General features: G+C 38.4%; 2 protein-coding genes across 5 annotated transcripts; one reads left to right on the top strand and one right to left on the bottom strand.

The window, feature by feature from the left end:
* Positions 1-28,145: 28,145 nt before the first annotated feature.
* Positions 28,146-44,082, bottom strand: METTL4 (methyltransferase 4, N6-adenosine). Of its 4 annotated transcripts, none has more exons than XM_051775332.1 (10): positions 43,811-44,082; positions 42,903-43,459; positions 42,107-42,169; positions 40,645-41,005; positions 38,550-38,619; positions 36,460-36,634; positions 36,139-36,245; positions 35,434-35,522; positions 30,404-30,557; positions 28,146-29,223 (listed from the first exon to the last, which is right to left on the bottom strand). In XM_051775332.1, the coding sequence occupies exons 2-10, from the start codon at positions 43,332-43,334 to the stop codon at positions 29,109-29,111; spliced, it is 1,566 nt and encodes a 521-aa protein (XP_051631292.1). In that variant the 5' UTR covers positions 43,335-43,459; positions 43,811-44,082; the 3' UTR covers positions 28,146-29,108. The 4 variants fall into 4 exon arrangements, with proteins under 4 accessions (XP_051631292.1, XP_051631299.1, XP_051631300.1 ...); XM_051775339.1 differs by having other exon boundaries at positions 42,903-43,340; XM_051775340.1 differs by lacking the exon at positions 30,404-30,557 and having other exon boundaries at positions 42,903-44,082.
* Positions 44,083-44,810: 728 nt separating this feature from the next.
* Positions 44,811-61,653, top strand: NDC80 (NDC80 kinetochore complex component). The gene is made up of 17 exons (XM_051775244.1): positions 44,811-44,888; positions 45,882-46,139; positions 46,603-46,689; positions 47,447-47,570; positions 47,691-47,863; positions 49,042-49,144; positions 49,943-50,032; positions 51,259-51,352; positions 52,494-52,600; positions 53,411-53,555; positions 53,832-54,037; positions 55,067-55,219; positions 55,495-55,584; positions 56,476-56,568; positions 57,997-58,127; positions 58,624-58,726; positions 59,146-61,653. Exons 2-17 carry the CDS (start codon positions 46,039-46,041, stop codon positions 59,266-59,268), a joined length of 1,923 nt encoding a protein of 640 aa, XP_051631204.1. The 5' UTR covers positions 44,811-44,888; positions 45,882-46,038; the 3' UTR covers positions 59,269-61,653.
* The last annotated feature ends 10,436 nt before the right edge of the window (positions 61,654-72,089 follow it).

Genomic DNA, 72,089 nt, shown 5'->3' with positions numbered 1-72,089 from the left:
ACAAAACAAAGTAGTTGTAATGTTAAATCCTGATAATTTAAAAGACGTTGCTTTGTCATTATTATAACTCATAAAAAATGTATCGTTGCCATAGCAACTGCCTCATCACATGTGAGACTGCCTGAAAAACTCAAGCTTTTTTTAATCAGTTAGTCATGGGCCCAAATCAGAAAATAATTCACCAATACATTCCTAACACTTTCTGCCTTGTAAAATGAACTTTAATGCACACAATTATTTTTTAACAATCATCATTAAACAAATAAACAAACAAGGAAAAACCAAAACCCAAACCCAAAAACAAAACAAACAAAAAAACCAAACAAAAAAATCACTATTATCAAAACAGTCTATTGTATTCTATTTTTCCTCCTAGGTAGAAAATTTGTGTCAGGGAGTGACAGCATTTCTTCAGATGGAATAGGGTCGATGAATGCATTCAATGTACATTCTCTTCACTGCCATCATTTTCCTGAGGCTCCACTATGTATCATTTGAATAACACTCAACATAAATCCCAGATGGTGGCAGGACTTGCAAATGATCTGGTGTGGCAGGCCCTGCATACATGCAAGGATTCATTGAAGAGAATTGCATTTTTAATGGAAGTAGAAGGTATGCCACCTGGGTCCAACTGATAAAAAGCCTACAGAAATGCAACCACATTTCCCATCCTAAGGATCTGAGATAGATGGCTGAGTACAGAACCTGCTACTGAAGTTGTGTAGTCCAAGTAGAATCATATAGTAGAGCTGGACATATAGAAGGATGAGTAGCATGTTCCTACATCCTGTGGCAGGCCATTCCAGAGCTGCTGCAAGGCACAAGTGTCTGGGAGATGGAGAGCAGTGCAGTCATGCTGCTCTTGGCTGCCCAGAAGTCAGCTCTGCAGCAGCGGCCACTTCATTCCTATCCTGGATCTTCACAGAAAACAGTTTCCTCAGACTGTGACACACTTGGGCTCAAGCCCCCAGCCTGAAGCAGCCATCAGAAATACTTACACCTGAAGTCCCATTCCCAGGGAGCCTAACCACCAAGTTAGTAGGTATGTGGGGACATTGGTTGGGTTTAGAACAAAAATTTTAGCTTTGGTGAACCAGGGGTTTAATTTACACCCTCCAAATTTTAGTCTTCACAAATTGACATTTTCCAGCAAACTCTTTTTTTCTTGGATTTTTGTTTGTAAGCTCTCCTCTGCAACACAAATGCTGTTTAATGTGCTCCATTTGATAATAAATGTAATGTATCCCTTCTTTCCCTATAGGTATTTTCCTCAAATTTTGCTCATATTCAGTCTTAAGTCTTCTTAAGTGAAATTCAAGAAGTAATTACATTTTTTCTACCATATTTTCCTCTCATTTAATATGATTAAATCCCATAGAAATCTTGCTTTCTGTGCTTCCTTTGCTTTTTGTTTCCTGAATTTTTTTCCACGATGTCCTGAAACTTCCTGAATGTTTCTTGTTCTCATACAGTCACTGGTGCTAAGTGCCCAAACTAGCTTATAAGTGGAAAGAATGTTGTACACTATTCGTAATACAGTTTAGGCTTCAGCAGATATCCCTTATGAAGATGGAACATACCAGAAATACATTTCTCCTTCAAATGAAATCCTCTTCTGTTCTGCTATGACATCTTTTTTTGCATACTTCTGCAGACCATGCTAAATTGACCTCTAAAAAGGAGGAGAAAACAAGAAAACAGTACAGAGAATTTACATGGTTCAGAGGTATATATATATATATCTCATGTCAGAGAACAGCGGATTAGAGAAATTACAGCTCTGATTCATTCTGACAATTCCTGACTTTCCTCTGTTATTCTACAGAAATGTACAAACAATTGGTAAAATGTTGGTCCTCGGCATACATCTGCCTCACTGATAGCTCTCACCCACAGGAGAGGGAGAGATTAGAAATTATTTTGGGAAAGGTTTATGAAAATGAGGAAGAGGGGAAAAAAGGAAATATATTGGCTCTGGCTGAGCTGGAGTTTATTTTCCCATAGTAGCCCTCGCAGTGCTGTGCTTTGCATTGGTATCTAGAGGGGAGTTGATAACACACCAGTGTTTTGGCTACTGCTGAACTGGGCAGGCACAGCATCAGCACTGTAACATTCCTTCCTCAATCGAGGGCAAGATCCTGGGAGGGGACACAAGTAGGCCAGCTGACCCAAACTGACGTCAGCTCCGATATAAAAGCTGAGGCAAGGAGCAGGAGGGTGGGCATTCATTGTCTCCAATGGCTGCCTGCTGAGGAACCGTCACGCGTGCTGAAACCCTGCTTCTTGGGAGTGGCCGACCATCACTGTTCATGGGAAGTAGAGAATAAACTGTTATCTTTCACTTTGCTTTTGCATGCAAGCTTTTGCCTGGCTTCTGCTTCAATGAACTGCCTTATCCATACCCACATTATTTTCCACCTTACTCTCTCCCCTGTCCAACTGGGAAGGGGAGTGATAGAGTGGCTGGGTGGGCACCCCGGCATCCAGTCAAGGTCAACCCACCACAGGAAGATAGGACAAAACCGTGAGTGAACTCAACCTATAGGTTCAGGGAGAGGATAAAGGCAAAGTAAGTAAAAAAGATGCTACCCTAAGCTGCCTATAGATCACTTCTCTCAGGAGTCACTGCTAGAAAACACATGCTGAGTCACGGGCACTATAAGCAGTAATTTTAGGAGAGATGATTGTTTCCTAGTTGAAATACTACGTGAAAGGTCCCTCAAAACACTAATTTGTTTTGGAAATATTTTAGGTCATTCAAGAAGTATGCAAAACAATCCTCCCAAAAACCCAGTTGTCCATCAATCAGTTCAGGATCACAAAGAATTAACTGCTTATCTCCCTCATATTCCTATTAAAAGGTTATATCTTAAACTCAGGACTAATGAGAGGAAAAATAATGACATTCAACCTCCATCCCCAAATGAATCTCTCCTAGAAGTTTTTCATGTTAAATGTCGAGATCCTTAAGCAACTGTATTTCAAATTCATACACAGGCACACTGTGCTCGCATATTTAACCATGTTTTCCTATACAAAACCTCCTTCTGTCTTACAGACTGAATTGCTAGCTGAAATGTCCCCTCTGGCCACATTTACAGTCTTGATTATAATCCTTGATGAAACAGGGAAGTGAAAAATCCTTGTATTTAATCATAATAAATTAAACTAATGAGCTTTCCTGGCAGATTTATTACTTTTCAAATGGATGAAGTTCCACTGGCTGATCATATGCAAGCCAAAGGAAGTCTTATATAAGGGAAGGGGTAGGGAAGGGGTACGTAATATTTTATTTGAAAAGAGTACATTCCTGATATCCTGGTATGTTCCTAAGAACAATTGGGCTTGTACTTTTCCTTCACACTTGTATGAGGATCAGAGAGGAAGGGTCAAAGACAAAACTCAGAGACTCAACAATGAGGTGGAGAGATGCTGGATAGTGTCAGGAATGATTTTAGCTTATATCAGTCCTACCTGACACAAGGAGATAGGCTTTAGTTCTTTGCCATTGCATTCACATAATGCAACATAGTGACTCTTTCGGCATCATTCTAAAATACATACTCCAAAATTGCATGTACTAATTTAAGACAATATATGCAAAAATGTAATATTGTCCACTTACATCCAAGCAGCTGTTGAAGAACCTTTCCTTTTTCACCAGAAAAAGCAACTCAAGATGGAGTTCAGTCTTGACCCTGCAGAGCTGTTTCTCTGTAATAGGGGGACAAAGCCTGGGTCCTGAGCTGCAAGAAGAATCAGATGGGAGAACTTTTCTCCTTGAGCTTCTGGCCTCTTTCAAGCTCTGCCTCAACAAAAAGCATGCCCTCTCTTCACGCTTGTCTCAGGGTTGTACCAATGTTGGCTGATAGCAGAACAAGAGAAGGTATTCCCCAGTGTGAGGTGAAAGTGGAAGAGAGCTGCGACCATGCTCGAACTTTGATGGGCAGTAGTTAGCAACAGGACTGCAGATGGTGTAGCAATAAAGACAAAAAAAGTTCAAGGCATGAAAGGACATAAAATTCTCCATATCTAAATAATATTAATTTGCCCTTGTAATTCTTTCTCCTTTTCTTCTTCTCCTGACAATCAGATAAAATGTGGTAGGCCAATTGTCTGCAAAGGGAAGTCAGTCACTGCTCTGCAGCCACCAACAGGGTGAATTTAGTCACGGCTTAAGGGGAATCACAGGTCTAAGTTAATTACTGCAGACTTTCTACACGCTACATGCTTGCTTCTTTAGTCAGATAGAAAACTATTTTGAAATAAAATTCTACAACTTTTTTTTCACGTCTCTTTCTGATGTACTTTTAACAAAACAGAAGGAAAGTGTTTAATGTTTCTACTTCTGAAATTGTGATCCTTTATACTCAGTCACTTAGCACATAGCACCGGTCCAAGGACATGGTTAAACTTTGTAGACATGCCTTTCAAAGACCATTTGAGTTGCAGGCACTTTGTTAAAAGAAATGAGTAATGTTGTCTTCTATTGCAGATAGAAGTTATTCCAGACACTGGCCACAAACTTGGGCACCAAAGAATTTCTAGTCCAGTGGAATCCTCACAAGCATGACCGATATATCAACTGGATACTGCTCAGCAGGGCAGTATCTGCAATTATTTTCTTCTTCTCACCTCATGAAATAACAAGTGAGAAAAATTTTCTATCCAAAAGGAAACCAAGACACAGAGATATACTGCAAAAGTGACAGTGAGAAAGCTGGGTAGCTGCTTTATTACAGGGTTACAGGCTACCAACATTAGACTGACATTCCCACAGCAAAAGCCAAACAAGCTCTGGCGACTAACATTCATTTTTCTCCCTCCTGCATGCCTCTCTCAAAAGTGGTAATCCTCTGATAATTGTTGCTGGATTCCCCCTAAGAAATTGATAAAATGGGGCTCCCAGCATACTGTGCAAAGGCAAGAACAACAGAAAGAGAAGTGATATTAAATTCCACAGTGTTCTAAATTTCCATTTGTCTAGGTTTGCTACTAGGTGACTGTGGATTCAGTGCAGCATACATGGACAACTTAATTAAGGAGGGCTAATGGAAGCAAACCTTTTTCTGCCCAGCACCTGTACTCTGACTTCAGTTTTAGAAGCCTGCATGGTTACTGCAGGAAGCAGTTATACAGAAAAGCAAATCTTAATTGTTCTTCATTCTTAAACTGTTTGATTACATCTGGTAAATATTGTGCCCTTAAGTCATTTAATAATTCAGCTTTTCCACTTTGAAATAATATTAGTGCTGTATGAAAGGTTACTTGGAGGGCCAATTCTAATTACTGAATACATCCTGCACAAAAATATTCAAAATTATTTCCAAACATTTGCCAATCCCAGCTTCAGTAATATGCTTTTAGTAGAGTAGTTTAAATTCAGTCTGCCCATTTAACTTCATTTCTTTTTCTGATTTAAATGCTAGCCTACTCCAGTTGTGGATTCCTGGATGCTTTGGAAACAGGTGGCTGTTAAACTAAGTTCTGGTTCAGAGAATAGTATTAATCAATATACTACAATTTTCAAGACACTTAAGACTTGAATCCCCCATTAAATCCAAATCTGCCCTCACAAGACACTAATTATGGAAATATATTCATATATTTCAGTGATATTAGTTACACATCTACATCTGCCTCAGACAGACAAATGAAAAAATACTGCTGTGGGTTAAACATGGAGCTGTTAGGCACATGAAAAGGTAGATGCAGCCCCAGGCTACCACCTATTACAACAGAATTTTATTTCTATACACTTATAATTGTTCCATACCTGATAGATAATTTCCAAATACAGTCATGGAACAGAAAGAGGTGAAAATCAGAGGTTAGTTGTAATCTTTCAGTATAAAAAACCTCAGATTTTTGCATTCATTACAGTCTCAGACTGAGCCAATATTAATTTGGAGTCACTCGACTATACTCTCCATCATTTTATATGCTGTTATTTTGTGCAATAAAAAGTATAGAAAGCGTAGCAATATCTGTCAAGAGTATTGGCAAAAACAAGGCACTGAATTTCAACAATTTTGCTAGTTACATTATAAAAAATTGTCCTATTACTATACCTATAATAAATAATAATCTTTGCAAGTATTTGAAAAAATTATATTACAGTCATGCGGAATAATAACTCTTGGAGTATCTAAATGGAGGAATAATATCTAAGGTAAGCAAAGCCTTCTAAAGCCTTCCCTTACAAACTACAGTCATACACTAAATACAGTGTAAAGTTCAGCAAAGCCAGCTGGAAGGCTTCTGTGAACCTCAGGAAGCATCGATCAGACCATGACAAAAGCACTTCAGTCAAACATAAATGGAGCTCACATTCATTCAATATCGGGACATCACTGGTTTAAAAGATAAAGAGGTTTTCTGTCTTCTAAAAAAGAACATCTCCGTTGAAGGTATGATGTAAAAACCCTTACAAGTACCTGAATCAAAATGGATTTCACTACCTGTCAGGTCACACACAGCCCAAGCCCCTTGACTCCCACCAGATTTAGTGTCTGTTCCAAATAACAAGGCACTTTCCTGTTTAAATTGCTAAGGTTTTACTTTTAGCACTGCAACAATATGGGGTGGTTTAGGTGGAGGTAAATTTCTTCACAGGAAAGATCTGCTGCAGCTTGAAGCCCCTCACAAAAAAAAACAAAACAAAACAAAAAACTCACACAAACGAAAAAACCACATTGACAGCAGGCATGTACTATGTCAAACTGAAAGGCAAATATTTGACAAGGTTATAATAGACTCAGATAGACTTCTCTGAATGAATACCATGTGCTAATGGCAGCAGTACTCTGCTGTAATGAATATATCTATTTCTTCAGGCCTGGAATAGGGGTGCTGGTCTCAAGTCAAAGTCTCACCTGGGGTTTACAACCACGCCCAGCGGATGTCTATAACAAAGATAAGGGGGGCTCTAACACAGATACAAGCACAGAATCCAGCACCTAACCTTATTTTTGCTACATTTCTTAACAAAAGAGGTTATATGGGAGGACAAAAAAAAAAGCTTTTTGCTTTTTTGCTCAACCATTGGGCTGCACAGCCCTTAGTCTGTCTGGTTTACCGCCCTTAGAATGTGCTGTTGGAAAGTACTTCATTTATTTCCCATGACCACTCTATGATGACCTGACCAGCTGAGGCATATTTGAGTTTTCATTTAAAAGAAATAAAGAGAAACAAAACAAACAAACCCAAAAAAACAAACCCAAACAAACAAACAAACAAAAAAAAAACACCCAGACAAAAGGGACATCTACATCATTTGTCTCTGAATTGAAATTCTCTGAAGTGATTTTATGTTGTTGAACTTCCTGGTCAAAGAATGAACTTTTCCTGAGGTATCCCTACTACCCATTCTGACCACCACAAGAGAGGCTACAGGGGAGCAGGAAGTTCTCTAAATAAATCTTTGCAGAAGCCCCAGTTGACCAGAACATAATTTGAAATGGTCATAGCCACTTCTTCTTCAACATACCTTCTAATACCATCCTCTCTAAAGTAAGGTGTAGAGAAGGAGTAAAAAACCCTCAGCCACCAGGAACTTCTCAATGGAAAGCCTGTCTAGTTTTGCAGGCATGAGAGAAGCCAAAACTTGGACCTCCTGAGGCTAATTACCACTTGAAACTACACTGCAAAGTCTTCACTGCTTTAAGACTTTACCTAGGAAAATAAAAAAATAGTAGGGAATGAGAGTGAATGGTGCACTTCACTAGCTGAGCAGTTTTGGAAGAGATTCCAAGAACTCCTTCATATACTTGAGAGTGCTGCTGGCATCAAAATTGTCTTGTTTTATTTGATGTTGCTTTCACCTAGGTGGGTAAATGTTCAGCTTCCAGCTTTTGGGCAAATATCATCTCACTTGTGAGGTTCTTTGTCTTCCAAACAAAGCTTTGAATTATTTCCTAAAGAATTTCAGCCTGATGGATATTGGCAGTGGAAGGCGTGTTAAATAATTCATGAAGAGAAGGATGGACACAAGAAGTGTCAGCTTTCCTTTTTATATCCTTTTCCCCTGCAGCCTTTGAAACATATTTTATGCAGTTTCTTTATAATTCATACAAATACACAAAGGCTAACCCTTCACATTAGGCTCTCATGAATATACTGTGCAAATTCATATGCAAAGCAGATGTAACCCTCAGGCCATTGGCACATGACCAGCTGCAAAAGAGGTACCACTGCATCAGGCAGCATTTTGTTGTTTCTGGTCATCCCCTGAATTTAAGCAGGAATGAAACAAAATGGAACAGACAAAGGCAGTATATTTTACACTCCTTTACACCAAAAGTACAAGCACAGATCAACATACTCTTTCTAACCTTTTGGGATTTTTAACTATCTCCAGGGTAAATAAACAGGCTGTTACTTTTGTTCCTTCTCTTAGAAAATATCCTCAGTTCTGTCAATGATTTGAAAGTACCTGTGTAGTAAATACTTTTATATCAAAAAACTGATTCCATATGTACAACAAACATCCTTTATTTCAAACACACATATATTTGTATTGCTTGCTCGGAGCTGGACTATGACTAAAACAAATGGATTATCGCCTTCAGGAAAATCTTCTTTCTAATCATACATCTTGGCATTTATATATTTTGGTAAATATCTTAGCTTACTAGGAACCTGCCATAACACTAGTGTCAATATGGAACTGAAGGGAAGCATCTTAAAATGTTTGCTCCAGCATGATCCAAAGCTGACTGAAACTTCTGGAAAGACTTTCACAGTCTTTCCTGAACTTAGTCCTTTAATCCCTTCCAGAATCACAGTTTACCATGTATTGATACTCCCACCTAAATAAAGTTGAGATATTTGTGCATCAAAGAACAATTAGTCTGAGAAAAGCAAGAATAAAAAATACTTTCAAAGAAGAGTTTCCACTAAAACTTTAATATCAATATTTTACCACTAGGCGAAAACATCAGAGAAAACAGCATATTATGACCCTGAATGGTGATATAAGACATGCATTAAAATATTAATTAAAGTGCATTCTGCATAACAGCAAGTCTTGGCAGTGCAAGTCATCTGCCAAACCCTATGAAATGCATTTGAGATTTGAAAAGAGCAGATACGATTTTTTAAAGTTTATATATATATATATATATATATGTATAATTTACTCAAGAGATAAGAAGGAAATTTAATAGTATTCAAATTGCTCAGCATTTTAAGTTTGTCTGAAATTAAATACACATCATATAATCTGGTCCTTATAAACATTATTATTTATCCTACCCAAAGCTATCAGGCTATCTAGAGGGAGGCCTCAGTAAACTGCTACTGTTACAGAAGTAGACAAGCCACAGCTTTTTCCAGAAGGGCTTAACACTTGTAGCTCTGATCCAACAAATGCTCTCCACCATAATCTCTTTGGCATTAATAATTCATTATACTTAATGAGACTTCTAACATGCAGAAAATTAGACAAGTCGTTATTTCTTCAAAGGCTCATTTTCCGCCAGGCAAAAGCAAGAAAGCAGCAGACACATGGTAGAGGAATGATCGCTCTGGCCTAGACAAACAGCTCACTAATTCTTTTTTCAAAGGTATGAATTAATCACCTCCAGTTACCTCTTATGAAGCCATTGCTACTTAGTTTTTATATATAACTGTGTGTCTTAAATCTCTATTGTCAAGTGTTGCACACCTGTCAACTAGCATTAATGTGATTGCAGGCTCTGTTAAGGTCTGTTTGTCTGATAAGCTTTTTAAAAGCTTAAAGGAGTTAATTTCCTCTCAGGTTGCTCCTCAGCATTGAGCCTAACTTCAAAACAGTAAAATCAGTCTTTCCTCTCTTAAAACATCCTTCATTCATTTCTTTGTCAGCAGAAATTCTATTTCCTTTATACAAATATTTTTGTTTATTGTCACCATGACAGCCAGTTCCAGCAGCAGTAAAAATTTGGTCCTTTTCCTCTTTCACTGCTCCTTCCCTTCCTTTGGATCTCATGTGCACCAGACTGGAGATAGACTTAAAGAGTCTTTACCAAAAGGGACTACCCCAGACAACTTTCCTGGCTAAGGCTGACTGGTTCAGATTAAAACCTCAGATTCAGACACACTTGGAAAATTGCTCTTGCTTGAGTTATCTCAGTCACAGATAGGCAGAAGAGGAAGTTGTCCTTGCCATATAAGAAAAGCTATTGCACCCTTGTGAAGAAATATTAAGAATAAGAAAATATTCTACCAGAGTTAATACCTGTTCCTAAACCTTGACACTATGTGGATACAATTAGGAACATAAATTTTCTTCTGGGTCTAAAAGCAGGTGCTGCTAAAAGCTGGCAAAGCAGTAAGTATAGGTGCTGCAGAGTGCTCTCTTGACTTCAGATCTCTCTTCCTCTGTTAAAACAGCAAACTGGAGTCATTCAAAATACTGATAAAGCTGAGATGCAAAAGCTTCCAGAACATGTCCGAAAGCAGGAAATTACCCTTCCAGGAGAGATGTCAAAAAAATGTCAGCAAAGGACACTGCAGGTGCTAACTTGACTTTGTACATATTATTCCCATATTCATCTGCATAGATGCTAAATCAGCCTGTGCACTCATTGTGTTGTCTGTGTTTGGTTCCAGTTTTATTTTTGAGTGAAGCATACTCAATAAACCAGATAAAAGGAAGTAACGAGAAAAATGGGAAGATGCTAAACAAGGGTTGAGGTCAGCAAGGAACAGATGCCAATGTAAGAAGGTAGGCCAGATTTAGAAATAATAGGATATGGATTTACATTGGGGAAACTGAGTATGGCAGGATTAAATAATGCAGATGGATGTAACACTCTAGTGTGTGGATCTTGGATTTTCAGTCCTTTCTTATCTCCGAAAGACATTAATTTCCAGGGTCTGATCTGGTTTCCACATTTCCATTCAAATATGACAGATTCAGGTCTCGCTTCCTTAGGCTGTGGGACCAGTCAATATGGAAGGAGAAAAGTAGGAGATGAAAACAGTCTTCACCTACTGTAGAGGCTAAATATTTGCTCAGAACTGGACCCTCTTTCCTTTGGAGGAAGAGACTGCAACCAAGATACAAGATTCATCTTGTTTGTTTAGCCTCTTGCACAGCTCCGAGACAGTGCAAGTTTTGAGCATAATTAGGGAAGACCTGTTGAGTCACCAACTTTTGTGACCAGCATGGAATCAGTGTTAGATTTCTCTTTCTTTTTCCTTTGGGAGTAAAGGAGGGGATTTAGCATCTGGGATTATTTTCTTGTGCTATGATTTTTTTAACTACTGCCTTTGCAATGTACCAAAAAGAGCACGAGTGCCAATGCTTCTTGAGGTTTCTTCTGCATTTACCTTTTCTCATTAGAATTTATCCTAAGAATCACACATTACTCCAGAGCAGCAAAAACGTGTCCTTGTTTCTGTCAGAAATATTGCACTTAGTATGCAAAGTTGTTTTTAATCTTCAGATTGGTCTGCATACATATAGATGGCACCTTACAGCATTGTTTTTGCGGCATTAATGGGGAAAATGAAAGCGTTGGGGCAAAGTAATTGGATTTCAGCTGAGAAGCAGCATTTGAATGAAATCAATAAAGATTCTGTCATCTAATATTTTAAGTTTGGTACAATGTGTATACTACAGGTCAGTGTAAATTCATTAAAAAGATCAATGCAATGAAATTTGTCTTGGGTGCCTTGAAATATCCTAGGGTGACTTGAGAGGAAGTTGCCAAGGAAACAAGAGATGCAACTCAGAGAAACATTTAGGTGTTTTAAGTTAATGTCTGAATTCTACTGAGTTTCTAAGATAGCATAATATAGGAAGTTGTCATGGAGACAAAATTAAACAAATGGTTAATGAATAGCCAAGCTGGGCAATTACTGCAGGTGGCTGTGTCAAACAGTTTGGACTAGAATACCCTTAAAAATGAGAACTCTCCACAGGTTCTTGATTGTTGTTTTTTACATCAGATAAAACAAGAAAATGGTGCTTAGGCACCAAAATGGCAGATGCATTAGCAAAACCGCTAACAGTCTTTTTATCTGGGTTGATTTTGGATAATATAAATCATAACTCCTTAACTAGCATCTAGAAGCTCTGCTATAAATAGTAAACTTGCTTTGAACTTCAGATATACTTCTCCTGCATTATTGTTCATATCAAATGAAGCATTTTAATTAGCAATACTTTTAAAACTTGATTTGTGTCTTGATTGGTGCCTTTTCTATGCCAAAGGCTTTTGTTTCCCATGATGTTTTGGTTTTGCTTTTTTACCCTGAGTTTAGTCCCATGTCTACTTTTCTTCAATAATAAATCCTCACCAAAGATATTTAAATACCTGTAGCAGAACATAACAGTAATTTTCCAGGATCATGCAAGAATCAGTGTTTTCCTTCCTTTATTATTCTGTGTCAGCTCCTCAATTTCCTCTCTCATTACGTTGGAGGCATTTCTTAGCATGTGTTACATTTCTTACAGTGCTTTAGGATCTCAGTACTAATGGCAAAACTCATACCTTTCTATCAAATTCAAAGGAGAAATCTAAGAACATATACAGTACTATGCAACCCATATTCTTTTTTAATGCATTGAGGAAACCATGGCATTGGCACTCTCAGGGAGATTAGTTGATACAGGTACCATAACTGAGCATGCAGAAGGCATTTAATTCTGTTATATACAGACATATATATACATACACATACAGGTATACATATACACACATATATACATATTTAATACACATAAATACACACATATATACACATATATACATATATATACATATATATACACATATATATATACATATATATATACAGACATATATATAGACATATATATACACATTTCATACTGTTATATACAGACAGACTACATCTAATGTATAGATAAGATAGATATAATGTAACACTTCTGCATGAAAATTCCTTTCACAAAGCTACTCAAAATTCACAATAATTTTACTTCCTTGATGAAATCCTGGGGTTAGCCCTCAAATACTTGTTCCTGGGAAGTATTTCCTATCTAACATTCATACTAAGAACATCATGCTATTTAATTTGCTAAAAGCTTCTGGCCATTATGTTCTAGAATCAGCCTGTCACTTGTTAAAAATAACAGCTTTTTGAGATGTTTCACAAACAGTTTTGTCTGCCTTAAATAGCAAGGAATTGAGATGCCAAATACTGGATGACAACATTTGTAGCTCCCTCACCATTTTAAGTTACAGCTACAGTTATAAAATTTAAATATACATTATGTCATTTCTCCCAGCTACACACACACACAAATTGTACATTTTGAAGTGTATCTGTGCTTGCACAGGCATGAAGCTAAAGAAAGCTTGTGTCATTTGTTTGGCCACTAGATGTGCTCTGAACTTTAATGAGGTTTAGCTTTTTCATGAACATACAAAAATCTTTCCTCTGACCCTTTCACGCCCTCCTCACCATGTACCCCAAGGGTGACATAGGTTGGTGGAGTATTCATACACTCTGTGGTCCTATTTGCCCTCTGCCTGCTGCCCCAGGTTGTTCCTCATTCAGTGCAGCTGTACCGATGGTGGACAGGAAAAAAATAGGAAATCCAATCCAAACACACAAAATTCCTAGCCCAGCAAGACCTCTCCGATTTGTTCTGGGGTTGATTGTGGTGGGTTTTTCACCTAAAGAGAGGGAATATAAGATAGAGTGTTACTGTCATATTTGTCTTCACATCAGCTTCACAGGGTCCAGATGGATGATTGGATAGAAGAAAAAGGAGAATCCAACTCTCACAGTCTCATTAAAAGTTTTGAAATTTCAACACTTCCCCAGAACTCTGAATAATGATTTCCAGGAGAATCTCAGCTTTTGTGTAAGCTTCTAGACTTTTTGGTCATATAGAAAAGGTGCTTAAAAGGTTTAGAAAGAGAGAACAAAGAGACTAAGACCTATATAGGATTTTTGTATGCTTTTTTAACATCTACATATTTTTGAGAGGCTTAAGTCATAATACAGGAATGATTGGGACTAGTCAAGAATCAAGACTCTAAATATGAATCATATTTAACATGAATGCATGCCCTTGGAAACAACACGCAATTTCTTTTTCCATCAATCCTCCCATCAGAAAAACTAAATAGAACTAGGATTTCACCAAGCACCAGATGCTGTCCCTGAGCTATGAAGGGTAAGACAGTAAGATAAAGAGAAGAAAAACAATTCATTGTCATTCACAACTTTGTATTTAAGACTACCTTGCCCTTAAATGTATTTTGCAACCTGTATGATTTTGCAATTGTACAGCTTTGTGCTAAAGATAATAAAATAACCTTGAGTTGTGCTTCATAGCAACACAATCAATTAACTACTTACATATGGACAAACACTTGAATATATTGTATTGCTTCTGGATGCCATGCTATATTTCTCTCATAGACTGCATTCAATTAACTCAAGGCTGTTTCTAGTTCCTGAGCACGCTGTAGAACAAAGTCCTTCACAGAAAGGGCATTTGCCTCTTGTGCGTCAAGATATGAAAACTTTAAACTTGAACGAATCCTCTGAAAGTTTAATTTCAACACTATTTGTGCTAGAAAGTATCTTTTTAAGGTCTGTTGTAGTTTAAGGCAGCTGAGGAAGTAAATCAGACTCCAGCTTATTGCTCACTGCCCAAGGATGGTGTAGTCAGCTGGATAAAGGCAAAAACGTGTCTTTGTTTTCCAGGTTTGCTATGCAGTTAAATGCCAGATGTTCTCTGGATTTTTTTTTATAGCCTTTATTAGAAGTTATTAACTTTCTGAGATCATGAGTAAAGGGGTATGGCAAACCTTTAAGTTAGTTTCTTCTTTGTCTTCTCTACTATTTGTATGAGCCAGCAAATAAAAATAAAGTGTTCTATTTTAACAGCAGTATTTGCCCAGTAACTGATTTTGCTTGATGTTCTGCAAATACAAGCTGAAATGATACTGAAGTTATGGGAATTCTGGGACACACAGTTATGCTGTGTATTCTCAAATTATTAATTTTCTGTCCTTCTTAAATGCTCATATGGGTTAGCATTTATGCAAGAATCAGTGGTATCACTGGGTTTTCTTGCATACTTTTTAATGACCAGTGCTACTAGATTCACTCAGGGGTGACAAATTGTGCTTTACCCAACTAATACAACGATCATTTAAGACTTAGACTATTGATGAAAGGCTATTTGCATCCCTCAAAAAATATTCATGCTGAAATATGTACAGAAATGTAATGCTTGTACCTGTGAAATTTGCAGCAGCTCTATGAAGAAAAAGGCAAATGATTCTTTATGAATGATCTTTTCATCTGTAAATGTGAAAATGGGACCTTAAAAATTCAACAGTCCTTTTAAGATTAACATAACTTTCAAAATAAACAAGTTTGTGCGTTTTTTATTCTTGAAAAACGCAGTTGAACCAAGAAGAGAGGCCAGAGCTGTCTTCCAAGGAGAAGCCTGTTAAATAATTAATATAAACCCCAATAACTTTCAGACACTTCAAACCAGGCACAAAATATAGAAAACTCACAGTAGTCAGTCAGTACATCAGAACCAGGGATTCAAGCCATTTTTATTCACTTGTGCAACTCAGGGCAGTTTGTTTCTCACTGAAGTGCTGTTTACACAAAGCATCCATAGCTGAGAAACACTTTAAACATCTTGTGTATGGAAATTCCCATTAGGAAACACAGATTGTGATATGGCAATTTAACAAAAATAAATTAAATCTAGACATGACCCTCTCAAAGGCAGAGCAAAGGAAGGTTTTCCAGTGCTTTGGGGAAAATCCTTCCACTGCTTACATCCTCTTTCAGAGGTTTTCAAGTCTCTTCTAATCTGCAGACCTCCTCACATCTTCACAGTATGGACTCATGGATAAATTTAAGCCTATGGCCAAAAGAACTAGCAGGGATCGAGCAAGAAAAGGGTGAAGGTTGGTCACTTGGTTAGCATCAAGACAACAGTTGTGCACTGCAGGATGTGAGGGTGCACACCCCTGAGCCAAGTCTGGCAAAGTCGGCACAGTCTGTCTCGGTGAACACTGGAGGGAGCACAGAGGCAAGGCTGTTAAATGCTGGTTGTCACTTGCTGGGTGCTGCAACATCTGGGGTGGACACCTCCAGCAGTGGCATCAGCTTCTCCTCCAGCTGAGAAACCAGGCCAACTGGTCTCAAGCCCAACTGATGCAGGGTCTGCTAACCCCAACTGTGGCATCCTTCATTCCAGGTGGAGAAATCCCGACGTGAGCCATTTCCTGGGTCGGACTGGGCACAGCAGGACAGGTTGTATTGCTGAGTCAGACCACCTTTCAGCAGAGACACTGGCTTTAGACTATGCCCTTCGCTGGGCCGGCAGCTATAAGCCAAGGTAAAAAGTTTAAGTGCGCTGCTGACAGAGAGATTTGTACTAAAATGTAGGTGGGGGCCTGAGTTAAGCCTGTGGTGAAGACATGCTCTTAGTCTAGATATTCCATCACAAGACTGGCAGATACAACATGCATCAATGTGCATTTACTGTCCTAAATCACACTGTTGGTAGTGTCAGGAAAGAAAAATAAATAAAGCAGAGAGGTAAAGACAAAACATGATGAGTGAAAATACATATGTGCATCCATAAGCACATGTACCCACCCCACACATACACTGCATGGTGTAATTGCATTGCCCAAGATAACACCTTCAGGGACATAGTTCTACTTTAGCCATGAAATATAGATCCAGTTTTTTGAGTATGTAATATATTTCAATTGGTCGGTCACCAGTTGATAGTTTGGGGCTGAAGGAAACACTTTCATTCATTTCACTAAGGGTAATCATGGTGTGCAAAGCTGCTGATAACCTGATAAAATGATAACCTGAAAGAGGGCCAGAAGTGAGAGAAAACCTCTCTGCTCCCTCCTGCTTCTACTCACTTCCCACTCCTCGGCGCTGGATTCCTTAACCTTTGCCACAACTTGCTGATAAATAGTCTGGGCTAAAATTAGATATGTAGCAAAGGGTAGGTGTTACCATCTGCTGCATGTTGTTAATTCTTGATAGCCTAATAATATCTATTTTTGATGTTCTTTATTAGCTTTCTGGGGAGGACACTAGAGGGATAGGGCTATAGTGCCACCATCAGTGGTTTTCAGTATTTGCTGCTTTTCTTCAGTTTACAACAACCTTTGCCACAACAGAGGGGTTTTAGAAGAACGTGCTAGGTAAGACAGGAGACCACAGGTACGCACACAATAAATGAACTGTCAGTGACTTCTGGATCTGCTCAGTCCATTTGGCAATCAGTATGTCTTCTTTCATGCAACTATGGACTGTTTTCTCCACTGTGATCTTTTTGTTGTTGTTGCAAGCAATAGTCAGAGCAGAATTGAGCAATACTAAATTGTCCATCCACCTTGGTTCTCTGGCAAGACCAAACCTCTCCCAAATACTAGGCATGTTAAAAAACCTGCAAACATAAGTTTAGACTGGCAATGAGTGACTGATGGTTATGTTACCTGTTAAGTAAAATAAAGTTCCCAAGTAAAATAAGTATTGTTCTGTTCTATTAATTGGCTGAGAAAGTATCAACTGTACGTACTAAGCATTTTTACTGCTTAGAGCTAAAGAAATACAATACTCTCATTTCAGCTGGATTCTCAAGATTACTGTATTTTGTGACATTCAAAATCATGTGAGAGCATAAATAAATCTCAAGCAAATTTAAGTGTGGCATGACCTGAGATCAATTGCTGTGAACACCACAATGTACCACAGCATTGTCTAATAGAACATCGCTAAATTACATTATTTTAGACATTATCCTTCATTGCAATGCTTCTCCTTTTTCTCATCTCGTTCTGAACCCTTCATTTTTATTCTCCACCTACAACCATGCTCCCAAAGGTGGAGTAAGCAAGGCAGAAAAGCATACATGACTCTCAGCCTCTTATCTTCATCACAGGTCAAATTTTCAAGAAATATTTTAAAGGTTAGTAGTGGAGACTATCTTTTTCAACACAAGCTTGGCATGCATTACAAGTTTTCACCAGGAATCCTAACCCTTATACAGACCCCTTTTTTTTTAATTCAGACTTCATGTAGACTTCTTACTTCTATTGTGAAGATCCTCATAAAAGCTCCTTCATTGCATGCTACCAGTCATCTCTTCCTAGAGTCCATGTTGGTCATACTCAACAATTCTTCTCCTAGGTGCCAGAGATTCGGCCTGACACCAGCCGCAACAATTAAGTGCTTCCTCCTCTAATGAACCAGATGATGTAGCAGTCCAGCTCTCACTCCCGTTGAGCTGCTGTCCTGGCTGCATGCCTCTGCCATCCTGGCCCATCTGCCCAAAGTGCTTCCTGAGAAGGCTTGGTTGTGTTCTTCCACCTGCATGAAACAGACAACCAACCAAGCACTGCTATCAGGACTGGCAAGTATATTTGTTTTCAGCATCTCTGTGGTGAGTCAGTGAGACAGATGCACTGTTGAGGGCTAGAAAAGTCACATTGCCTTTTTATGAATAGCTGAGATATTCAAAACTGCAAAACAGCTTCCCAGAGGAGGTGAATGCGTCCCAACCTGAGACGACTCAGGCCCTCCTGGAAGGCTCACTGTCTGGAAACGTTAGGAGGTAAGAAATATCAACAGCAACTGTAAATGTCAAAGAAGAGAGTTACTACTCACAAGCGATACATTAAAGATCCCCATCCAGGGGGAAAACTCTATCTGATATTAAGCTCTCCCCAGACACAGAGCTCTCCTAAGTAGAGATGGAATACTTGTAACTGGAGTAGATACATGCTTTGGCTGCTTTTAGAAAGCCTCCTGAATTATTTGCCTTTTTCAATCTAAAGAGATTTATATCTCAACATAAGCAAGCTATACTAAGACAAGTAGAAAAAAGGGAATGTCTGCAGGTGAAAGTGTTACCATAAAAGAGAAAGTATAGCTCCAACACACCATGTGACCTCGAAGCAAGAATTGCTACTTAGCTCAATATTTCTAAAACCATGGTCTGTGATGTTTCTAAGGGTCAATAAAAGATATAAAAGATGTTAAAGATGTTAAGATGGCAGGAGAAGCTGTAGTTCATTTCTAAGGAGGTGAGTTATGAATGTGGATTATAACATGAGGCTGCAATGCTCACAAGATGGGGAACTGCAAATACCCTTAACTTCTAACAGCAGCTCAGTTCCTTCAAGGCAAAGGATTAGTTAAAAACACATGCAGCTGGCAATTATGGTTTGGTTTGATGTCCCTGTAAGACATGGAAGGAGCTGTGTCTGATGCAGTGAGTAAAAATGCTGGGATTACATTGAAAGAAATTAGTCAAAAAATAGTCACAGATGGTTTAGAAAATACTACGCCTGCCTTACAGGGAGGTATCTGTTGTTTTTTACAGTCTGAATAAGCTGAGAAATTCACAGAATGATCATCAGTGATGAGAAAAGTGGACACGAAACTGTCAGGCAAAGGGCTAAGCCTTTCCTCATGTAATCTAGCACAATTTCATCAACTTCAATGAAACTTTCCAAGTTCATACCACCTGAGGATCATCGCAGGTACCTCCTGCTATGAAGAAAGGTGAGAAAGACTAAAGGTATTGCAAAAACAAAATCATCATCTACAGAACCCACTCAGAGAAAGAAAACTAAATACTTGTATCTCTAAATCTCACCCACATACTCCCTTCTCTTACCAACACACAGATGCATAGAGTATGCAGAAGGATAAGGACTGTTTGCTAATCTCTGGCTATTGTAAAGGAAGATAAGTAATCCTCTGTAATCAAATCTGTATGAAGCTTTCATTTTTTCATAATAAAACATTCATGTTACAGATGCCCTGACAGATTTTACCATCTTGCCATTTTATTGATTCTTAAATAGGAAAGCTATCATACTTCTGACTGCTTCTCATGAGGAGACTAATTAGATTATTTCATCATCTGGTTCATCAAAGCAGGAAATACTTAAGTGTCACAGCTGGTCTCAGACTAAATATCTAGTACCAAGATTTTAAATGAAAACTATTACATCTTCACTGGGTAAGTATTTCATAAATGGCTAGACAGTAAAACAATGATGATAACAGATATCATCTCACATCTCTGGGCTGCAAAGGGAGTCTTAACTTTACCACTGCATTTGGATTTATTTTCTCTTGCTTTTGCTACTACTGTCATCAAGCAGGCTTTGCATAATGAACAGATCTGGAAAACTGAGAGAGCTATTTAGATTTCTGGCAAAGATTTACGACTGAGAATTAAAACTCTGAGGCAACATCTTCATTTTAAGTGAATCCCCTGTTACTGATGCAACCTTTCAAAGCAGAGTAGTCAACACTATGGAGGGATCAACTACAAGGATCCCCCTTGGAAAGGATCCATCCTACTGTACAATCACTATTCACTGCCCATCATTCCTTTCTGAATTTGTAAGAGATCTTCTTTTGCACACACCACTGCGTACAATAAGCAAATCCTCCTGTAAAGAAACGTGTGACAAAGCCACGTATTCAATTTTATTGTGCTTCACCTTCTCATATGTGTACACAGAGGATAAGAATAAACAAGCTACTCATCTGAAAGAAGAGCTTTTTCACCATAGTGATTTGGGGTGAAATTGTCACCTGTCACCAGCAGACAGTTAGCAAAAAAACTAGGCTTTGAAGGTCTATTTAAGACCTCTAAAAGAGCAGTTTGATAATGGGGAGATCATTTCCTTTAAAGAGCATTCTCATGAAAATCATATGTAAAAGCAGAGTCTCCGTATAATACCAAAAACTCAATAACTTTGTTATGGAATAATATAATCCTATTTCTCTTACAGACCTATAATGTCATTATGTAAATGGCTATACAAAGCCATGATTATATCAACAAAATGAAATTGTTGTGTAAGACAGTTCCCAGTCTCTGTAAATGAGGCTTTTCAGCACTGTAGAACCAGAAAGTTTCCTCCTGTAATGCTAGAAGTAATGTTAACATTGTTGATTCCCGTTGCATTTTTAACTTTGAGGGTTATCACAATTAACCTTGAAGAACGCAGGACCAAAAAAATAATATATATGTGGAAGTTGCATCATGCAGTGAAAACTGTAATAATATTTAGATTCCTCTTATGTTCTGCACTTCCTTGACCTTATTAGAAATTTAGAAATCCTTGTCATTTTGCCTGCCAGTTAGTCAGTCAGAAATAGCTCTTTGTAATCTAAACCCTCTTGGTTTTTTTTAATGAGTTAGGCTGTAGGCCTCATAAAATTTTAGAGGGAGGTTTTGACTGGGTCACTTTGATGTGGAAAAATGTAATTTTTATGTCAGAACTATCTTTTTGAAGTTATATGAACCAATAGATGAACCATGAACTCATAAAAGGACACATACTTTCTTTCTGAACTCAGCCTAACTTTTGGTGTGCACAGAGTAATGAAAGATACAAAGGTTGCATCATTTAAACCACACATGGAACAGTTTGAGGACAGTAACAGTATCATAAAAATATTTTCAATAAGCTGTCTCCTGAATTAATAGCATATAGCTGTTACAAGACAATGTTATTAAATAAACCACTAAAATTTAGCTACAAACTTTAGTTAATGATCCTATAAAATCATGGCCCATTATGCTGATATTTTTAGCCTATTACATTATTAGCCTATTCTTTTGATTTCTAACTTATATACGATAATTTCTGCCTTTGTGCTGGTTTTATCTGGGATGCAGTTCATTTTCTTCATAGTAGCTAGCATGGGGCTATCTTTTGTATTCGTGTCGAAAAAAAGGTCAGAAACAAAATTCAGATTTTTGTACAATTCGGCAACTGACCTGCAACCAGCAGAGTACAATGTCCACTGTGCTAACAATGCTGGCTGAGGGAACTGCACTCACTTTTTTATGTTGAAAAATGCTTCCATCTTCAAAAAGGCAAAAAGATGGATCTTTATAGATTATAAAGTCTCAAAAGTCTTTATGAACTTGTCCACAGCTGTGATTTAGAGAACTATGAGCACTGCAGTGGCACCAACTGTGATGTGTACAATTCTCACTATTCCACTGTATTTTGGGCACTGGTTTCCACTTTGTCTGTTATTTCCTCTTTACAGTCCCTCATTTTCTTACACATTAAATGTTAAAGAAATTCTGTATAAGGAAGGAAAGAGAATGGAAAAAAGAGGAAGTCTATCACAGGCCAAGGTAAGGAATATCCCACCAGTTCCAGATGCTTAGAGGACTGCAGGGTCCACAACGTAAGGCAAGTAGAGGCAATGTTAGAGACAAAATGAGAATGTCTGACCTTCCTCTTCCTCAGCAGAAGGTATTGTTTGGGTTTTACACAAGAAAAGGAAAACTGAATAAGGGTGCCCAATACACCAACTAGCGATAATCAATACTGCTATTTTATTATAAGAGAATTTACTTACTTACAGGGGAAAAAAGAAGACAAGCAATTGCATATTGAATGTCGGAGGGAAAAGTCTTACTCAAATATTTGCCTTCATAGAATTTCATTAGTAGTATTTTAACCATGAATAATATCTCCCTAGCTGATCTGAAAAAAAAGTCCCCTATACTCGGAGTCAGGGCTATCATTTCCACTAGGGTCATTAAATGAGGCCTCACTTTGTTCTTTTGTTATCAAACAGGTAGCACCAGAGAACTGATAAATAAAATTCCCCTTGTGGAAAAGAGTCCTGCTAAGTACTGTTGTTCTATTTAACTAATTTACTGCTGATTCTTTTCTATCCTCATTCTTACAAATCAGACAACACAAAGATTAACAGATAAATCACACCTTTCTCTCATTTGGTTTGCATACTTTTTTATACCCTCGTGGCAGCAGCCAATTTTGCTGTTGCCACAATTTCACATCCTCAATTCCAAAAGTGTGGCCACGTGGCACTTCAGATGCCTCAGGAAGGCTACAGTTGCCCATTCAATGATGCTGTTGCTTACATTTACTAAGCAGCCCCTCATTCCCCCACCTCCAGCTACTTGTTTACAACCCCATGCTACACTCTGTTATGTACAAACAGGTAATAAATCAATTCAAACCACACAATTTTACAGCCAAGGCTTCCCAACAGTTAAAAGAAATCTAAGGCAATTCCAGTAACACCAATGAGACTATGATGTAATGAAATTTGGTTACTGATATATAGGTGAATGTTAGATTGAAGCAAATCAGTTGAGAAATAGATGGAAAAGGAGAAATGAAGAACTAAACAGCAACAACCAGAGCTTATGGAAAGTCAGATTTATTTTGTCGAAAGTAAATGACCAACTACTAACTGAAATATGAAATGTTCTGAAACGAGTAATGGAAATTTCAGATTTTCTCATCACAGGGAAAATGCCACATTTCTTAAGAAAACACTGGGATTTCATTGCCAAGACCACAGTGTCAACAGTGCCTCTCAGCCCTTCTTTACATAAGATCGACAGGGAGCTATGAAGCTAAAAGCCTGAAGAGAGGTGCACTGCAGAGCTCTGCCTGCTGTTTGGCAGCCAGAGTGCTTCCAAGAGTGCCGGGATATCTGGAGACCAGGAACATTTTGAATGTCAGCCCCACAGAGCAAGTAATCCCAAGACTGCCCATGTGTCAGGTTGAGCCACAGAAACAGCTTTCTGGGCAACATTTCCATTGTACTGTTCTGTATGAAGCTCCCTTCTCTCCTTAGGAACAACTTGTAAGACCCAGTTTAGGAGCACTGTCTTTCAGGAGCATCCTCTCTCAAACGTCTCTAGTTAGACTGGTCCATGCAAGTTGCTTCTGACAACCAAAATCTCCACTCATCCCAGCATGGTGATCTGTGGGTCCAAGCTTTGTCAATGCAGTAAAGCAGATTTTGTCCCAAAGGAAGACACGTCCCTAACAAGACAAAGGCCATGCCCTTGTTGTATGGGTAGTGGCTTAGCTACACCTACCAGCTTCTCTTCCTGGTTTTTTTTTCTAACATCACTCTATTCCTGAAATAACATCAGCATTCAGTTACCACTAATGGAAAATACTTCATCATTTTAGGGAAGGGATTTTATGATGGTTTTTACTGTAACAGCAGAGCCCTTGATTCACAGCGGTCACAGAATGCACCTTTATTACTGATACTAGCCCTGACCAAAGCACTGTGGGACTCCTGATCCTGGGAGTCTTCCCCACAGAGTCAGGGTGTATCCAAGGCACACAGCTGGGTCACAGAAACATTTTTTAGGTCTTGCAGTTTAGACATTGGCTCTGTGAAACAGCAGCTCCTTTCCATAGCTGTGTTTTCTGCAAAAAGCAATCCCCACACAGGTGGGAGCTGAAAAGTATGGGACAGTAATGTGCTACAGCACTAGGATACTCCTAGTCATTATAACCTAAATATGTTACTGTGGCAAAAATTGTAAAGTCAAGCAAGATCCACTAGACTGTCAGATCACTCAGAAAATGTTTAATAGCACTGTTTAATATCTTCATTACTGACACATACAGTGGGATCAAGTGCACCCTCCACAAGTTTGCAGCAACACCAAGCTGTGTGGTGTGGTTGACATGCCCAATGGATGTGATGCCATCCACAGGGACGTGGAAAAGCTCAAGAATTGGGCCCATGGGACCCTCATGAGATTCAACAAGGCTAAGTGCAAGATGCTGCACCTGGGCTAGGGCGATCCCCAGCAACAATACAGGCTGGGGATGAAAAGATCAAGAGCAGCCCTGCCAAGAAAGACTTGGGGGTGCTGGTGGATGAGAGGCTGAGCATGACTCAACAATGTCTTTTTGAAGCCCAGATGGACAATCACATCTTGGGCTGCACCAGAAGAAGCATTGCCAGCAGGTCCATTCTCCCCCTCTACTCTGCTCTCGTGAGACCCTGCCTGGAGTGCTGTGTCCAGCTCTGGGGTCCCCAGCACAGGAAAGACATGGACCTGTTAGAATGAGTCCAGAAGAGGGCCACAAAGATAATCAGGATGGAACATCTCCTGTGAGGAAAGGCTGAGAGAGCTGGGGTTGCTCAACCAGGAGGAGAGAAGGCTCTAGGGAGACCTTACTGCAGCCTTGCAGTACATAGAGGATCCTTATAAAAAAGGATGGGTACAGACTTTTTTAGGAGGACCTGTTGCAATAGGACAAGATGTAAAGGCTTTAAACTAAAAGAGTGTAGATTTAGACTAGATACAAGGAACAAACTGTTTACAATGAGGGTGGTGAAACACGGGAACAGGTTGCCAAGAGAGGTGGTAGATGTCTCATCCCTGGATACATTCAAGGTCAGGTTTGATGGGGCTCTGACCAACCTGATCAAGTTGAACGTGTCCCTGCTCACTGCAGGCGAGTTGGACTAGATGACCTGTAAAGGTTCCTTCCAAATCAAACTATTCTCTGATTCTATGAAAATATGTGACAGGTGGGACACCACAAGACTTCTTTCAGCAACTTGACCATTCCTCATCCCTTGGCTATTTTCTAGCCTTCCATTCCCTTTCTGCTATGTCCAAACCAAATAAGCATTAGCTAAGTCTTAAATAGCCTGTTGAGGCTAACGAACAAGATTCTCAAGGCATAGTAGCATTTATCTCCCATAATTTTATACTTGTTTATGCAGTTTGGAAATCTATTTTCAAAGTCAACTCTTTACTGCTGCTGACACCTATCCAAGCTGAATGCTATAAAGAGGTAAGAGCTACTCACTTATTTCACCTTTTTAATAATGTTTACTCTTGCAAAAGAAATTTTGTTGTTTCCACAGGAGTTCATGCCTAGAAATCACTATTCCATGGGAGTTCACGCCTAGCAATTACTATTCCAAAAACATATCTTACTGGTATAATTCTTTTTACTTCACAGAAGTTTAAAAATACAAGTAAAGGTCATATGCTAATTTGACATTTCAAAATCACACTCAAACCTGAAGCTTCATAAAAGTAAGTTTGATTATGACACTTGATGTACTCTACATATAGGAGCAGCTTAAAATCACTTCTTTTTGCATTATGAACTGAGATTCTTTTGCAGTAAGACATCATATTAAAAGGCTTTAAATAGTGGAGAACACCTAGCCAAAGCAACTTCTATCATTGTCCTGCTAAAATAACAACAGATGTACCAAATAACATACTTTCTGAAAATTCTTGAGCAATTGCAGTTGTAACTTCACCAAACTGCCACAAAAAGAATTTACAGATGAAAAAAACTTCTATTTAATCAATGTTGTTAGTAAAATACACACTTCACCTATTTGTCTTGGAATATGTGATACCAGAATAGAAAAGCAGAAAATCTCTTTTAAAACAGGGGGGAAAACCCTGCAATTTTTAGGAACACTTAAGAAGTACAGAATACCTAGGCTGCTACTTATCACAAACATCTCATTATCATCCTGTATTCCCACATCCCTATCTTCTCCCCTGTTCTTTCATTTCTTACCAACTTCGTAAATTCTTCAGAGCAGGTTTTCTTTTTTATACAAGGCTTGACACAACAGAGGGCATCTTTCCACCACCGAAGTGGAATAAAGTAATAATATTATCTATGTTATAATATTACAGATATTATTATTGTAGATAACATTTTATAAAAGAAAATTGGATCTTAAATTGTCCTGTCATATTAGCTGGCTTCACTCACTTTTTCAGGATACTACAGATTCTGCCTCAGAGGAATCATTTCACAGACGCTGAAAGATCTCGTGGCTGGTTAGGAACGGCTGGGGTTTTGGACAGCTGGAAAAGTGTAAGAGGCTACTTAAATTAAGAATTAAGCATAATGGGCCCATAATAATGTTTAAAAGATGACCCCAAAACTATCAGCTGCTAATACCACCATGAGATTTCCAAGTTAGCAACAGACTTTCTCCTCCTGAAAAAATGCAATGGTTTCAGGTTGGCTGTAGATGTAAGAATACCACTTCTGTCCTATTCACAAGGTCTTCTTCATAGGTAGAGCAGTGGAAAAGCAGCAGAGCAGTTGTCTGAGGCACAATTTTGTAACTGTTTATGACAGGACTTGGTATGACTTAAACTCCAATCTTCAACTTTTGACTCACAGTCTGAGAAGCTCAGAGTCTGGCTGCACAAGTCCTCTACATACAAACCATACCTGGGAGGCTGAATGCCCAGTTGCTGGAATTAGATGGTCAGCTTCTAGTTTAGTGGTGAACACAGGGATGCCAAGTTGAGTTGGACTCAGTGATCTCAGAGGTCTTTTCCAACCTTACTGATTCCAGAAAGCCACAATTTGCAAAGGGACTCCACAGAAAGGACAGATTAATAAGATCATCGATTTTTAAAGAGCTTGAAGAAGGTAATTCCCTTAATAGGGTTCTGCTGCATAGCTGCAAGGAGAAAGGGAGTTTCCTGATCTCTAAGATTGTTGATCTCTTTCCTCTGATTGCAATTAAAAGATAATCTAGAGTCATTCATAGCAGCAGATGTGGAACAGACAATACTGTCATTTCTTGTGCTGTTTACAGAGTACAAAGGGAAAACAATACACCTGTAACAGTTATGAGTCTCATACACTCATTTAGTATTAGATTAGACCAGCTTGGGAAGGCAAGGGAATTCTGGCTGGGATTGCAGAATCTGCAGGTAGGGAAGATCTTGTAAAACTGAAAGCAAATAAATAACTTTCTATCCCTTCCAGTTGTAGCAGCTAAGGTTGCTTAGGTACTGACAGCTTAAAACGCAGACTAAATAAAATCATGCAGCAAGAAATGTTTTCCCTGGTAACTACTTTCAGTGTTACATTATTTACTTATTTCAAGTATATGTTTAACTGCTGGGGGAGGGAGGGGGAAACAAAAGCATTTTCCTTGCTTGGTTACCTCCACTGCTCCAACAGACAAAACATAAAATTGAACAGTAATATAGAAACTGGGGCTGCAAATAACACACAAGGTTTTATTTTCATTTTTATTACAAAATTAACAAAAAATAATCTCATAACATTTAAAGTTTAATTTAAAAAAGTCTTCACAGGTCATCAGACTAGCAAAAGGAAAATTAAGGTAAAGAAGGTATGCAATGCATTTTGTTCCTCATTATAAACAGTCAGGAGCTTGCCATCAGGAAAGTCAGCTAGTCCAGCACTTCAGCCTTTAGTGCTGCAAATGAGTCAATGACAGAGGCTTCATTACATTTTCTTTTTTTATTTTTCTAAACAAATCTAAGCACAGCAAAGGACAAAGTGTACCATTCTTTTAACAAAAAAAAAAAAAAAAAAAAAAAAGGAAGGGTCATCTTTATGTTAGCTGAAAAATACAGCTCACTGGCGTGGCTTTTTAATGTTCAAAGAACATAAGGAAGGATAATTTTAAAAATACATATAATCTGTTAAAAGGTCAGAATTCATAAGACATTGAGACCGATCATTTACAATGTGTTCAAAAATTAACACTATATACAGAAAGATATAATTGCCAGCAGTTGTAAAAGTATAATTTTACATAGATTGTGGTCAGCCAAAAATTCATGTGCCAATTAACACAAGCACTGCTCCTTTTATTTCTTCTGAGATAGACAGACAGATACAAACATGTGGGAGGATACACTGCCTTCATAACTATTTTAGTTCAAAATCCATTGTTTTGCAAAAAACCAGTCTTCTTTAAGAAAACATGCATAATTCAGACATCTTTACTCCCACTGACACTCCTTAAAGAGTCATTGTCATTCTTTAAAAATAATACAAGTGCTACAATATAGCACTTGTGACGTGTTATTAGCTCAGATTTAATAGCTGCAGTGAGAATACTTTAAGATATCTTTTCCTTGAGGTTTGAAAAAAAAAATGGGAATGAACTTGCATTCCAACATCAGTATTTAAATATTTTCAGGTCATCAAAATAAGGACCACCACGTACAAATGGAGATATCATTAAACAGATATCCTGTCAAGAATTAGGTACTGACAGTTTAAACTGACAGTTTAAAACGCAGACTAAATAAAATCATGCAGCAAGAAATGTTTTCCCTGGTAAACTACTGTCAGTGTTACATTATTTACTTATTTCAAGTAATTGAAATGCAATTGGTTTTATTTCTGTCATCTTTAAGTGAACTATCAGTAATAACCATCAGAATAAAATTCACCCTGGGAAGGCACAGAATTTCAGAAGATATAGATGTGCAAGGCCCAGCTCAGTTTTCCTTCTGCAAAAGAGTGAAATAATCAATGTGCTGAAACTTCAGGACCTCGTTTCCCCAGCTGGTCCAGCCAGGCTGGAGGTTGCGAGCAAACAGCTCCAAGCATTCCACATCTGGTTTGATAAACTCTGCCAGAACTGCTGTGTGAGAGAAAAAAAAAAGAAAAAAAGAAAAGAACAGTGACAATGGTACAAATAACAATAGTAAACACATAAAACCTCCCCTGTGATGCTAGTGGATGAAAAAATGAATGTTTCATTAAAAAAGGGAGAGACAGCAAATTAATTTCAGGGGTTTCATCAAACAGCTGGACTATTTATAGTGAGAAAGTAATTTTAAATAAGTGCCCTTGAGATTCTGAACAATACTGTCAAGGCCTTCAATAGCCTTGATTTATTGGTTTTCATTTAGAGAAAGGGAATGAGGATTTATTTCAGCCTCTACGTAGACGAGTTCTGAATTTTTTACTAATATCAACAAACAGCTCCTAAAGACTAACTTAGCTCCTATAACACAGGGGTAACATTTCTAAAGATAAATAAATAAATAACCCCTTTTCTTAATTAAGATCACACTCTTTTCCTTTGCACCTTAAAGGGGATAAAAGCATTTTTGTGATGACTGTTAAGAGGTAAAATAAGAGGCACCAGTTAAATAAGCATAGCACTAAAGGGCTATAAAAATGCAGGCACTACTTTTTCCCCAATACCAACTTGGCAACAGAAGAGATATTTATATAACTCTGTTCTTTTATTCAGTAACATAAATCTCATATTTCTTTTACAGTTGGGCATTTTTACTGCTTAAATCCAAATAAATAGATGCCTGTCATTAACATTAATGATGTAAATGTCATGGATTATGAATGGCATTCTTGGAGTGACAGAAAAAGATCTCGCATTTTGCTTGAAAAGTATTACTGCAAAGAGTTTATTGCTAAATGTTTTACTTGTCATACAGAGCCATTTAGTCTGTGGCTGGTTCAAACAAATCCTTAACTAGGTTTCACAAAGTTATTGCATATAAAAATATGCATGAGAAAAGCAAAGGTTTAAGGAGTACAGAACACAGAAAAGGCAGAAAGACCAAAAAAAATCTTAACATATAATTTTTAGTAAAAGTAAGGTTTTTAAGTTTTTGGTTTTGTTACTGAAGACAAAAGAAGAAAAGTTATGAAAACATTTCCAAAGGATACTTTGGTGTTTTTTTGTTAGATCTCCCAGCGATTTCTGAATCTCTGTCACTTAAAAATATAACTCATTAATCCAACAGTATGCTGCTTGATTCAGTCTCTTCAGGTGTGATCACTGCAGATCATACCAGCATACACATCCAATCAGCATACACCAACGTAGGAGAGGGAATGCTTTTTCTTGGTTTATTTGGTGCAATCCAAGTTCTGACTCTTTGTAGGAAGTTTGCCTGTCACATACTGCCTGTGTGAGACCCCAGCTGATCAGATCATGGATTGCTCCTGTTGGAGAAAAGACGAACATCTACTTCGCTTTCTATTGTTAGCCAGGCCCAGATGCATTTCCTACCTATATGATCACCTCTTAAAAAGCTTTAATATATTCAAAATCTTTTCGTAAATATTCTGTAATGGGCGTTTCCAGGCTTTCTTGTATTCTGGCTTGGCACAAAAATCTATTCTCCTTCTCCCAATCTTTAACAAATGTCACATGAATGTCTCAGATGGGTTATCATCAAGGCAGCTTTTAACCTAAAAAACACTGCTACCAGCAGGAATCTTATTCCAAAAACCTGCTTCTTTTAGAGACAAGTTAAAATGCTTAAACAACTCTAACATTTGCAGAGAAGTCTGGGAAGTTTAGAGGAAAATGTACATTCTGACAGAAAACTTGCTGCACTGTTTGGTGTCATGGGAGTTCATCTAATTAGACACGACTTATGAGTAGCTGTTTTTATACCATCTTGCAAAACCACCATAATAGAAGAAAAAAAGTGGTAAGGTTTACTGTTCTTCTTCCAGCTCCATTTAGATAAGGATTTCTTGTGCATCATTTGCTGTCAACATGGTCAGAGGGCTCAGGCACCTCTGCTAGGAGGACAAGCTGAAAGAGTTGGGGTGGTTCATCCTGGAGAAGAGAAGGCTCTGGGGAGACCTTATTGTGGCCTTTCAATGCTTAAAGGGGGCCTCTAAGAAAGATGTGGACAAACTTTTTAACAGGGCCTGCAGCAATAGGATAAGGGGTAATGGTTTTAAACTAAAATAGGATTGATTCAGACTAGATATAAAGAAGAAATTGTTTACAACGAGGGTGCTGAAACAGTGGAACAGGGGTGGTAGATCTTAAAATGTATAGGTTAAAAAATATCACAGCACTAAGTTCAGCAATCAAAAGCAGTTTTAACAAGCATCAAAAACTTCCACGCCTAAAAGGACAAATTTGAAAAGCACACATCGGAGATTCAACCAACTTCAGAGACTGGTGCAGCAAAAAGCAGATAGCCCAAAAACCTGATCAGTTCAGCAGAAGCAGGAGGCATGTCACAGTACTTCTATCAATTTGGTTATAGAATTTAAAAAGGAAGTCCCAGGAATCTCCCCCTCTCCTTCTGCCAGTGTGAGGATCTTTTTAAAGTTAGAGTCTTTTTTTAAAAAAAGAGAGACATATTACATATAATTCGAGATCACATTATAGTATGATTTTTCATTGCTAGGTTGTAGGCATTTACATAATCACATCAGGTAGTAACTTGCACTGCAGTGAAAATTACCATATCAAGAGGGCTCCATTTTGTTGGCTTAAAATCTCATTACATTGGTTTCCTTAAAATAAGAAAAGTCAGTGTTCAAGTTACAAATTATGGCTTTTTTGTTAGACCTTTTTAAGACTGGAAGGCTAGCTTAACACACAGGCATTTGACTTGCAGCCCTCAAGCAAACCCTGGAGTTTTTTTCCTCTGAAAACAGGTTAGAGGAGCTACATCAGCAGAAAGATTAAATATTAAGTTCTTCTACCACAAAAATAAATCGAAAAACAAAATCCACCACACAATTACTTCTATCCACTTACAGATACCACTGACAAGAAACAGCTCAAATAAATGATAAACAGCCTATTCTTTATCACTTACAGGTGTCACAAACACTATGACAGCAACTCAGGCACTTATATTTGGGCATGACATGATGCTAGCACAAAGCTAGCTGGTAGACATAACACTGGTCTTCCAGAAAACCCTCTTCATTCTGAAGTGCAATCCAGCAGACACCTGCCATACCTGCTTACTCTTAATCCCAAACATGTATTGAAGATGCATGCTGCTAAAAACGTTTAAATAAGAAAAAAGAGGAATGATTTTTGAAACAAGTAACAGTTTCCCCTTATGTTTTAGACTTCCACTGCCTAAAAGGCAAGTTCTGCACTGACAAATTGCATACATAAAGTGAAAATGACTCTCGGCTTTTCACTGCCTCATCAGTGAACCATGCAAAGCACAAAGCACACAACTGAGCTCATTTTAGAATAACCCTTCGAGAGAGTTCGCAATGCAGAGGTTCTTACAGCCCAGTTTGTCTAACCCCTGAACAGAGTAACACCAGAAAAAGATCTGAAACTTGGCACAAAGATGGTTTCACACATCTGCATCTCTCCTAAGCTTCAAGTTAAACTCAGATGTTGATGCACCTATCAATTAGTTTAACAGTAAGGGCTCACAAGGCACATAAGGAAACAAAAGGCATTTATTTCTTTTTAGTTGCAAGGAAACTTTCTTAACACGGCCTAACAAGCCAGGCTTGCTACAAGAGGAAGGATTTTCCATGACTTCCCACTGCATTGTTCTGCTGAGGATATGCAGAGAGGCTAGAACACAGCCAAGAATTATTTCCAGTGTTTTTAGACATACTCCTATATGACAATATCATTTTCTAACAACATATGTACATACTTAAAAACTGAAGGAGAAACGGCTGTAACAAGAACAACCTATAATATAGGAAAAGGAAAAAAGGTGATGTGAAGTTATGTAGAACTTCATCCATCTGTGTAACAGAATGTCTTTTATGCCTTGTAAGAGCAACACTGAATTGAATTGGGAAGAAAACCTGCTGTTATTTGAATCGAAACCTGAAGTAATAAAATTTGATTTTAACGCATTTGCATAAAGCAGCTTAAGTACATTTACAATGACATATTAAAGCTCTAAGCATTGAACACAGCACATGCATCACCAAAAACCCCTACAGTTGCAATTTCATGGTTAAATGCACTGTAGGAGCACAAACACGTCTTTTTGACGGCTTACTTCAATTTACATCTTTCTCTTCCCCCAGGAGAGATAAACTGTTATAATCAGTCATTAAGTGGTTACATATGCACCAACATACAACCGTTATTGTTGTAATAAGAAGCAAAGTGCCAGACACCATCAGTAAATACTAATATTTTTGGCTTTGTTACCACTTAAACAAAGCATAAAGAATGCGTGTGACTCATCAAGTGTCCTTCTCGCCCCTTGCCAAATCTTTGCTTCTGTTCAAATTTCTTCTGAAACCCTCTAGGATGTAGCTTAGCTGCTCTCTACTGGCTGCTCGAGAGTATTGTCCAGTCATAAAAGCAACACCTGGAACAGCACTGAAGTCAAAGCATCAGCAATTAGCTTTTGCCTTATGGTCTACCTTTTCATTACATAACTGTATTCTGAATGGAGATGTCAAAAAAGGTAGGATACACGTGGATTTTTATAGAAACCTTGTAAATCATTGATATTTGCTCCACAGCAAATTTATTTTTTCAGAGAGAAATATAAATGCTGTACAATATTATCAAATCCCAGCATTCAAGTAAAATCCTCGAGAAATACACAAAAAAATTAGCACAAACAGTTTCTTTTAAAATCCATTCAGGATCATAATTTATAAAGGAATCCCAAATACAGTTTCTAGATTCTGCCCTACAAAAGAATTGTTCCACGGACTATTCCAGCACTAGAATTTCCTGCAATACACACAAACAGTTGTTCTGCACCCTCAGATATCTCACAAGTTTCCTGTTTGTGTCTGAGTTTGCTGTTAAGTATTGGTTTGCTGAAGAGGCCCTAGATGACAGCCTCACAAATCACCACCCTACTATTCATTACCTTAAATCAACACATACAGTTCCTCCTCTAGTCCTAATTCTTAAAGATGTGGCTTCAGAATCAAAAAGATCCTCCTAGAATTGCCTTTCTTCTTTTCTGCTTTTAGCTAACCGAAGTATGCCCCTTCCACTAGTTTTTCAACAGGTATATATATATATATATAATATATATATATATATGTTAATTTAATAAATACAAGATCCCAAAAATAAATTTTACAGTGTCCCTGAACATAAAACAATTTTCCAGGTCAGCATCCTAACTGAAGCTGTTCTATTCCCTGGGAACAGAAAAAAGCAAGCATGTCAGTGAAGCAAACTGTGACACCTCTCCCCTTCAACAGCTTTAAACATTTCTTCTACCTGCCTTTTCTGAGGTGACTACATAGCACTATGCGCACCTGGAATATTTGCAGATTCATCATGAGCTTCCCTCCTGGGGGAGGATGAAACCATTTTTGTGAAATGTATTAAATGCACTTCTTACCATAGCCTTGCAAGGTGAAAGAAGTACAACTTCCTACTGACAAAATTAGTCAGAGTGCTCCAGAACAACATGCAAAACGTAGCAACACATCACACGGAAGTCTTCAAATTCTTTGGACTAAACTCCGAAAAGCTGGATTTATACCCACATTAACTGGTTGGCTGAAGTTACTGCATCAATTTCAGTAAATTAAATAGAGCTTCTCAGAAAAAAGCAGGGCCTGCCTATTCATTGCCTATTATCAGCAGTCTTAAAATAATTACGCTTTTGGATTTAAAGGCATAATTTTACTGCAGGCAATTCATGCAGAAATGAAAACTTTTCCTTCAAGATGACATAATAAAGGAAGAGTTTTCTGCTTTTATTAACTAAGTAGAAGATATCCTATTTTATATATTCCCAAAGTTTTCTCCCCACAAGGTATTTTAGATCATTTGCCATAACTTCATATATGAAGTATCTGTAAACTGTTTGTGCAGTATTTAATAGACAAATTTTGAAAAAGGCAACTTTTTTTTACACATCTACCCAAAATATTCACACAATAATGCTGAAAGTTCTAGTTTTCACTTTCATTTTTAGAGACCAAGACATACACGCCCCACAACACTTTTAAAAGTGTTGAGGAACCACAAGTTCTGTTGAGCAAAATTGCTTTGCATATGGGAAATTAAGGCACTTCCAGGTACATCGTAGAATGAGATATCCAAGTCCACTGCATTACAGAAATATTATGCAACAAAACCAAAACGTACCAGTAAGAGGAGGTTTATGTGAATGCAGAGTGCAGGGTGTGCTGACAATTAACTTATGTTCTGGAATTGGAAGTACACCCTCAGATGTCCTGTCGTATAAAGAACAAGAAAAGAAGTATGAGCAAGGAATGCCACCCAGTGTGGTGCTGCAGCTCTCACAGAGCTACTTCAGATGAGAGGTAACACACTCACTGTGTTACTGTGACTGTGAATGCTCATTCACAGTCAAACTTCAGGTAGGTCCAAGGGAAGTTAAAAGTTGCTCAGACATATAAAAGGACAGTGAACTCATTGAGGCTTTAGACACAATTTGGTTAAGAACAGCCACACAAATCCACTGAGAACAAACAGTCTTGTATCTCTTCATGAGCAGAAAAACCGCAGCATCCCCAAAATGGCATCAGCCTGTGTCAAGGACCCATGGTCCAAGAGAACATGTCAGCAAAGGAAGCTCTGTCCATGAGAATTTTGTCCAAGTCAGTTCCCCAGCACAGACAGATGTAAGGAAAAGGCAAAGATTTCCATTCTTTAATCTCACTAAGGCACACCCTTATCCCAAAGTTAGTAAGGCTATCTTTAGGTCCACAATCAGCCAAAAGATGATGCCACAAGATTTTAGGATATTATACTGTATTATAAACAAGTGACATATACAAAGGGGATCTTAACATCCTCAAAAAGACATTTACCATTGTCCTGACATACCTTAAGGCTTCCTTATCATCTCCTTGAACTCTCCCCAATACAAGAACTTCATAGGGCTTTTTGTGCAAAGAATCCAAAGGCAATACAAATTCTCCAGCCCTAGTAATCTGACACAAAAGAGTTAAAAATACACAGTGGAAGATTTTAATATTCATTTTTTCCCAAGACATTTTCTTTTATAAAAGAAAGGATACTGATGATATCAGACCTTTCAAATACAGAAGCACACAGTAGTAAATAGACAAATTATAAGAATATAAGGTATCATAGTGGAAGTCCTCTCAGTCTGCAAGAAAGAAACAAAACAAATTAAGAACTTACTTTTACCCAGTGCCACTCAGCAAGTGTCTTCACTGACCAGTGAGGATAGAGTTCATCCTTAACAAAATGTAAGTGCTTCTGTCTATTAGTCACCCATGTGACTACAAGACAATTTGGAGCAGCTAGTGTTGGTACAGGAATCTGCTTGATTTGCCATGAAGACAAGTGGCTGTACCTATACAGCAATACAGCGAGAAAGCAAGTTAGCATACACCAAATATAAAAAATGCAAAGCAACACAAATAGATAAAGAAATTACATGGACAGGATGTTTCAAGAATTCTCTCTTGACAACCAAAGTCATAAAAATAGTTCAAGACTGACACCCAGTGGCCAAAGCTGACAGATTTTATATGAAATCATTAGTGTGTGGACTTAAGTTTTACTGAGCAGAACCTTTAACTAAATATTTCCACTATTCCTCCAAATAAAGCATTGTGAGTTGTGACTCTGATGAAGTCTAAAAGCCCATATTTCATTTAAGAACTATCATATGTAATTCAATATTCTCATCTCTACAACAGAACAAAGCCATTTAGTTAAAAGTATCTTCTTCGGCAATGTAGTATTATTCACTTCTCATAATGAGCTCTCTTCTGAACGAAAATGACAGCTGAGTCATTTGCAAGTGCAAGGGCAACACTAATTTGACTGGAAAGTTAAGAGGTCATAAAAGATAATTTCTCCAGTTATTTGCAGAAGTTACTCACTTTTTTTAATTACCAGTCATGGTAGAAATTCTCTAGTTTATTCAAAACCATTCTGCACTTTCCTGAGCTAACTGAACACTACATCAGTAAATACAGCACGCTTTCCAGATTCTGTCCCGTTCCACCATTCTCTCATGATGCTATTCTACATTATTAGCAAGTTGTAATTCCTGGAACCTACAAATTACAGCATCAAAAATATCGGGACACTGCCTACTGGAAATCAACAGCTACCATGTGGGTACCTAGGACCCTATACAATGGAACAGCGAGAAACAATATAAACAAACATAAAATCAAAAATACTTCCTGGACTAGACTGTCCAGAGACAAAAAGATTCACCCAGATGTGAAATGCTTCAAAATATTAGCTGTCAACAAGGTAATTAAGAGCAGTGATAGCTCCTGCACCTTTTGCCTTTATTTTGTGAGGGAGAGAGGGTCTTGCTGGCTAATTTGTGCTTGTGAATAACTGCAATTTTCCTCTGAGTACCAGACATTGGCAAGAAGACATTTGAATTAGTTCAATTACTCATTTTCTATAGGTTTCTGTAAGGCTTTCAAAGGAAAGCCTACTAATCAGTCTCTGCATTTTCAAACTATGTCTTCATAAAAAGTTTCAAAAGCTATGGTAGTTATTAGTCTAGAAAGTTGTAAGGCCCTATTTCCTGTCTGACCTTCTTTCACATGGATACAACTTACAGTAATCCATAGGGGCTCCCATCTTATGAAGGTAATCCAAGAGGGCTCCACTGGCATAAGTCTGATGTTACTTGGCAGTGAAGGAAGTCCATAAAAGTTTAATTTAATGACTTCATAAACTACAGTACTCGAGGATTTTACTGCTGCATTATCACTTTCTTCTATCCATTAGACTGAAGCTCAAGCTACGGCTCAAATTAAAAAAAAAAAACAAACCACAACAACAGCAACAACAAAAACAAACCCCACAACCAAGATAAACACCACCACTAACACTTCTGAATCAGATTTCAGTTTTGGAAATACTTACTTACACGTTTATCTAGCTTTATGGCCAGCGAAGTAACCTTATTAATTACAAATTAATATCTGCATGATCTGGGATTTACAAAACAGTTGACACTAGACTTTCTTTGAAATTCTCAAAGACTAACAATCTCTCACTGGTTAGGTAATTTAAGATCTATTCTTGCAAATATTTTGTATGCCAAGCATCCAAGCCCTTTCAGTGAAATCCCCAAGACATTCCATAGACTTGAAGGTAAGCATATGCCAAAATATTTGCAAGTTTAAGCTGCAGTATCACATTATATTGGTCTTGGATTACGTCAGCACATTAAAATATTAATTACCTTTTGTAAGATACAATGACAATGTATGATTTTACTATAAAATTACCTGTTGCTCCTTTTAACAGACTTGTTCTCCCATGGTGGATCAATCACAATTACATCATATTTTTTTTTGTCTGGCAAACGAAATTGAAAAAAAAAAAGCCAGTCAATCATCTTTTAAAAAGTCTATGAGTTAAAACTGATATACAGCAAAACCACACATTTCTTCTGTTCTTTTCAAATAAGAAGTTAAAAGACTTTTGGCATGCTTTTTAGAATTCAGATAATCATATCCTTCAGAGATTTTTAGGCTGATTACCTGAGGAAAGGACTTTTATGTGATCTGTGTCAGATCCCTCCAAGAAATTTTGAACATCTTGAGGATTTTTAGGAAAAAAAAAGTTATAGAGTGCAAGTCTCAAAAACGACAATTTCTTCAAGTTTCCTACCAGAAACTAAGTAATAAGACACCCAGCTGAGTGAAAAGCTGAAGCCCTGAACACAAGATTCCTCTTCTGTTTGATCTTTCAGCAGGCCAACAGGGACATACAGAGCTTCAAGGAAGCCCTGGAAAACTGTGGTTTGCACTACTGGAGGTAAAGAGAGACAAGATAGCTAGATCTAGTGTATGAAATGCAAACAATGGACAAGAAGAAGAGAACTGAAAGAGATTTCATGGGAGAAGCTGAGTTTACTTCAGTTCGAGGAGAGAATATACAGGGCACATCCATGAAAAAACAGGACTCTCCAATTTTATTTTTTCCAGAGAACATATTTGTCCTTTCATTGAGTCTGATGGTAAGAACAACAGATCAGTATTTGATGTTCATTACATGTGCTTAGTATATCTTTTTCCCTTAGGATTGGATGTAGTAACCTTACAGCAAGAATTACTTCTCTTTTTGCAGGTGAAAGGGAAGAAGAAAAACAGAAATTAAAATGGACAGTAGACTTCCTCCAAAAAAAAAAAATCTAATAACTGACATTATATAAACACTCACTGTTGCTTATTTCAATAAAGAATTTGCTCAAATCTTTTGGACTGCTCTCTGACCTCTTGAGGAATCCAAACATGCTTTCTTATATGCATAGCTTTGCATAGTGAGAATGATCTTCCCTCTTTCCTACAGCTGCAAACAGCTAACCGGTTAAATTCTGGAATTCTTGGATAATAAGATCCTGCCTCCTGCATGTCTTCCTATTAAAAAAATAAACAGGAACAAACAAACAAAAGCCCAAAACAGGGGCCTGCTCACAGGCAACATCTTTTCTGTAAGACTGTCTGACAAAGCTTAGCTGCTACTGATATTAATAATAATGGTAATAATAATGAAAGTCAATTTGAAAGCTGATGGAATGGTGAAGCACAGTGAGACTGGTGCATGCTGTCAGCTTAAAGCTTTGATTAACTTTTACAGAGAAGTTATTATAAAATCCCACCATTTCCCAGTCACTGAATTTGGCTTAAGCCAATACTCTCAGCTGTGAAATGTAGCAGCTGAGACATCAAGTCATGCTTGCTGCTCCTGGTCTGGCTAAAGTGGTGCTCCCCTCCAGTTGGGTGGAGCAGCCTCTCCAACTGTTATCTTCCCGGGGGGACACTGGGCTTTGTTCCACAATCAGTTCATGCCAATCTAAAAAAGACCCTGCCACTGCATAGGATGAGTCTGTAAGGGAACGTTTGTTTTAAGGTGTGTAATCTTATCCCTCTCCCATGGTTTAATCTAGCTAAAAATCAATTCAGCAGGACCACCACCCTAGCAGCAGAATGGACTTAGCTATGTTAAAGCCTCATACTGTGGGACAGGGATCCAGCAGCATAGCTAGTCCCCACCTAATGCATTTATATGACTTCTAAGCTGACAGTGGCTCAGAACATGCTCAAACACTGTTGTACTTTGGCTGAAATTTTTAAAGGAGTCTCCTGGAGACAAACAATACCCCCATGACATGATCTCCTAACCGCTCAAGATTCCTTTGAAAACCCTCAACTATTTGCAGAAAGTTAGAAATACCACTTTAAAAGCCTGCAGCAGCATTTCCTATCAGTGTGATACTGTATATTAAAATCTGTTCATTGAGCTCCTATTCATCTTGACCTTAACTGCTCTTTTCAGGCAGGAGAGAAGGAGTAAATTCTAACACCTAAAGATACTTACAGTTCAGCAGGGGCTGTAAACATGAAATATCAGATAAAAGGAAACTGCTTTTTGGTGGCACCAAGTACTTCTGCCCCATTAACACAATTATCTTCGCATGGTTTGAGGCGTTTTCTGCAACACACGAAAGCAGGTCCTGCTCTGGACTGGAGGTTTCATCCTCTAGCACATATACAGCCCGATGGTCACCTTCATTCACAGCTGGAAACTGCTTTGCCATTTCACATAATTCAGCCAACCCACAGACAACAGGAACGTTATTCTTCCTGCAACTGAGTTCTGCAGTCCTTTGGTGAAGAAAACCACTTTTGAGTCCTTCTTGGACTAAATGCAAAGTGCCTTCCCAAATCAGCTTCCTGACCTGTATTGTCATAAAGAAACAAGGGAAAAAAGAAACGATCTTTCAGGCATCTACATGCTCAGGGAATGTAATCGAAATCAAAACAGTCTTCAATCTGCAGGCAGGGAAAATGATCCTTGCAAGTTACAGAGAACATTGGCTCAAAAGCTACAAGGGCATGATGATAAGGCTGCGTATCATGGTCTAACACCAGCTGGCAACCAAGTACCACTCAGCTGTTCACTCACACTCCACAAACCCTATTCGTGGTGGGTAGGAGAAAAAAACCCAAACCTTGGACTAAGATCAGTTTAATAACTGAAACAAAATTAATTACTATAATTATTAAAAACAGGGAGAGAGAGAAATACCACCCAAGAGAAACAACTGATGCACAGTACAATCACAAAATAATCTGAGTTGACTTGCAGAGCTATAACCTTTAACAAAACAAACACAGTAAAAACCCAATACTTCCTAATCTGTTAATGGTATCAGAGGCTAGCTAGGATCACAGGTTTTTCCAAACTGTGTCTTTTTACATATTCACCAAAAATACTTCAGTGTAATTCAGTTGTAACTTCACCAGTACATTACTGACATAAGCCTATAGACTTGAATTCCAATTCATTCATAATGCTTTAGTATGACAATATAAAATGTTAGAGGAAAAAAAAAATAAAAAAAACAACTTTCTCATTTGCAGAATGAGATATTTTGGAGCACATTTGGTCAAAAGAAGCTTTGAATAACTTCAGCACAGTGCCCTGATACACTAAAAATGAGCTGATCTTCAGAAAAGGTTACAGTCTATTTCAAATCAGTCACTTCCTGACCAACTAATACTCAACTCATCACAGTATAATATTTAGTTATCCATAACAGTAAAAGAAACTTTGTCAATGCAGTTTCCAGCTCTTTGAAATATCTCAAATGCAATTTCACATGTGTCTACAAAGAAGATCTTCTCTGTAAGCACTTTTCACCTAAGACTGGAGAGACTGACCTTCCCACTAATGGAACAAGCTACAGGAACAGAACTTGTTTGCAACCACGGCCCGCACTCCGTACATGCCTATCAAGTATCATGTACTTGCAAAATATACTTTTTTTCCAACTTACCTTTGAATGGTATTCCAAAGCATCCAGTTCACCTTGGTTGAATAAACATTTCCTTTTACGTTTCTGCAGAATGAGTAAGCAATGAAAAAAAAAAAATCCATATTATTCTGCAAGGAAAAAAAAAATCAAACATACCTGAATTACCAATTAACTCTTTTAAAAGCAGAAGAAACTTTACATCTCTTTCTTTTTCCATCACAAATACAAGTCAAATAAGCAAAAAGTTCTAGGCTGCGGCAGGCATTCTCAAGGTACATACACTTAAAGCTGTGTTATGTTACTCATGTCACTGGGATCTGAAGATACCTAGTGCATGCCACAGCTGGTGCTCATGCTTCCTTTGGGCCCACACTAGAAGTTTCAGCTGCCAAGTGCAGTTTACCAACAAAAGAAAATTAACTACATTTCATTGATCACATCTGTTGTTTTTGACCTACAATTCTTATTCTCTTTTGTCCATAAGAAACAGTACTGAACAATATTGAAAGTTAATTCCTCTTCTCCTTCCCATCTTGCTGATATGCACAGTCTTGACAGCAGCCACAGCTGGAGCTCAAGTGCCTACCACCAATGTCAGAAGATTTTGTGAGCTTTTGAGTCACAAAATGCACATTATTGACATACAGAACACAAGAATATCCTCATAAGTGCTTACAATTTCTGTGCATCTTGAAAATACATGATGTAAAAGTTCCTGCTCTTCTGCACAACCTCAGAAGACTCAGGTATGCAAAATAATGTTAAATAGTAAATTATCACAGGATTACTGTAGTTTACTGTATGACAGAGAACATACCTTCATAGCACTGGCAACAGAATCTTCAGCACCACTCTTTGTTCCTTCCTGGTGTTCCTCTCTGTTACTGTTGACCTTTATTTCTGTCAGACTCATCTCAGGGCACCCCTGACATAGCTGCTCCTCAGGAGGTGCAACTATATGGGGCTTAGAAATGTCAAAGAACTCCTCTCGAAACACGTATCTCATTTTTGCTGTTTTACCTTCTGTTTCTATGGCATCCTCAGGGCTATGAGTAGGACCACTGCTTGATGAGGAAGTGGCAACAAAGGTAGAAGAACCATGACAGTCTTCAGTAGATCTGACAGAAGTATTGAGAGTGACACCACCAGGGCATGCAAAGGAGTCACAGATCTCATAGCCACACTGGTTGATGAAAGAGAGATGATCCACAAGCCATCCCACTGTCAGACGATGTACCACGGACATCATAACTTCCTTTTTCAGGAGGAAAAAATCAACTTCCTGAAACTGCAGCTTTCATCAACTATACACATTTCCTGGAGTAAACTCCTCCCGTGGGGATTTTTATAAGAATTTGCTTTTCAGAACTATCACTGTTTTAATAAAGTAGAATATACCTTCAGATGGACATTTCCACGTGCACACAGGACATGCTGTAGAACCTTCTGACTTCAGCTGTTTTCCCTGTGCATCCCTATTTTAGCTTCATCCCTATAATGTTTTTTTATTTTAACAGTAAACAAATTCTATATAAGTTTTTACACTTTTATGCAGCACGCATTTACTCTAAGACAGTTCCTTCAACAAGTTGGAAAACAGCACTGTGATCATGTCTATGACTATACGACTAGGGCATATATACATACACAGCACACATACACACATATGGATATACGGATATATATGCTATATACACACACATACATGCACACATATACACATACCCGCACACACGACAGTGACAGCGCTCGGGAGCAGTAACACAGGCACAGAAGCAGCGGCGGCACCAGCGCTGCTGAAGCCTGGCGCCGATGCCCACCCGCCCCCGGAGGCACACAAGGGCAGCAAGCTCGGGTTTTTTCCCCAGAAGAACTCGCTGCGGCTGGAAAAAAAAGCCCCGGAGCTCGCCCTGGCACGGCAGCGCCTCACACCCTCACCGTGGGCGCCGCCATCTTGCTGTACGGCCAGGGCCCTTCCCCTGGGCCCTTCCCAAGATCCTCGCCTCCCTTCTCCCCCCGCTCCGCCGTGACGCAATTCCTTGTGACGAGCCGCTGCGTGACGTGTGGGCGGGCGGATTTGAATTTGAGCGGAGAAGGAGGAAGGCGGCGGTGCTGCTGCTGGAGGTAACGGCTGGGACGGGGCTCTCCGCGGTGCGGGCCTTTCCCTCTGAGGGGGGGCGGGAGGGCGGCAGCAATAACAACGCCAACGCCGCCCGCAGCGTTGCCGCCCCGGGGCCGGTGTCCGTGAGGTGGTGGCGAGTACCGCGCTGGTTGCCTTCGGTACGGTTTAGACGCGCTGTCAGGGCGAGCGGGGGAGCTGCGCCCAGCTCTGCCGCGCTCCCTCCTCCCCTTTTATTCCCCGCTGGCGTGTTGGCTGCAGCAAATTCTGCTCTTAAGTCTCTGCTCAAACTCTGCTCTTCTGGCATCATGGGTTGTATTAGGAATAGTGTGGCCAGCAGGACTAGAGAAGTGGTTGTTCCTCTGTACTCGGCACTGGTGAGGCCGCACCTTGAGTGCTGTGTCCAGTTCTGGGCCCGTCAATTCAGGAAGGACACTGAGGTGCCGGAGCGAGTCCAGAGAAGGGCAGCGAAGCTGGTGAAGGGTCTGGAGCGCAGTTCTGACGAGGAGCGGCTGAGGAAGACGGGGTTGTTTAGCCTGGAGAAAAGGCGGCTTGCGGGGGACCTTATCGTTCTCTACAACTGCCTGAAAGGAGATTATAGGCAGGTGGGGTCGGGCTCTTCTCCCAGGCAACCAGCGACAGGAGGAGAGGGCACGGCCTCAAGCTGTGCTGAGTGAGGTTTAGGTTGGACACCAGGAGGAATTTCTTCACAGAAAGGGTGACTAGACACTGGAAGGGGTTGTCCAGAGAGGTGGTGGAGTCACCATCCCTAGAGGTGTTCAAGAAAAGACTGGACGTGGCACTTAGTGCTGCAGTCTAGTTGACAGGATGGCCTGGTTGATAGGCTGGACTTGATGATCTCAAAGGTCTTTTCCAACCTCATTGAGTCTGTGATTTGGGAAACTAGTCACTTGGTGTATTTGTGAAAACAATCTGTCTGCGGTTGGGTCGCTGTTAAAGTGATTGAATAATGCAGCTTCTTCCCCAGAGACAGTGAAGTCATGGATACACTATCATATGAACTGGGCCTGAGCTAAACCTCTACTATGGTTTGTGAGCAGTGGAACTAGAAGCGAAATGAAACACAGTTTATATTGATAATGTGTTTTGGTAATGTTTGTAGTGGAGGTTTTTTTGATTAGTTATAATTCGGTCACTTAAGGCCGTCCCACAAGTAAAACAGATCCTCTCTAGAGGGTGAAAGTGGGTGGGTTCTTTCCAGAGTTAATTCTATTTACTTCAGATTCCCACTTAATGTCACCTTGGGGACAGTGGTATTAATATTCCAGTTTGATTTATATTTTGTGTGTGTAGTCTGAAGAGAGCCATAATATTATCTCAGAATAGGTTTTCCAGTTATTATGCTATGATACTGCAAGATCTTTCGCAAAATTAATAAGCAGGCTCAGAATTAGCAGTTCAGGAGTAGATGAAGTGCTGAAGAGCTGGAAACAGTAGTCATGGTAGTGTAGCTGACTGAACTGAAAAATTTCTCAAGCCTTTTTGCTTGTGGAACTTGTAGGTTAGAAATGCCCAGATGTAAAGGCAAAATAGTAGGTTCGGAACAAGCACTGACACTTTCATCAATAAAATAATTGATTTAAATGACTGTGGCTGCTCCTGTGTATTTCTGGAGCCTAACATAATCACTTTTTTCTTTTTCTCTTTTTTTTAAAGAGAATCCAGTATTTCTAGAAACTTCATCACACTTTGATCCAATATACAGTTCTACTTGCTTATTCTGATCCTTAAGAAAATCACTGTGGAGTTTAAAAAGACTCTTAGATCCTGGATTTTCTGATACTGAGGGATTGTGATTTACAGTTCAGTCACAATGAGACGAAGCTCAAAGATCACTAGAAGCAGCGGTCGGCAATCTATGATGGCACTGAGAGTGCAGGACAACAACAAGATGGGTCTTCAAACACCTCAGATGTAAGTGTTGCTGATCATCTTGCCAAGAATAGCTACATAAAACTAATTCTGAAGAGATTTAGTATAGTGTATTTGAGTGTGTGAGTAGTAAGTGGGGCAAAAATTGGAAACAGTGAGAAGAAAGCTCCTTGCAGCCAAGAATATTTGCACAAGTGCTCTAGTTCTGCAAAAAGACTTCCTTTAATCTTTTTGTGTACCTGTGACACATTTCAAATGGTAACACATTTTCTAACATACTTGTTAGGTGGTGGCTTGGTGCCTCCGTATAGAAAATGGGTACTTATAAATCTTCTTGCAGAATTAATTTTAATAATGGACAAATAATGCATTAAAATTGGTTGATTTTTCTAAGATGCTGTGCGATGAAGGTGCTTAGGCTTATATGAGTGTGTTTATAGTTCTTGCATGAGCAAAAGGTGAGATGGTAGAAATAGTCACTTAAATCCTTCTCACTATTTCTCAGGGTGGACAAAGGTACCTTTGGGAAGCTGAGCATGAGCAAACCTACACCTGCAACTTCAGAAAGAAAAATCAGCATTTTTGGGAAGAGGTATTGATAACTTTTGTTCTCTGCTCTGTAAATTAAAACAATAATGCTCCCACATAATTTTGTTGTTTTTTTCTCTTGATAGATTTTCACTATAGGGAATAATTATCTGAGGCCAGGAGACCTTCAGGTCTGCCTTACTCCACCCTTTGGTCACTGAGCAATAATGCTGTGGAGTAAGAATCGCTTTGGGAGCTGTTTTTTCCCTTGGGAATGATATGCATGACAGACCTTCCGAGCACCTCAGTACACTTTCCTGTTCAAGGAAGAATGACATCTCCAGTACACTCTACCTTGGTTTCTTCTCTCTAAGATACAAACCTTCTAAAATTCTATAATCTTTCTGCTTAGTTCACAATTTTCTGTGTTTGGATGTCTTGCAGGTGTCTTCTTTCATAAGACCCCCACTGTTGCAGGGGTCTATTCCTTTTAAATATTTCTTAAATGTTTTAATCTTTATTTTCAGCCACCTACGTCATTTTATCTTCATCTTTGGAGTATTTTTTGCTCCAAAAAATTTATTTCTTTCAATAAAATGAAGAAAATATTCATCTAGGATTCAGTAATCCCTTTGTTGTGCATGTGCATTGTGGTTTCCAAGATGATGATGTTTTTCCAATCATCTTAAATACAGAGAACTTCAGGTATCACTTTGCATAAAAAATGCAAAGGAAACATAAAAATAGCAATTTTAGTGACTTAAACATTAAGAGAGTTTCTCTTTTGTATTTATTGTCCTATATTTACTGTTTGCCCTTAGAGCTAGTGTGACTGGAGGGTCACGCAACAGTCAGTACGGTGTGTTCGGTACAGAAAAGATAAAGGATCCCAGGCCACTCCAAGAAAAGGCATTCATCCAACAATGTATCAAGCAGCTTTGTGAGGTAACATAATAACTTATTCTGAATATTTAGTCATAGAATATGGTAATAAAAATTCTTACTTCCTTGGTTTCAGCTTCAGGTTCTATTTAGTGACTAATATGCCATGTTTCTTTTTTGTAGTTTCTGGTTGAGAATGGTTATGCCCATAATGTTTCCATGAAATCGCTACAGTCTCCATCAGTTAAGGACTTTTTAAAAATCTTCACTTTTATCTATGGGTTTCTCTGCCCTTCTTATGAACTGCCTGACTCAAAATTTGAAGAGGAAATTCCCAAAATTTTTAAGGAGCTTGGGTAAGATGATTATTTGTTAGTCTGTTGTGCTAAATAGATAAGATTCTGCTTGACAGCTGGGAAGAATGGATAGGCTTCTTTATTCAGATGAGACTCTGAAAGTACAATATTGTGATTATTGTGCTTCACTTTAGCTCTAGGTTTACACTCTGATTTTCAGACTCTACTATGCATTTTATGTTTGAACTTGCAGAACTATAGGCTCTTGGAAGCTTACTTTGTAATGTAAAATTTAATTGATTATCTTTATTTGTATAAAGCTTTGAAAGACAAACAGACCTTTCTTTTACAGACCCTTCTGTTTATGCTGTTAGAATCCGAGAACTAAAAATTCCAAAATGTTGGATCCAGTTAATTTAGTTTAAGATGTGTTTTTTTCCTGTAATCTCTCTCATTCTGCTTTCAAAACAGGGTGTGCAAATAACAAAAATAACTGCTGAGGTGAAAAAAACACAGAGTAGCTGAGTGGTTTACTTCTGAATTTGTTCAGTGTTTGGAATCATTAATGGCCCCCAATGCTTTCCAAGAAAGAAATTCATCTGCCTGTTGTTAATGGGGAATTTTCAGTCTCATTGAAAACCACCAAGGAAGTGTATTTTATTTCTGTAGATTTGAGTCCGTGATGGTGTCAAAGCACGGAAGGACTCCTTAGATGTAAATGTAAATCTGTTTCATTCCCTTCTTAATTAAATTAATTAAAACAAAACTTAATTAATATTAATCTGTAACATTTGAAACAGCTGATGTAGCTTGAAATCTTGAAACAGATTACATTCTGCTGCACCAAGAGTGTAAACCCGGATACAAAGACTTATTCTGAGAACTCATTGTAAGTTGTCTTTTTTGAGTTCAAGGAGCATCTGGATGACACTCTTAATCATGTGATTTATTTTTAGGCAGTCCTATGAGGAGCAGGGAGTTGGATTTGGTGATCATTATGGGTACCTTTCAAATCAAGATATTCTATGAATCGTAAAGTGAGAAACCCATGATAATTGAATGAAATAGAAGTCAACTTATTTCCTTTGATGTACAGCATAAACTACAATTGAGTTTGTTCTTCCTTCTGCGCCTTCATCTACGTATAAAAATGTGCTGCTTTGTTTGCAAAATGTGCTGGTTTGTTTTCATCACTGTTTGCCACTGCTATTAAAAATGTATTTCCTTTGGCCTTGTAGGTACCCCTTTCCTCTGTCAAAAAGCTCCCTGTACACAGTGGGAGCACCACACACCTGGCCTCAGATAGTGACAGCTTTGGTTTGGCTAATTGATTGTGTCAAGGTAACATTTGTCTTTCTTAAGCCAAATATTTCCACTTTTCAGCTTGAAATGTTAATTTTAGTACAAATCTCATAAATATTTTTACAAATCTCCTTGTTTGATACTTATGAAAAGAAAACGATAGGCATTCTTACCTGTCATCTGGGAGTTAACCCTTAGCCTTACTTTTTAGTAACTTTTAAACTGAGCTTTTCATGTTATATTTCTTTAAATGTATGTACTAGACAAATTCATGTATAAAAAAGGGAGGGAAATGCTGGCTTATATACATACATAAAATGTGAGAAGTTAATGGGTATCATCCCTGAAGATTCATATTACCTTCAGTGCATATCTTTTGACATCTGCTATTCTCTCCTAAATTTGAAGTCTAATTTTGAATTTTCAGTTGTAATTATTCAAATGTCTTATGATTGTTATACAGAGTGGAGAGTATTGTGCTTGGGCGAGGGGGTTGTTTAGTTTTGGGGGGTTTTGGTGTTGTTGGTTTTTTTTAGTAGTGGTAACTCTTCTTGCTGTGACAGAAGTTCACCACTGCTGAATTGGGCACACACAAAAATCCCATCCTTTATGCTGAAAAGACACATTTGGCTTAGCAAGACAACTTGGCAGTGTTGAATGTCCAGTTCCTGCCTCTTCACCTGTGCGTTTAGTCAACTAAACACAGGCTCATTACAACCTGCTTTGCTGAAATCCTAATCCAGTGTTACTCTGCTTCTTATAATGGACATGAAATGAACATGAAAACTAATGGATATCTCCACACTTGCTCTTTGTATGTGCACCTGTGCCTTTCAGTTGTACACTGCCATGAGGGAAAATGCACCATCCTTTGAGGAGGGACAGAGCTGGGGAGGAGAGACGGATGATGGAATTGTACATAATAAGGTATAGCAAAAATTAAATTATAACCAGAATTGTGCAGATGAATTTTGCCATACGCTATCACAACACAATTTAAATGTGACACAACAATTGAAACTGTATTTATAGATTCTGTTCCATTTTATATTTACAGGGTTCTCTAGGAAGTATTGTAGCCTTACATAAAAGGCCTGATCAACTAGTTTCCTAAGCAGGCATCATGGCTAGTCTGTTGGTGAAGACTGGGTATTAAACTGAGATGCCTTATTCTCCAAGTAGCTACTCTTTCCATTCTCCTCTGTGGAGAAAGGGAATTATTATGCTGTTTGTTTATTGTTTTAATAAGGTTTCTGGTACGTTTTGCTTTAACACTCAAGTCTCTTGAGATTAACAGCAGTACAGCGTAAAGACAGCGTATAATTAAAGATTTAATTATAAATGTAGTGGCTTCTGCCAATATCTACTCAGCTTACTATATAAAATTTGGTTGTAAAGCTTCATTTCTGAGCCACAAAATAGGGTGGCAATGTAATTCAGGTGCTTAAAAATGCAACAGCTTGCTTTCTTAAATCTACTCAGCTTGAACTCAATGTTAATTCACAGCAGGTGTTTGGAAGGGGTTGCATAATGTGCTAAAACATTTAATTAGAAAATTGCAAAAATTAAGTTAAATCATAATTTTGGACTAAGATTACAAACCTGAGAGTTGATGAGTAAAAATGCTTTTAAACTAAATGTGCACTTCTACAGTGACATGTATAGATATATGTTGATACAAAATTTACAGTATTGATGTAATTGCTTCTGAAAGATCTGTAATTTAACATCTGTAGTGAATTCTCTTTGGGTAACCTTTCTTTATTTCCAGATCAATTCTCTGATGTCTGCACATCTGAATTTCAGTGGTCATATTTACTGAAGAGGTCTGTTAAACAGGCCTACATTTTCCATAAACTAGCCTGAGAGAGTGATATGCTTGAACATAAAAAAATTTTATATATTGTATCTACTATCCTTGTTAAATATCTCAGAAAAATAGAGCAAGTATTTCCAGACCTTTCTTAATGTGAATTATAGATGCCTCCTCCTGCCTGAATATAATCTCTTGGCATTCTGTGTTTAAAGAGAGGAAAAAAATTGAATTTTGCAGAAGAACAATCAAAACAGTGAAATGTTGTTTTTTTATCTGCTTAATTCCATCTTACAGCCCTTTGAATTGCTGAGATGAAAGCTTTATAAATTTTTTTCAGGTTTTCATGGACTATGCTGTGAAGTGCTATGAGCTTTTCATGAAAGGGAGAGATACTTTTGAAGAATTGGATGCCGAAGTGCAGTCAAAATTAAGTAAGTTTTCAAGTTTTAATTATTTGTGTTACTGGTTTCTTTTCCCCTAGCATCAGTTTGCTCAGTTTACAGGTGAAAGTGATCTGAGATAAGGGAACCTGAAATTCCCAAGTACTGCTCAATTACTTCAACTTAATTCTCTCTTTTTTTATATGCATTGCTGCTGATACAGAGGGGTGGGTCATGATCTGCTGTCAGCTGTACCTGTGTCACCCTGTTGTTTTTAATGGCTTTGTGACAGGAAACCAGTATACAGTTCTTCAGATGCAAATTCTATGCAGATGACTCTTGTTTCGGTCTGACAAAGTTAACATTTTTAAAAAAATAAAAGAAAAATATTTTCAAAGGAATGCAATCTGATAAGTAAGAAAGTTCAACTTTTGAAAGCTCTGAAAACAGTCTGCAAGAGTTCCAAACTCTGTTTTTAGGGTTCCCATAAGTGATTCATCATGCTTCATGCATGATTTCATGTTTGTCTTCAGGGAGGTAGGCAATTGACTCATTCATTTCACCAGCTACAGAAATACAAACAGAATTTGAGAACCAGGAAGAAAAACATTTCCTACTTTCCGTGCCCTCCTATGAAAAGCCAGACTAAGGACATTTTGGTCGCAAGCTGGAGACATCAGTTGGAGAGGAAACAAGCTAGCAGGTTGTTGCTAGATATTAGTAGGAAAAAATAATCATACCATTGTTTGGCAAAGATTAAGGGCTAAGTAAGGGAAAACATGTCTCAAGACACAAGGAAGTATGTGGATGAGAAAGGAGTATGCAAGTCAGACTACCTTGAAGCTGGAACAAATAAAGCTTATTTAACAACCTCTATCCTTTTAGTGTGGGTTATATGAGAGTTTGGAAACTCTTACCTCATGGGAGTAACTTTGAGCTCTTTTATGACACAAAGACTGAGAAACTGATTTCTCCTTGTTTGTTTGGGGATTTTTGTTTATTTCCTTTGTAATGAAAGGGTTTTTTTAGTGGGTTTGTTGGTTGGGGTTTTTTTGGTTTTTTTGGGTTTTTTTAGTGTAAAATAATTGTCCAGATAATGGGTATTTACTGTGCTGAAGTTAAAGCTCAGATTAGGTGGTGATATTTGGTAATATTAATTTATAACCCTACACCCTTTTCCCCTCTCCCCCAGAGGATTTATTTAATATAGATGAATTCCAGATAGAAGGTTTAGCAGCTGACAACAAAAGACTTCAGGAAGAGATTGCAAGACTAGAAAAAGAAAAGGAAAGTGAGCCGGTTAGTAAATTGTCTCTGTTTATATGCTGGAGTTGAATTTTATATTATTGACCATTATTGTCATTATTAAATGAAGATACTTATGATACATAACAACAAATGGAAAGTTATTTTCAGTGCTTTGAGATTTTAATCAGGCCAGATTATTACAGACTGTATACCATTATAGTACAAGGCATTTTCTGTGGAGTCTTCAGTCACTATTTGTTTGATAATGTGCAAATATTTCCAGGTAAAAAGGTCTTGTATTGACTGAAATATTAATAAGGTACTTGAACCACTTTTTCTTTCTGAATGTCAGCATCATCTTTTCCAAATGTGTTGGTATGAGGCATGGGATTCAGTGGTAACAATACATTTTAGGGAAAATATTTTGCTTGAAAACATGGATTCTGCTTTTAGTACAACATGAGTTTAAAAATGGTTTAGTGGCTGTTCAGCTGGCAAATGAAGACTCCTGCCTACTGTGCAAAATGTGCTGTTTGTATTTCCAGCTTTCCTTACCCTAGTTTTAGCTGGGTTTTTTGTATTATTATACTTAAGTTGTGAATTACATGTAGTAAGAACTGTCTCAGTGCAGTGCCTGATGCAAATCAGAGACTTAAAGGTGAAATGCAAGAATCTCTTCAGCCTTGTTTGTTATTTTAAAGATGCTTAACTTGACTCAGCTGTCACAGAGATAAAAATTTATTCAAGTCCTTTAATTTTATATTTATACCATTGTTCTGACCGGTTACTCTATTGTCTTGTCTGGAAAGTGATTATTTTATATTAATCTAACAGTGGTTGTTCTTTTCACCCATTCACTAGGATCGCAGAGTAACACTACGAAATGTGAAATCGTCTCTTCAAGCAGATGTCCAGAAATACCAGGCTTATTTGGCTAATCTGGAATCTCATATAGCCATCCTTGATCAAAAAATGGAAAGTGTTACTGACGAAGTTGAGTCAGCAAGTAAGAAGGCCTTGGTCACAATTGGGATAGTGAAGCTAGAAATAGTTTTAAAATAATTGTAATTCTCAGCTTTAGGACAGAGTGAGATGATGATGATGATGGTACAAATAAACTTTCCAAAATGCATGGCTAATAAAGAGGGATTTTTGGGGTAATATCTGTTTGTACACTAGAGTAATGAAATATAGATATTATTTACTCATAAAATACAAATGTTAGGTTTAACTACATAGAGTGGTATTTTACATCTGTTTCACAAATGTTTTGTGAACTTAGAATTGGAAGTAGAAGCAATGAAGCAGGAGAATGCCCGGCTCCAGCACATCTTTGACAACCAAAAGTACTCAGTTGCAGACATTGAGAGAATAAATCATGAGAGAAATGAGTTGCAGCAAACCATTAAAAAGCTGACTAAGGAAGTGGAAGCAGAAGAACATCAGCTGTGGAATGAAGAGCTAAAATATGCTAGGAATAAAGAGGCGGTATGTGAAAACCCCACTACACTGAGAGCTGGCTATCAGTTTTCATCATGCAAGCTGAAACTTGGGACTTGAACTATTGTTGACTTCTTTTCTAAATAATCTGACAACAGGCTAAACTGCATCATAAGAGATGTAGCTAGAATATGCACCACTGTCAGCTCTCACTGCTATAGCATTGCAAGCTTTGATGATATCAGCATGACATTGCTTTGATAACACAAGAAGTTTCAGGTTAATGTTAAGATTTCATGGGAAGGAAATAGTGCTTTGCATGTGTTTAGGGCCAAGTTAATCCCTTATGTAGAAGTTTTAATATCTTTTAAGGGCCAAATTCAATTCCTACAAACAGAATTGAAAAGGTGTAGTCCTGTAAGTGATGGGATTTAAAAGCTTCTGCTTTGTCACATGGAGAACTAGATAAAAAGATTTCAAATATATTTTGCATTTCACAGTGTCAAGCACTTGGTATTAACTTAAATTCCTCATGTGCCAGTATGAAGCACATAAAACTGGGAAAAATATTTAGGTTCTTTCGTATTTGGATATAAATAGCACTCATTAATTAGAAATTAGAGCATTTAATAAGCTTTGTTTAACGGTATGCTCAAGTTAGTTTGTTACAAGGATATGTGGCTATGTGGCATTTCCTGTCAAAACCAAAGAGAGAAGGCATGTCAACATGATGATTGAACTTTGGTTTAGTATTATTTTTAAGCATGCTTTTACTTCCCTGTCAGTTAGTCCTCAAAAAGCTGAGGCAGGAAAAAATATGGCAGATGAAACCATTCAGTGTCAGCCATACACACTGAGAAACCTTGCTGAGCAAACTGAAAGAATAATAAAACAGCACTTAATCCAGCAAACTGCTGGACTGTCATTACATACAGCTCTTGAATACTCTGGTGTAACATGTAATTGTGTCTGTACATAGCAACTCAGGAACCTGTTTAAAGTACTATAGGAATATTTTCTGCAAAGCTTTTCCCTTCTGTCTCTTATGTGATTTTTGCCCTCTTCTCCTCTGAACAGATAGAAATACAACTGGCAGAATATCATAAACTGGCTCGAAAGCTGAAATTAATTCCAGTAAGTGCTGAGAATTCCAAAGGCTTTCACTTTGAGATTCAGTTTAATCCTGAGGAAGGACCAAACTGCCTAGCCAAATACAGAGCCCAGATCAACGTAAGTAGAGCCAACACTGAAGGCTTTTGTTATCGCTCACAAAAAGATGTGTTTCTTTGGAAATGTTGGAAAGGTCTCTCAGTCTCACAATGAAACTTCATTGAAAAGCTTCTGTGATGAGTTGCCACAACTACATTGTAGCATATGAAGAAAATTTGGTGTTGGAGAGTACAGCAGCCTAAATAAAAACAGGAGGAAGAAAAGATGTACTGAGGTACATCTTAGTTCAAACTAACAAGTCCCATTAGCCAGATCTTCTTGTATGCATATTACAGGCTCCCCTTATGGAGATCATAAACCAGACAGAGGAAGACATTAGGAAAGCTACTGAACGGAAAATGTCTTCGGAAGATGCTTTCGAACAGGTGCGTTGGTTAGTGAAGATAAAGACTAAGATACCAAACATAATATCTGCTGGTCCCATTTGACCCTTTGGCATGGGTGAAGTATGGTGTGGTGGGCTGTTTTTTGTTTTTGTTGGGTTTGGTTTTGTGCGGGTGGGTTGGTTGGTTGGTTTTTTGGGTTTTTTTTGTTTGGTTGGGTTTTTTGGTGTTTTTGGTTGGTTGGGTGGGTTTTGTTGGTTGGTTGGTTGGGTTTTTTTGAGGGCAAGTAAAGAGGGGAAGAAGCTGTGAGAAAATTGCTTTAATTATGAGGGAACTCAAAAGTTTTTCTAAGAATTGGGGTCGTTTTCTATTGGTTGAAATATTGTGTATTCTCTGCACTGAAGTTTATGCAGCTTATATACATTTGACCATAAACACTGGTAATATTTGTTTTTAATAAGTTGCCCATTGCAGTCTGTTGTGTGGCTTACCATCACTGGCAAATTGTCATCAGCAAGATTTTTAGCAATATTGGGTTCAGGGTGGATTGGAAGAAGGAGAATTTCATTCTTCCTCTACCTCGGTTTTTATTACTGAACATGATGGTATGGAATATCCTTGTGGCCATCTGGCCTGGCTGTGTGCCTTCCCAATCTCTTGCTTGTCCCTGCCATACTCAGTGAGGGGCCCTGGGAGGGATGGAAAGCTTTGGATGGTGTGCAAGCACTATTCAGAAATAGCCAAAACATTGGTGTGTTTTAGCCTCTTATCCAAACCAAATCACAATCCAGGCTGCAATGAAGAAAGTTAATGCCCTCCCAACCTGGCCTAGATTAAATATTTTCTGGGCTACCAGGTGCTGTTTGTGATGGCATGGATTTATAGGTTGGGATTCTTTTCAATTGCATTTCCTTGGTTATGTTTTCATTCTAGGTGAATGCAATGGTAGCGGATGCAAAAAGCAGTGTAAAAATGCTGACAGAAGAAGCTGAAAAGCTGGATGATCTTTACCATCAGAAACTTAAGGTAAAACTTCTTACAGATTGATGACAATTTATCCTTAATGATATCTTTAATCTTTGTATTTATATATAAGTTTTTGCTTTGCATTTTTGTTTGGACCTCTGCTCTTGCCTTCTTCCATTCCTCTTTCAGGATTTTGTCATTCTTTTCAGAAGTATTTGATTGCTACCTTAAGTGAGTCTGTTTTCACTTTTTTGTAAGAGAATCTGGCATTGTACGTTAGCAGATCCTGTAAATCGTGAAGTTCTACGTCCAGTAAAAAAAGTGGCAGCAATCATCTCCTGACCTCAGGATGTCTCAGAGCGTGTGCTTGAAGGAGATTTTAGGACTAACAAAGTCTGCTTTGTCTAATCAATTTGTATATAATGAATACATTTACAGGTTTTAGTAAACATATTTAATTAGTTTCCTTAAAAACTAAGGAATATATTGATTGACCAAAAGCAAATTAAATGTTTTAATTATCTGAAAGTGTTGCTTGCTTTAGCTTCCATCCCCAGCACAGGAACAGTCCTTAATCCCTTTCCTCACTTGTGATTTAGCAACTAAGTGGCTGCTTCAATACCTCCTAACTTCTCTGCCAGCATGGCTTTGGTGGGGCTGTGGCACTCTAGCAAAAAATGCTCCGTGAACTAAGTGTTTAGCATATATGCACTTGTAAATCCAAACTCCTGTGCTGTAGCCATGAAACAGAGCTGTTTTACTGCCAATACCTGCTGAGGTGGCTAAAGGCAATTAATTTAGCTTACTGTTTTCAAAAACACCTGAAAGTTAGCTTTTGATCTATGCTGTTGCATATACTTTTCTCTAAAGGTAAGCTCATAAAATACACAGTCACAACTGGATGTTTCTAACAAGACAGTTGTGATTTTTAAAATGCTGTCCATAAGACTTAAGTATTAAAATTATTTTGAGGAATCATGTTTCAGAATCTACCAGAACTGCATCTTGAATTGATGGCAGAATTTTGTATGGTTTTGTGGATTTAATTGTATTAAATATAGTATCAACACTGTCATTCTCCTTGAAGAGATGATTACTTGGAATTTGTACTCAAATGTGATTTTACTTTTTTAACCTAGAAAGAGTTGCTCATGATGTGCCATTTCTAAATTATTTAGAGTATGTAAATAACACTTTTTGAGATTAACTTTGAAGGGAAGATTGCTGCAACACAGACCTTTAAATATGATTAAAGGAATAAAGAGAAGGTTAGACTGATTCTGAGAGGAAGATGATACAGAAAATACCTGAAACTTTATGTTTGGGAGGGATGTCCCTGTTTTTGTTTTTTTTTTAATTCTGAGCTTGGAGTTACTTTTGTGAATTCTGAATTCAAGCATCAGGATGCAATCAGGTAATATAAAGGAGGAAAAAAATTCTAATTATTCCCAAGCTATGCAATTTTTTCCTCTTCTTTCCTTATTACAGGAAGTAGAAGAAGAAGAGCAAAAATGTGCAAATGAACTGGAATTGTTAAAGAAGCATAAACAATTACTTGAGAGTGGTGTCAATGAAGGTCTCAGTGAAGCCACAAATGAATTGCATGATCTCCAACGACAGTAAGACCCATACCTTCAAAGTTTGCCTAGTTTACTTTGGCTTTTACTGATAAAGATATTCTCTTGAATCCTAACATAAAATTGTTTCAGCTTTTATCCATCTCAGTCTATATTAATTTCACAAGTTAGCAACTAAAGGATGTTTCTCCTCAATGGTATTTTGCTAGAATATTTGTCTACTCTAACAGAACTCCTGTTTTCCATGTAATTTTTTTCATATATATGGTTGTAATAAGGAAATTGGTTTGTTTCCTAAGTTATGTGACAACTAGATTTTATGCCTTAAAGTTTGAAAATACTATTCTGACTCTAAGGTACAATGTTTCTTACTGGTTAGCACAATACAGTCCATTCTTCTAAACTGAGTATTAATATACAAATCTAACTTGGTTCAATTTAATACTAATAGAAAAAAGTGTGACTAAACATGACAGTAAATCAGATTTGATGATTATTTTGTAGTTACGGACATGACTTTCTGAGTATCTGTTTTTAGATATCAAGTCGTTGTGCAAACAACAACAGAAGAGAGCAGAAAAGCTGGTGATAACTTGAGTCGTCTTTTAGAAGCGATTGGTACTCATGTAGCATCTGTAGGGGTAAGTAAATTTGTAAGTTTTATATTCAGAATCAAATCTCTCTAGAGACACGTATGGCCAGTCTTCGCGAGCGAAGATTTGGGAAAGGTCATTAACCCTTCGAGCCTGCGCAGTGCAACTGCAGTTAAACACGTGGAAATTAGAACTTACGGTTTCTTATCAAGTATTAGTTATTTAGCTGCTGCACTGAGTCCGTAGATTCTAGTTAAATTTGTTGACAAAACCTTTGGTATAAATAATCGGCATTGATCATTAAATTTCAGCAGTTACATCCTGTCAGGTTTAACCTGCTTCTGGTAGACATCTTTCAGAAAAGTGTTTAACTGAAATCACCTAACCTGTGCAATAACTGCTTAAAATGCTTTAGCAGAATCAGAGACCATGATAGACCTAATAAACTTTCTGTAACTCTTTTCTAGAAATACCTGGTTGAACAGAACATGAAAATTGAGAGAGATTATGAAGAATTCATGTCTGAAGATCTGTTGTCAGACTTGAACAGAATTCTAGACAGTTATAAAAAGAAGGCTGAAAGTCTGTAATTACCAAAAAAGTGAAGATGAAAATTTTGCATTTCTGAATGGTATGGGGCCTTTTAAAAGGAAGGGTACTTCTGATGTTTAGCAGTGAAACTAGATTTAAGTTTAAGGAAGTATTTATTAACTTCTTTTGTTTTGAAGATGTGTTGAAGAATTAAAAAAAATAATTTGCATTTTCTTAAAAAAGGCTTTGCTTACACTTCCTACTTACAGTATCTTATATATCCTTACAAACATCTGTGACAGAACAAGTGTGGAACAACTGCATTTTGTTTTTTCTTTACAATCAAATAATTTTCTGGGAATATCACTACAACAGAAATAGAGTTAACCTGTTAAAATAACAAAGCAGAGTGGAATTAAGATGGAACCACAAGTGACAACACCAATGCAGAGGGTACTGACAACTTGAAATAGTGCTACTCAAAAATAACTAGTGGGTTTTGTAAATGTGCCAGATTGCTAACTGATAAGTTATACTTTCCCTTCTAGAGTATAGTTTGTGCATTTCATGTATACATGTGCATTTAGGGCACATACATGACCATAATGCTTATACAGGAGTCTTGTAAATAGTCTAGGAAAAAAAAGAGTAGTTTAAAAACGAAGTTCTCTCTCTAGGTGCTTATGATCCCAGATGAAACCTCATTGAACTTGTTGAAGATATATGCCAGAGATAGCTCTAAGCAGGACAACACAGGAATTCTGGCTGTATGTCTTATTAGTTGTAGGTTTGGCTGATGTTAGATACATCAAAATGGTCTAAAATGTGTCTGCATTCTGTTTGTTCAACCAGTAGGACAGACTATTTGATTTTTCTTCCCCAGGAAAGTAGCAATAAAATTATAGTATGGGAACCTCCAGTCCAAAAACATTGAAGAAAATGTATCAGTGGAATGCTATGTGGAAGTAGTATTCTATAATCTACTCTGAATATAATTTTGTGTTAAGAAAAATAAAAAAATAAACCCCAGCATTCGTGTCTTGGATAGTTTAGTTTATGATGGTACTTCCTATTAAAAATATTGAAATATTTGAGTGTTGTTTTTAGAGTTCAGAGATAAATATCACTGATTCAAATATACAAAGATAAAAACAACTTTGCAGTTGTTAAAAAGTTTGTAGCAACAGATAGATAAAGGAAGTTGCTCCTTAATTCTATAACTGGGCACAATATTTAAATGAAACACAGATCCCTAGGATATATGACAAAACTTAATTTGGACCATCTGAACACAGACTGCAAATAAAAACTGAATTGTCTCTAATTCTAGGCTATTTTTGCAGAATGCATTTTAAATTCAGTTGTCCTTAACATAGCGTGAGAATCTTCTGGTTCTGGTATGAGTATTTCAGATATTATGATAATGATGGCATTAAGGTTCTGATTTCCTGTTCTTTTGGGATACTCTGGAAGTTTAATTTGACAGCTCTAAAAGTGTTCTGGCAGGTGGGTAGATTTACTTCTTTCTTCTGTTGTCCTCTTTTTCTTTTTACCTTTACAAAGTCTTGGGGTTTGGGTTTTTTTCTGGTAACAGCCTAGTCCTTACCGAATCTCAGTTCCTTCTCTTTAGAAACTTTTTGCTTTTGTGATCTTACTAATACTTTTGTTATCTGAAACAATACTCCTCTAATTAAGAAAAACTGTAAACCATACCATACAGAAGGGGTTATGCTCTCACTTGGCTACCTGATATCTGTTTGTCTCTGCTTCTATAACTGACTGATCTTATGTTTATTAGCCATCTGCAGGTTCCTTGCCATGTGGAGTAGTCAGTTGACTGAGTAACTGAAAGCGAAATAAATGGCACTTCCAAGGACTAGTATTAACCCAGTGGTAATGGGGTAAAGAATTGAGGTCACAACAACATTTCTTCATGTACTCGCTACTGTAATATTCTGAAATTAAAGTAGTCTGGGCATTTAAAAAAAAATGCATGTTTGTAAGGTTGGCAACATGTTTTTGTTATTGGGCTGAACTATTGGTGTGGACATCAGTTGAGCTAAATTGACTTTAGAACTGGCCCAGGTTCTGTAAAATACTATGTAATATAACATGGGAACATGGGCCAATGTTTACTAGGTAACGTTTTCAGAATTTTAAAATGGGGGGAATTTTTTAGTTCTTCTTGAACATGGCTCCTCTGTGATATTGAAAGTCAGGTAGTTATTTTTTGTGTTCTGGAATGTGGCTTTTAAGTGTAGACAACAGGCCTTAGAACATAACTACTGCTCTTGCTTTTGCTTTTGTTTCTGTTTTTATCAGAATGTAAAGTCTTAATCAGAATGTACAATGGCACCTGCACATTTCAGTAGTATGAGTCCTTTGTAAATTTTTGCCTTTGTATGGATACAGTTGTCTCATTTATTGCAAGTGTACCTTTTGTACAGTTTACTTAATGTGTCTTAAGTTTATGTATTTTTATATTCAATAAAATTCCTTAAGCCTGTTCCTATGAAGGATAGATTCTTACTGCAAGTACAGAAATAAGACATAAAAACCCAATTAATTTGACTTCCCTCGTGGAACGAGGTAGTCATCTTAGCAGCAGATACTAATTCCCTGGCTATCCTTGCTGTTAAACATGCATTGTGTAGAGGAAAAACAAAATATAGAAACATGTTATTCCTATAAGTTTCAGAGGAATAAAAATTGTCTTAACATCTTTTGAAAAAATAGGTGGCTTTTAGAAAACTCTAAGAAGCCTAGGGCCAAGCTGCTTTGACAATTCTTTATGTGGTATACTTCTGACATTAAACTTCCCAACCAGCCTTTTCCTATTTTAAGCATTAAAGGACTATTTCCCTTATATGACCACTCTTTGATCTGCCTTTTTTTATTTTATTAGCTATTAAAAACCCAAACAAACAACAAAAAAATCCAAAACCAAACAAACAAACACACACTAAACCAAAAAACACTTGACACTGTAGAAGTATGATAGCAACTCTATCTATAGCTTTGTTCTCTTCCCTGCAGTATGTTATTTTTATTTTTGTTGTCGGAAACTCTCATCACTGTCAAGAATGTGGTAGTTTTGTGGGGTTTTTTTGGAGTACTTCTTGAGCACATCATATGGAATCACTCCTGTTGGAAAGGGCTTCTAAGTTCATTGAGTCCAACCATTAACCCCGCACAGCTGAGTCCACCACTAACTCATGTCCCTAAGTGCCACATGGACATGACTTATAAATGCCTCCAACCGCTTCCCTGGGCAGCCAGTTCCAATGCCTGACAACCCTTTCTGTGAAGAAATTTTTCCTAATGGCCAATCTCAACCTTCCCTGGTGCAACCTGAGTCTGCTGAGGCTTTAAATGTGTAGTGGCTGCTCAGCTCACTTGTATGAGGCTACTTGGACCATTCTTGTTGTTTTTGCTGATGTCCAGTAGCGCATGCCTATGCAAGCCATTAGTTCAGAGCTAGATAACAATATGTTCTCTGTGGTTCTGTGATACCATTACTTTGTCTACTTTGGCCTTTAATGGGAGTTTTCATCTCTGCTCCAACTTTTGTGGTAGAATTGAAGATCCATCTATATAATTTTATCTTACTTTTGGAAAGAGTACAAAAGAAGACAAGGCCTATAGGTCAATATATTCCCTTTTCACTAATAAGAGGTGGAACTCCCTCAGTTGGGAGCTCTACAGTAAAAAGGAAAGACTGTGGTCTGTCATACCAAGTGACTATGCAAAGCAGTGGAGATTTTGTAAATGAGGGTACTACTGGTGTATGCCTTCTCTACAGATTATTTGGTATGCAGGTATTTTGAGCACTGCAAAGTATCTGAAGAGACTATATATTAACTTTCCACTCTTCTCTGGAGAGCACTGTTTTGCTTTAATACTGAAAATCTTAGTGTGTCCTTTAGAGTCAGTTAACCTTCCTCTTTTGGCAGTATTATAGAACAGGGAATTGACCTGGTTTTTCAATACTTGCTTTCTACATTTTTTGGCTATGAGAAGTTCCTGGCATGATGAAATTGTGTATTGTCTTTTTCCTTGCAAAGTTCTCCACCATATAGGACTATTATATCTTCATTGGGATTTTACTTTTTAGGTGCTTGTTGAAAGTTTTTGATGGTATTCATTCCTTTTTAAGGAATGGAAGAAGCACAGAAGACTCACACAGCCCTCAGTGGATGAGGGACTATCAATGCCTTAGCCAATGTCATATCTAAGGGAAGTGCAGTGACATCTTCAGTCCCATATCAGGTGATTGGCAGAGACTGATCAGTCAGCATGAGTTAACCTTAATTTTACAGGCTTTTCTGGTAGAACTTGATCTGTTTACAGGATTTTTCTAGACATAACAGATGCCACGTCTGTTGTGCACTACTGCCCTCTGGAGAGTAGACCTTTTGTGCACACTGGTTGTGGGAAGATGGCTGGGGGTAAAAATTAGAGGAAACTGAGAAGTTCTATTTACATCCCAACGGAAGTTTTAACAGTACAGAAATTATAGGGTAAAATGCAGCTGCTACCCCCTGGATGGAATGCAGTCCATGTGCTCCACTACGCTTTCCCATACAACAGCAAGCACCTGCTAAGGGGGATGGAACGTAGGGTGGAGCGGAGCGGAGACACCGCAGCCAGGCTCTGTGGAAATCCTTGCAGGGAGGGGGACTCCATGGTACTTTGTAGCTGATAACCTGCATAGCACCTGTCAATCAAGGGAGATAGGAAAAGATGTCCTGCTGCTGAGCCAGCAACTGTGACGAAATCTCTCCTTGGATGAACTTGGTTCGTTAAAGCCTAATTGTAATATTAACGCCCACCTCCATCCCAACGTTACCCACCTCCAAGGTACAGCCACCCCCCACTGGGCATGCACCCTGTATTTTTTTACTGTATCTTTAAAAGCAGAGAGAAGCAACGAAGGTATTTATGACTAAAGTCACTCAAGCTCCACCTAAGCATAAACAAATAGTATAAAAGTTGAGAATGGGGGAAAAGTTAGGGAAGACTCCATCACAACTGCTGGGATCAGTTGATGGGCTGAACCTGTCTTCTCCCCCATAGGGACACCTGTTGGGTAAGAACTGTATAAGCACTGAATACTTTAGAGCTTGAGATTACTGCCTTAAATATGTTTTTGCAGTCAGCTATTATCACTGGCAATCTTCGATCTGTCACAATTTTGTATTGCTAAAGAGTGTTATTCCATAACCTGTTAGTGGTGGTCCTTCCCAAGTGCTAGCAGTTGCTGGCAGCAGGTAACACACTCGAATATTGGGAAGACCCACTGAGGGGTCTCTGTTATGCTGTTGATGTGTGTCCCTGAATAAGCCAGTCAAATCCCCCTTTGATCCAGCAAGACTGTTCTGTGAAGGGTCCCCATAACAGGACACAGACTGGTTGGGCACAAGGGTCTCGGCTTTCCTGGGGCAGTGACAGACAAACACTAAGGGTGGAGTAAAACTCCCCACACTAAGGATCAAGGATATCTCCCCTCTTCACATGACACTGGTTCATAAGGGTCTACCAGTCCCAGTATTTGCCTGAGGTAGACAGGATCACGTGTCCATCTACGGGATGATTGCCTGCATTGTCCCTCTATTCCAGAAGTTCTTATCAATAGCTCCGTGTGGTCTCTATGGTGTTTTCCCTAGCACCTCATGCATGAGACCACAGTTTTAATTGGTAATGTCTTATATGATCAGCATTTTAGTCTCAAGAACCCTTTGCACAGGGCTAAGATTTAAAAGACATATTGTACCTTATTCCAATTTCACCTCTACAGTCACATTTATCAGTCTGGCAAGACTCCAAAGCAGAAGGAAAGACACGTTATGATGGAATGTGTCTAAATATTTTGAAACAAGCAAGATGAATGTAATTTTGTCTTACTTTTCCTACCAGTATTCAGAATAGTGAAATCCCTTGTATTGGTAGAAACCATGTGGCCTTTTTGAGAACAGCACAGTCATGCGCTACTATTGGTGTGCCCAGCTGAAAGGAAAGGCTATTCTGCCTGGAAAAGAGCATCTGGAGTTACTAATTCTAATTATCTTAATTAGCAATGGGCCTTACATTACATTTGAAGTGCAGAGAGAACAGAAAACAATGGGCTCTGCTTGACTAGTACTGAATTGTGACTTACTGTCCTCTCACCCTCCCAAGGTTTAGGCCATGAGTTGTAAGAAGGTCATAAGGAAGATAAGAAAGGGAAAATTACAATCAGAGGTTGCACTGTTCAGACAAGTGTAGGTTTTTAAGGGGCAAATCACTAACTTGAGAGATATAAAATTGTAAGGGTATAAACAAGAAATCAGGGAATGGCAATTCAGCATTAACGGAGATCTTTTCCAGCGACCAGTTGAGTGAATCTTCATAAGCTATTCCTTAGGTGTTTTATCAGGAGTGCTGAGAACACAAATGTTTAGCCTAGAAGCTCCTTAAATTCTACCTGTCCTTTGTGTATGCTACAAGAAAACTCTGTGATACATGCTTGCAGAATCTCTGCATGGCAAAACACACTCACAGCAAAAATGCAATGGTTACGCTCTCACCATCCCAAAATCTGGAGTATGGGGCAGTGCCATGCAGACATTTAAATAACTAAGCCCTCAGCAGGTCTTGCCTGGCCTTGCCTGGTCTTGGAGTCCATGGTGCCACTTCTACTGGAGCTGGTGATAAAAGCACTCCTTGATGGTTCAGGAGAAAGGGGCCAGGGGAAAGGGAAGGGCTGGAAAACAATGTCAAAAGCCAAGGCAACAGGAACAGTAAAGGGAGGAAGCAGCCTTCCAGAGAAAAAGAAATAGTAATGATGCTCAGCTACAAAAAGCTTGGAAGATACTCAAGTAAGACTATACAGCAATAGCAACTTGAATGGAAAAGCATGGTGTCCTACCCAGGTGGTTGGACCTTTTCTGTGACAATGTATTTATGAAGTTTTCCTATTTCTAACTCATCTTACAGGAGAGAATGATGTATTTCCAGTCTTTTAAGAGTGTGGTTGGAGGGACTTCTTCAGACATGATCTTAAAAATCTTTGCAATAAGAACATCAACAGTGTTCTATTAGAATATTAATGCTTGAAGACATTAATCTTACACTCCAACAGCCTTTCCGCAAATCAAAAGCTGTGTTTTCTCCGAATGTGCATTTGTCAGATATGTTTTTATGTATTTGTTCAAGAATCATTCGTGTTCCTTTGTCTCACAGAGGAAGGAAGTTATTAAGATTTGGTACATCCTCGTTTCCCAGAAGAGACTTGAGTCTGGGACTCACAAGGTGCAGTGGATTGCTATCAATCATATTTGGCTGTAATATGTGGATATTTTATTCTAAGGCCAAAATATATGATTTGTATTCTCATGAAAATAATAATTCTTAATTTTTCTAGTCCCTTATCTCTTTTCTATTCATATAAAGAACAAATGGTTTTAAATCTTACTAAATTATTAATTCTCATTACATGAAAACATATTCCATCGTTCAGTAAAATGTTCTATGAAAAGTAGATCTTCCTATCAGTTCTGCACATTTTTAATATAACTCCATATCCTTCTTTCTTTCTTCATGAGATAGACTAGAAGTTCCTGATTATCTTTCCTATTTTTATACTTTTAACTATAATATTTTTTTAGTTTGGAAATCCTAGTCATTTTAGGCACACTTTCCACAATTTGTTATATCCTATCACCAGAGTCCATTGTTTCCATTGGATTTTAAATGAGCATGTCACATCGTACTTTTGTTAATGAAGTACACAACGAACAGTGGGAGTTTACATGAATTTTACTCACAAAGCCCAGCTGACAGAGTTAATTTGTACTACAGGATGTTGAACTAATGGTTTGTTGTCCTTTCCCCTCCCTCACCATCTCTCCCTCAGTTGTCTTCAATATTTAAAAATACAATTTAATCTGTTATCACATTGGTCAGATATTTCAGAACCATGGACTGTGCTTACAGTCCTCTCAGCTCGACTAAGTGGATTGTGTTTCACAAACTTTTATCACTTTAGTTGCTTACTAATTTTGGTCAAGTTACTGAGAAGCAAATGAAAAAAAGTTACCAGAGAGCACTTCAGTAACCCACTTCTCCACATCTACCTTAGTTTGCATGTTATGATGACAATTCACTGTTTATTTATATTCTTTGGTTTCTGTCTCTCAGATGGTTTGGTTTTCTGAATAATGGCACTATGGTTTCACACCTTAGTGGTTCAAGTAACTATATTCTTTGGTTTAACACCTCAGGGGTTCTCACTAAGGTACTTTTTCAAACGGATCAGGTCAAAGGTCCACGGAGTTCTAAATGTAAGATGCCACAGGCTCCCCTTCTTACATATAAAACCTTTGTTACCTTAAGGAGGAGAAGCCCTTTTACGTAGATCATTTGGAGTTTGTAGTTTTGTACCTACAGAGCATATGCAGACAGTAGCATCTAGTATCACTCAATAGACTCTGCCACTGCAGCAAGCCCTACTAGAGGGGTAGTGCTCTTTCTCCTAGTGAAGACACAGCAACTTTCATTATGTGTATACAAAATATTTACTATTTAAAAATGTCCAGGCTGGAACTTGGCCCTTAACAAAAAAAGAAATTAGATATTTAATTTATTCCTTGGATGAAAAAAATAGATACAGGCAAGACATAATGATAAATACATCCTCGTGGACACACACGCATTCCTGAGCATCATCTAAAATATTAAACGGCAATATGAACAAAGTATTGTTTACTATACTGCTACTATTAATTTTGAAAAATAACACAACACCTGACTTTAAAAGTCCAGTAGATGTATATAAACAATCTTCCTTTTTCCAGCAAAGAAAGTTCTTTCCCATGACGACTGAAAATAACTACTCAGTTGTTATTAGAACAAAATACTTCATACTCCAGAATTAAAACTGTGCAACTGCAGGAACTCTTTAAACCAGCTTGCAGATAGGCTGAATAGTGAGGAACTTTTATGTAAGTGCGTGCCTGCATTTCAGGTAGAACCATCCCTCCCCCTTGCCATATTAATTTTGAAACTAGGTGGAAAAATTCACCAAGTTTGTTTTCCAAAGTAGTTAGCATTCTAAAATGAAAGTGCTGTCTCAAGGCTGGAAACACAAGTACACTGAAAAACAAAATTCTGTTTAACAAAGTCATAAAGTAGTGAGATTTGATGCACTCTTCCAAAAAGGGACTCTGAGTCACAGCCTATATAAAAACTCTCAAGAGACCCTTCATCTCTTAACCAGGTAGTACAAATGTTCTTTGTTCTCACCAAACTCCCCACTGCTCAGTTCCACTAGGCAATTTGCTTTGTTATAGTGTAAATGGGCCCAGAGTGTGGCAGAGTTGCATCCAAATGGTGTTTGGTCACAAGTGGTGTTCCTCAGGGCTCAGTGTTGGGGCCAGTCCTGTTTAATATCTTCATCAACAATGCAGGTAATTAAGTGCACCCTCAGTCACTTTGCAGACAACACCAAGTCGGGCATGAGTGTTGATGTGCTGGAGGGCAGGAAGGCTCTGCAGAGGGATCTGGACAGGCTGCATGAGGTTCAACAAGGTCAAGGTCCTGCACCTGGGTCATAACGACCCCGTGCCATGCTACAGGCTGGGGGCAGAATTACTGGAAAGTTGCCCATGGATTCATTCGCCGAAAAAGGTGCTGAGGGACTTTTGCCGCAATTGGTGCCCTGTGTGAGTCATTTTTCTGCACTGTGGTGAATGCATGACATGACGGGTGAGTAGAGAAGAAAAAAAAAGGCAAAGGAAAAAACAGAAAAAGAGAGGAAGAGAAAAAGAAATAGAAAAAAATATAATAAAAGGAGGGCATTTTTTTTGTGTGGCCACAGCTCTATCAGAATAGAGCACAGCAGCACTTGTTGAAAAAGGAGTAGCGGGGTTGTGTTAGAGATGGGGCAGACTGCTTCTATTGAACATGAGTTGTATTTTTGAGTTTTGCAGAAGATTTTAAAATCTTCAGCATATTGTTTAAGTGACAGGCAGGTGACTTCCCTATTGTTATGAGTAAAAAGTAATTGTAATTGGTTCCCAGAATAAGGTTCATTTACTAGTAAGATATGAGAATCTGTTGGTGAACATTTACAAGCTATAAAACAAATGGGACTTGACATTGCAGATGAATTTTTAGTGACTTGGCAATTTATTTTTACAGCATCGTCTCAGTTGCAACCTGCAGAAAGATTTCTTGAAAAACAGGGTGAACAGGGGGATGATAGGGAACATGTTTGTGATTTGTCCAGAGAGAAAAATGTTAAAGACAATGGTCCTGATGTAAATCCTTTTGATCCAAGACTCGTAAATCCTGGTATGGGACCTGATTTATGCCCTCTCCTTATGCCTAAGCAGACACTGTTAGCGGATAATGAGAAATCCAAAAATCTGTATTCCATGCCCCCTATGGCACCCCCTCCCCTCTTATTGACTTTGCGAATAAGCGGGTTAATGACGCTGATGAACATAGTTGACACACAGCAAAAACAGTTGTGAAATTCTGTACCGAGGAAGCGTTAAAGCAAGGGGATTTATCTTTCGCTTTCCCTGTGGTTTACTATCCGAATCAGCCTCCTACATGTGAGCTGGTTCCATATCCAATATTCAAGGAATTGAAAAAATCTGTAACGGAAAATGGCATTCGAAGTCCTTTCACACTCGGATTGGTAGAAATTATTGCTTCTAGTAATTCTATGGTGCCTTGGGACAGGAAAACTCTAATGCGAACAATCATAGAATCAGCCAGGTTGGAAGGGACCTCTGAGATCATCAAGTCCAACACTTGATCCACTACCGCCGTGGTTACTAGACCATGGCACTAAATGCCGCATCCAGTCTCATCTTAAAAACCTCCATGTGGATGAAGACTCCAAAGAATTAGAGAGAAAAGCCTACCAGCACTGGACTGCACCACTGAAGGAGACCACAGAAGAAGGGGATTGGATCTAAGATAATGGACTTGTTTAACTGAAACTGTTTAATGGAGAGAAATCACAGGTTAATGTTTGTCCTAATGTTTTAAACTGATGGTTTATTCCTGCCCCCGAATTTTACAATGGTTTGATCCCACAAGAGTTTCACTCCCTTATGCATATTCTATTGTAATCCCTCCCCTCTGCACCCAATTGTTGTTCTTCTTTCCCACAACTCCTCCCCTTGTTTATCATACTCTGGATAGTTCTTTGAGCTCCCCTATAAAAGGGGGAGCCATTTTAATAAAATGGTTCACTCCTTTCCAGCCTACAACCTCTGTCGAACCCTGACTGAACTTCCCCGTGTCCCTAGCCGGGCTGCGTTAAATGGCGTCCAGACGTGGTGCAGATTTGTAGGTCCTTCATATTGAAGGAACTCACCTGCCCACCTGGGCACTGGTGCTGTGGCATAGAGAGCAGCACTCTAGCAGTCACCCCAGCTGAACGGTGGATACAGCATCGATTGGTGGGCTGATCCTCGCACCCAAAAAGAAGAGGTGAGCAGCTGGGGCTAAATCACTTTTTCCTACTATCCCCCTTCTCTATCTTTACTCAAGAAAGATAGTCATGGGATCTCGCCTTTCTACGGCTGAAAAAGATATATACCATAATCTTAAAACTATAATTACTCGATATGGACATAAATACGATAGAGATTCCCTAAAATCATTGGCTAAATGGCTTAACAAGAAAGAGAAATATGTCCTGGAAAATCTTAATGCTGATGAATGGGACAAAATTGGCAACAAACTGTGGAAAGAATGTGAAAAAGAAGAAAAGGAAGGAATTAAAGCGCTTATCGCTTGGAGACTCATCCTGATAATTTTACAGAGGAGAGAAAACAAAATTCAGAAAGTTAGAAGCCCTCCTCCTCATAAAAAATCATTGTCACAAGATGGCAGATCGAGATCTTCTTTATATAAGAACATCTCTTCAGCTCAAGATGGTGAACAGGGGGATAGTGAGGAAGAAGGAGAAGGTGGAAAAACTAACACCCCACAAGATGGCGACAGGGGAAAAGGTGGGAAGGCTAGTCGAAACGGCAGGAAAACTAACCTCTTAGCCACCCCTGTTCTTCATCATACCCAAGTGCCACCTCCTTCCCCTGACCCAGAGGTGATGTCATCTCCTCCGCCTCGGAAATCAGTTAGGATCAGGGGTCATAAAAATGGTGGTGAGCATGACATATCCGGTGTAAACTTCTGGGAAGATGGCGCCACTTCTTCAGGAGTATGCTATGGGAGACAGTGTCAAAGGCTTTGCTGAAGTCCAGATAGACCACATCCACAGCCTTCCCCTCATCCACCAGGCGGGTCACCTGATCATAAAAGGAGATCAGGTTGGTCAGACAGGACCTGCCCTTCCTAAACCTGTGCTGGTTGGATCTGACCCCTTGTCCATCCTGTAGGTGTCATGTGATTGCACTTAGGATGATCTGCTCCATAACCTTGCAAGGCACTGAGGTCAGGCTGACGGGCCTGTAGTTTCCCCGGTCCTCCTTCCAGCCCTTTTTGTGGATGGGCATGACATTCGCCAACTTCCAGTCATCTGGGACCTCCCCAGTGAGCCAGGACTGTTGGTAGATGATGGAGAGCGGCTTAGCGAGCTCTTCTGCCAGATTCCTCATCACCCTTGGGTGGATCCCATCTGGTCCCATAGACTTGTGGGGATCCAAGTGGTTCAGTGGGTCGCAAACTGTTTCTTCCTGGATTATTGAGGGGCTATTCAGCTTCTTATCTCTGTCTACAAGCTCCAGAAGCCAGCTGTCCTCAGGACGACCTGTCTTACTGTTGAAAACTGAGGTAAAGAAGGTGTTAAATAGCTCAGCCTTTTCCTCATCTTTGATAACTATATTCCTGCCCATGTCCAATAAAGAATGGAGGTTTTCCT

The sequence above is a fragment of the Manacus candei genome, unplaced genomic scaffold, assembly GCF_025592945.1.
Source record: "Manacus candei isolate 608988 ecotype Guabito, Panama unplaced genomic scaffold, ASM2559294v1 h1tg000008l, whole genome shotgun sequence".
Classification (NCBI taxonomy): domain Eukaryota; kingdom Metazoa; phylum Chordata; class Aves; order Passeriformes; family Pipridae; genus Manacus; species Manacus candei.
The sequence above is the reverse complement of the archived record's forward strand: the minus strand, read 5'-3'. Positions and strand labels throughout refer to the sequence as shown.

What these genes read in the sequence shown, in the direction of transcription:
- NDC80 (XM_051775244.1), top strand. Translation starts at nt 46,039, where the DNA reads ATGAGACGAAGCTCAAAGATCACTAGAAGCAGCGGTCGGCAATCTATG. An exon ending in GGCTAATTGATTGTGTCAAG is followed by an intron (nt 49,145 to 49,942) that starts GTAACATTTGTC and finishes TGTGCCTTTCAG; the next exon opens with TTGTACACTGCCATGAGGGA. An exon ending in ATGCTAGGAATAAAGAGGCG is followed by an intron (nt 54,038 to 55,066) that starts GTATGTGAAAAC and finishes TCCTCTGAACAG; the next exon opens with ATAGAAATACAACTGGCAGA.
- METTL4 (XM_051775332.1), bottom strand. Translation starts at nt 43,334, where the DNA reads ATGATGTCCGTGGTACATCGTCTGACAGTGGGATGGCTTGTGGATCAT. An exon ending in CTGTTGCCAGTGCTATGAAG is followed by an intron (nt 42,170 to 42,902) that starts GTATGTTCTCTG and finishes CTCATTCTGCAG; the next exon opens with AAACGTAAAAGGAAATGTTT. An exon ending in CTTTGGAATACCATTCAAAG is followed by an intron (nt 41,006 to 42,106) that starts GTAAGTTGGAAA and finishes ATGACAATACAG; the next exon opens with GTCAGGAAGCTGATTTGGGA.